At 36.4% G+C, this 72,089-nt stretch overlaps 1 pseudogene; it reads right to left on the reverse strand.

The window, feature by feature from the left end:
- Positions 1-20,250: 20,250 nt before the first annotated feature.
- On the reverse strand, positions 20,251-33,353 carry LOC138432397 (calcium-binding protein 1 pseudogene; annotated as a pseudogene).
- Positions 33,354-72,089: the final 38,736 nt, after the last annotated feature.

Genomic DNA, 72,089 nt, shown 5'->3' on the forward strand with positions numbered 1-72,089 from the left:
AAGCTGAGCAGGACAGGTGACTGGAGTGGAGAGAGCATTTTGATGCAAATGGAAAGAGAAAGACTTCTTGCAATAATGAAAGAAGCAATGAACCTGAGCTGACCATGGCTGTCTATGAGAATCTTGTCCCCACATGTATAGTTCACAGCTTCTATCTCCTCTCAGACTCTGTCCAAATTCATTAGAAAGGTAATTGCAACTGTCTGTTCAAATACTGGAGAACAGCAATTGCCTTCCCCCGCCCCCCCCCCTTTCTTTTCTATTCCATTCACAGGTAATCTCTCTACTACCTCTGCTCATGATAAGGGAAGAGCACACCTTGAATCCCTTGTAACCACTGGGCTATTCACTGCCAGAAGGAAATCTAATCTGTGGCATTTAAAGTAGATTTAATGTTTTTAGGCACTATAATTCTTGGTAGGAGTTAGTGTATATTAATGTTAAAACTGTTAAAAGAGGATTACTCTTCTATCTGAGAAGCCAAACCAATGCAAGTCATTTTTAAATACTTTTGGTATTTCCATACTTAATCTTTTAACATGCACTGCTGCAAAAATGTATTTCTACCTTAGAGGAAAGAGTGGATCCCTCACAGAGATTAGGTCTGTATCTTAACTGTCCATCATCATGAAAAATGTAGTTTTCTTACTAACTTTCTAGTGTAATTACCATCATTATTCTACTAAGTTATTTTTCAAGGAGCTAAACCCCATAATCTACTAAGCAGATTAAACTAATATGTAATCTAATATAAAGCCATGTTCCTTAACCTAAATTACATAGGATGCAATGGAATAAGCAATGGCTGGAGTTAGAGTTTAGTTCTAACTCTAACATGTGTTGGTCAACAGGTTATCATCTTTAAAAATGCAAATAACATACCATCAGTACACTACTGTTTCAAGTAAATAAGGCATTTCCTTAAGTCAGACATATGGTGATTTCTTATTAAATTATATATACATACTTTTACAATCTTATAACCCTTTCTCAAACTTCTCTTTCATATAATTTTGTTGTTTCTCCCCAAAAAGATTATACATATTTATGTGTAAGTTATATTTATGTTTATTTAAATTATTTTTCAAAGATTCTCTCAAATGTCACTGCGCACAGTCAAAAGGATTTTGGTCCTTATATATGTCTCCATAACTTATGGCAAAGTGTATAGAGAGAAATGCATTGATTTGACTTCTCAGATAGAAGAGCAATCACTGTTGAACAGAGTTTTAACATTAATATGTTGTTGTGCGATTGCTAAGTTGTGTCTGACTCTGCAACCCCACGAACTGCAGCACATGCCTGGTTTCCCTGTCCTTCACTATCTCCCTGAGTTTGCTCAAATTCATGTCCACTGAGTCACTGATGGGTGATAGCATCCACCCATCTCATCCTCTGTCACTCCTTTCTCCTCTTGCCCTAATCTTTCCCAGCATCTTTTTTCCATTAGATTATAATTTCTGATGGGTCTCTCTTTAATCATTTTATTCCCCAAAAGACTAAATGCACATTATCTATCACTGTATCATGTTATAAAATAATTTAAGTTGACATGAATTAAAATTCTGGCATAGCTAAAGGAATTAAATCTTTACTATTTATTTACATTTTCATGAAGAACTCAAAAGTAGTTTGCAGATTTCATGAGCATGGTTACTCATCTCCAATCAGTTTATACAGACTTTGCTTTTTTGTTTCTTTCTGACCCATAATTATGTCAAATAGCAAAGAATAAACTAATTTGCAAAGCACCTGTTACAGTCATCTTTAAACATCAAATCCTATCATTTTGCTGTCTATAAAGTACAATTGCTTCCAGAAGTTTCATGATGTTAATTGTATGCCATTATTTATCAGGCTTCAATAGGAGACAAAAATATACTTAGAGATTCTCACAATATTTATGGATATTATTGCTATCTTGAAATACCTGGATTATTTATTAAGACAGTTTGAAGACCTAATTATTCAATGGAAGATAATGAGTTTATAAACACTGATAATGGTATAAAGCCTGTTTTTAATGTACTATTACTGAAAGCTTTAATAAATGTATTGTTCTGTAAATACTCTGATATATAATCAATAAATTTTAATACATTTTGAAACCACACAAAACGATATTGAACAATGCCATGTCTATAAATTACATTTTTCATTCAGTAGATTCCTTTTTTCAAGTAAATTTTACCTTTTGTAGGTGAGAAATGTACTCAAACACCCAATATCCCTTTGCATTAATAATTCTTAGAAAAAATGCAGATATATAATATGCCTATATATGTATGTCTCACTAAGTTTTCCCCATTTAATTTACCCATCAAAAGGTAAACTCTTCCTTATGAAGAGTCGGAAAAGAGACTCTTCTACAATAAAACTTTGAAGTTACTTCTTACCATATTTATAGCCTATTTTACAGTTAGGTGCCTTAAATGGAAATTAATTTTGATATGTACCTCAGTAAATTATAAGGATTCACATTTTATAAAAACTAACAACTATATAAGTAACTTTTGAGATGATTCCTTGGTTTTCTGTTCTGTATTTTTTGCCTGCATGATTATCATAGGTAAATTAGTATTCCATTAAATTGCTCAAAAATCATATTTCTTAATTAAACAAAGAAGATAATTAAAGGTGGTATTTATTTTGGTACAATATGAACTTATGCAAATTATTAACTATATAGAATATTTTCATGCTAGAGATATCCAAAGCTATGGTGGTGGTTTAGTCTATAAGTTATGCCCTACTCTTGAGACCCCATGTACTCTACCCTATCAGGCACCTCTGTTCATGGGATTTCCAAGACAGGAATACTGGAGTTGGTTGCCATTTCCTTCTCCAGAAGATCTTCCCAAACCAGGGATCAAACTTGGGTCTTGAACACTACAGGCAGTCTCCTGCACTGCAGGCAGATTTTTTGCTGACTAAGCCATGAGGGGAGCCCATCCAACTATTATAAGTTACAATTCATAGGACACATGGTTCCTTTAGCTTGTGCATACATTCAAAAGAAGAAAAATATTCATCATTTTTATAATGAACATATAATGGACACAGGAAATCATTAAGAAAATCTAAGATAGTAATTAAGTCTTTGAAAACTCACCTCCTACAATGCCTTACTATCATCTCTCCCAAAGCCTTTCTTCTTCTGATCAAATACAGTCTGTTCTCTTAGCCGTCTAATATGAGTTGACACCTATCAAAGTCTGTGTCAGAGTTTTATAACAAATATACCAGCACTGTCCAGTCAAGTACATTCCGTGTCTGTGGTGATGGACGTGTTCTACATATGCTTTTTCCATTGTGTCAATCACTGGTCACATGTGCTTGCTAAGCACTTCAGATATGACAACTATGATTGAAGTACTTAATTTAAAAAAATTGTTTAATTTAACAGCTATATTTAAATAGCTGCATGTGGCTAGTTGCTACTGCAGTGGAAAACTTAGAAGTAGAGTTCTTAAAGGATCTTTCCTAAAATCAAACACAATATCACAGACGTGATGTGAACAGTACTTTTTCTAGACAGGATTTGTTCCCACTTCCCATGGTATTCTCTAGGCTGTTACTATCACCTGTAACTATAACTTGGTCAAGCTGTGGCATAAACACAGCTGTAGATATGCTAGATCTGCTAAGAGAGGAAAGGGACTGTACTCCAAAGGAGCTATTAAACGCTGGCAGTGTATACTTGATGGAAAATCACCAATTCACAAAGAAAGCAGAAAAGTGGAATAAACAAAATAAGGAAAATTAAAAACAACCAGAAAACAATGAATAATATAAGCATTAGTAAGTTCATATCTATACTATTTATTTAGTGTTAGTGAATTGGGTTCTCCAATCAATCAGCAAAGAGTGGCTAGAGATGGATTAAAACAAGCAAACAAAGAAACAAACAAACAAGACCCAACTACATGCTGACTAAAGAAACTCGTATCAGCTTTAAGAACACAGTTTCAAAGTTAAGGCATGGAAACAGATAATCTATGTAAGTAGGAACCAAAAGAAAGCAATAGTAGTTAAACTCATATCAGACAAGAGTCTTTAAGCCAAAAATTATAGCAGGAGATTAAGAAGTTTATTACACAAAGTATTCAATTCACCAAGAAGATATGACAATCAGAAGTATAGCCATGTAACTGAGACACTCAGTGTTACACTCACATTCAGTATGAGGAAAATACTAACAGATCTAAATAGATAAATAGACCATTTACAATAATAGTAGGGGACTTCAAATAGTGCACTTTCAAAAATGATAGATCATCTAGACAGAAAGTCAATAAGGAAATGCCGGACTTGAACTGCATTTTAGATCATACAGATCTAACAAGTATAAATAGATCATTTCATCCAACAGCAGCAGAACACGCTGTACTCAGGAACACATGGACACATCATATGGTAGATTAAAAAAAAAAATCAGTAAATTCAAGAAGACTGAAATCATACCAAACACCTTTTCTTATTAATTACAGGAGGAAAGCTAAAAAGTCTTAAATATGTGACAATTAAACAAAGCACTCATGACAATGGATATGTCAAAGAAGATATTGAAAGATATATCAAAAACATATTGGGACAAATGAAAATGGAAATAAAAAATTCCTATGAGATGTACCAAAACAGGTCTAAATAGGAAATTTACAGCAACAAGTACCTTAATTAAGGAAAAAGAATGATTAAAATGACCTAACATTAAACCTCAATAAACCAGGCGAAGAATAAAGCAATTCCAAATTTAGTAAAAAAAAAAGAAAAGAAAAGAAAAGAAAAGATGAGAGCAGAAATAAAGGTAGTAGAGACCAAAAATGATATAAAAGATCAATAAAACTAAAAGTTGCTTTTTTGGGGGGAATATAAACAAAACTGAGAAACCTTTAGCTGCACTAAAAAAAAATTCAAACAAAATTAGAAATGAAAGAGGAAGCATTATAATTGATACCACAAAAATACAATGAAAAATACTATGAAAAATTATACTCCAACAAATTAGATAAGCTAGAATAAATGGTTACATTGCTGGAAATATACAATCTATAAAAACTGAATGATGAAGAAATGAAAAATCTAAATGGACCAATAATGAGTAAGGCAACTGAATCAGTGATCCAAACTCTCTCATCAAAGAAAACCCAAGGATCAGACATTTCCCTGGTGAATTCACCCAAACATTTTAATAATTAACATCAAGATTTCTCAAACTCTTTCTTTGGAAATCACTAATCCAACTTTACAAGACAGTATCATCCTGATACTAAAAACAGGTAAGAACTCTATGGGAAAATGAACCTTAAGTCAATATTACAGACGCATGTCTATGCAAAATTCCTCAAAAATTTTAGCAAACCAAATATAACAGCACATTAAAAAGAGCGTATACCATAATAAAATGGGATTTTTCCCTGGGAGGCAATAGTGGTTCAACACAAGCAAATTGATATATATGATATATCACAATAAGAAAATGAAAAATAAAATTTATAAGCACTTTTCTCTTAATGTAGAACATGTATTTGAGAAAACCCAACATCTTTTCATAATGTAAACTGTCATTGAGTATAGAAGAAATGTACTCCAAGATAATAAGGGCTATATGTGACAAGCCCATAGCTAACACCATATTCCAAATAGGAAAGGAGTACGTCAAGGCTGTATATTGTCACCCAGCTTACTTAACTTACATGCAGAGTACATCATGAGAAATACTGGGCTGGAAGAAGCACAAGGTGGAATCAAGATTGCCGAGAGAAATATCAATAACCTCAGATATGCAGATGACACCACCCTTATGGCAGAAAGTGAGGAGGAGCTAAAAGGCCTCTTGATGAAAGTGAAAGAGGAGAGTGAAAAAGTTGGCTTGAAGCTCAACATTCAGAAAACAAAGATCATGGCATCTGGTCCCATCACTTCATGGGAAATAGATGGGGAAACAGTGGAAACAGTGTCAGACTTTATTTTGGGGGGCTCCAAAATCACTGCAGATGGTGACTGCAGCCATGAAATTAAAACATGCATACTCCTTGGAAGGAAAGTTATGACAACCTAGATAGCATAGTGAAAAGGAGAGACATTACTTTGCCAAGAAAGGTCCATCTAGTCAAGGCTATGGTTTTTCCAGTGGTCATGTATGGATGTGAGAGTTGGACTGTGCAGAAAGCTGAGCACAGAAGAATTGATGCTTTTGAACTGTGGTTTGGAGAAGACTCTTGAGAGTCCCTTGGACTGCAAGGAGATCCAACCTTGAGTGTTCATTGGAAGGACTGATTCTGAAGCTGAAACTCCAATACTTTGGCCACCTCATGCAAAGAGTTGACTCATTGTAAAAGACCCTGATGCTCGGAGGGATTAGGGGCAGGAGGAGAAGGGGACAACAGAGGATAAGATGGTTGGATGGCATCATCGATTCAATGGATATGAGTTTGAATGTACTCTGGGAGTTGGTGGTGGACAGGGAGGCATGGTGCACTCTGATTCATGGGTTCACAAAGAGTTGGACACGACTGAGTGACTGAACTGAACTGAACACTGTATTCAATAATGGAAAGCTGAATGGTTTCCTCCAAGATCAGGAACTAGATAAGGGTGTCCACTCCTACCACTAGCATTCAATACAGTACTGGAAGTTCCAGCTAGAGCAATTGAGACCAGAAAATAAATAAATAAAAGGCATCCATATCAGAAGAATATAAGCTAAACTCTATTTGCAAATATCATCTTACACATATAAAACCCTAAAGATACATCAAAAAGCTGTTGAAATTAATCTCTAAACTCAGTAATAGTTACAGGATATGAAATCAACATACAGAAATCAGCTGAGTTTCAATATAGAAAAAGGACGTTTGTGAAAAAGAAATATAGAAAACAACTCATTCACAGTAGCATAAACAATCAAAATACTTGGGGATATATTTAACCAAGGAGGTCAAAGTTCTGTACACTGAACACTTTTACCTATAGTGACTCATATTGAGGTTTGACAGAAAACAACAAAAATTCTGTAAAGCAATAATCCTTCAATAAACAAATCAATTCAAAAAAGAAAAACAAAGAAGACAAATAAATGAAAATACACAAATAAAATTAAAAACATGGATTAGAAGAATTAACATAATTAAAATACTCAAACTACCCAAAGTCATCTATAGATTCAATGAAATTCCTATTAAAACTCCATTGCTATGGTATTTTCCACAGGAATTGAAAACAAAATATTTGTATGGGATGACAAAAGACCCTGGGCCACCAAAGAAATACTGAGAGAGGAAATAAAACTGGAGGCATCACACTCCCTGATTTCAAATTGTATCACAAATCTATAGAAATTAAAACTATATGGAATTTGAAAAAAAAAAAACAGACACATAGATCAATAGATGAAAAAATATTTCAATGCTAAACTTGCACTTATACAGTCAATAAAAATTTGACCAAAGTCAATAATACTCAATGCAGAATTTGCAGTCTGTTCAGTAACTTGTGCTGGAAAGAAAACTAGATAATAATAGCAGCAAAATTAGTTTAGAACCTTATCTCACATATTTCACAAAACAAATTAACTTGAAATAAATTAAAGACGTAAACATAAGAACTGAAACTGTAAAACACCTGTTGGAAACCAAGGCAAAAGCTCCTTGACATTGGTCTTAGCAAGAAATTATTTGGATGTAATACCAAAACAGCAAGCATTGAAAGCTATTAACAAAATGTAAAGGTAACCTACAGAATGGAAGGTGACATTTCCAAATCACATATATAAAAAAGTGTTACTATCCAAGATATTAAAGGAACTCATACAATTCAATAGAGAAGAAGCAAATATATTTTTTTTTAATGGACAGGGAACTCAAACAGATATTTTTCCAAAGAAGGCATATAAATGGCTGATAATTACCTGAACAGATACTCAAAATCACTAATCAATGGGGAGATGACATTTTAAAAAACACAACGAGAAACCACTTTACCTCAGTTAAAATGGCTACCATAAAAAAATCCAAGAGACAAGTTTTAGCAAGGATGTGGTGAAAAGGAAACCCTTGTGCACTGGTGGTGGGAATGTGAAATTGGTTCAAAGACTATGGAAAAATAGCATAGCAGTTACTCAAAAAACCCACAAAAACCCTACCATATAATACAGCAGTCCTACTTCTGTGTACCAAAAAAAAAAAAAAAATTATTTAACTGAAATAAAATCATTATATCAGAGATAATGCACTCCCATGTTCAATGCAACAATTTACAATAGACAAGATATGGAAACAACCTAAGTGTACATCTACAGATGAATAAATAAAGATTATATAAAATATATACACAATGGAACATTATTCACCATAAGAAGGGGAAAATCCTGCCAGTTGAGACAACACGGATGGACCTGGGGACACGACGCTAAGTGAAATAAGCCAAACAGAGGACACATACTGTAAGTACGTATATTTGGAATAAAAAAAAAGGACAAACAACAGAATCAGAAAGTAGTATGGAGGGTTGTTGCCATGAGCTCAAAGGTAAGAGAAATGAGATGTTTGTCAAAAGGTATCATCTTCAAGGTATAAAACATGCAAGTTTTGGGGATCTAATATATATCATGGAGATTATAATTTATAATACTACCCTACATACTTGGAAGTTCTAAGAGGAGATTTTAAATGTTGTTACCGCCCTCCCCGCAGCCCTCCCCCGCCCCTCCCCCCCCCCCCCCCCCCCCCGGCCGACACACACACACACACAAACAAAACAGCAAATATATGATGGCAATATTAGCTAATGTTACTCTGGTAATCATTTCACAATATCAAACCAGTATGCTGTACATTATAAGCCTTTAATAAAACATGTGGATTTTATCTCAATAAACTTGGACAAATATTAGTGCTACTTTGCTATGCTAATAATATAAAAACAGTAGAAACAACAATTAAACCATAGCAATTTGGCAACCTCATGTGAAAAGTTGACTCACTGGAAAAGACTCTGATGCTGGGAGGGATTGGGGCAGGAGGAGAAGGGGACGACAGAGGATGAGATGGCTGGATGGCATCACTGACTCTATGGACGTGAGTCTGAGTGAACTCCAGGAGTTGATGATGGACAGGGAGGCCTGGTGTGCTGCGATTCATGGGGTCGCAAAGAGTCAGACAAGACTGAGTGACTGAACTGAACTGAATCTCCCTCAAATATGATATATTGAGATTTGACATTTGTAATACAATTTGCATATTACCTTACTGATGGCATTAGAATATTTGGAGTACACACCCAGTACCCATTGCTTTATTGCCTTCACTTTTTGTTGTTGTTGATATCCTATTAACTCACCTCAATATGCCACAGTTCTGTATCCTATAATTACTGTGCATCCTGAGAATAATGAAATATAACACATAAAGTGAGCATATATATAAAAACATGGGGAATTCTGTACCAAATTGACTGTTTGTACATCTAATTATCTCTTTAAGAGAATATTCATGTCAGTACTTTTTAAAAATAAAAATATCAGGACCAAAAGATGCCCAAGGCCATGTTTCAAACAGGAGGATAAAAATAGTAATTGGTCCAGATGTCTGCTAAGAGATTTTTCTCTTCTGCTAGAACATAAACAAACCACCCATAAATAACTGCACTGGCAAGGTGTAAACCTTTACCCCTCAGTCTTATTTTAGTAAAGTTTTGCAGGATTGATTTAGCCTTACATTGTACCTACTATTAATACTATGTCAAAACACCTTACTGGGCCTATATTAACTGATTATTGTAACACAAAACTGAATAAACTAAGGATTTCATTTAGGCATTATAAAATGACTATTCAAGAACTAAAGCCTATGATATTGCTTATGATTTTAATGTTGTGATACTACTGCATAAAAATGGGAGATACAAATGTATTTATAACTGCTCTATTGGAAGACTGGGGTGGGGTTTATTTTCTTCATGTTATTCAATTAAACACACACACACACACACACACACACACACACACTGCATCTGCTACATTCCACTATAGGACTCCAAAGGTAGTTTCAATAGTCTATTGAGCATATGTGCAGTCCCTGATCTTCTGACATCTTATACTGTATATTTATTCATATGTTTCTGCTTTGCTGCTCAAAAAATTACTTTTATGCGTTATGGTTCTGCATCATGACACACCACAAGTGGCCTTGGATAAGCATGGGTGACTTACTGTATTGACATCATCATAAAGATAAGTGTTTTCTATATTCAGGGTGAGAGATCCTATCAAAACAATCACCCCACTGTGTTCTTAAACAGAGAAAGAAACATGATGATGGAAACTGAGCAGCAGCTGCCATGTTAACCCATGTCAGCTTTCCTATGGGAGAAAGAGCAGAAAGATGTCCCTGTGCTTTCCCTTTTTTCCATATTCACATTTCAGCTCTATCACTTATTAGCTATGTTCTTCTATAAATCAATATACTTGAGTCTCAGTTTCTCAATAGCAGTAATCTACCACTCCTTTCAGATCATCATGTGTGACCAAAAATAATTAAGTACGTTTTTAATGAAAGAGAAATTTGGATTAAAAAAAAAAAACCCAAACATTAAATACCTGCATTTTCTGTGCTAAAACTAGGGTGTTTTTTTTACTGATTGGTAAAATCTCACAGCACAAGAGATGAGTAGAAACTACATATTCATGATCATCAACTCACCTGCCTATAAATTCTATTGCACCTTTGTGGTCCCTGAACTATAAAATGAAGTGGCCACTACAATTAGCCACTCTCCTCAAATATCCTTGTATCATCCTGATCCCCACCCCGTATGTCTCTCTTACTGGCACTGGATTACTTAACATTGTGTTTTATACAGATATCTGGAATTGTGAGACATAAACCCTTCAACCACCAAACATGCAGGTGGGCCTACCACTGTAAACTATCCCATTTATTTAAACACAGAAGTGTTTCAGTTCAGTTCAATTCGGTCACAGTCGTGTCTGACTCTTTGTGACCCCATCAATCACAGCATGCCAGGCCTCCGTGTCCATCACCAACTCTTGGAGTTCACTCAAACTCATGTCTATCAAGTCGGTGATGCCAACCAGCCTTCTCATCCTCTGTCGTCCCCTTCTCCTCCTGCCCCCAATCCCTCCCAGCATCAGGGTCTTTTCCAATGAATCAACTCGTTGCATGAGGTGGCCAAATAATGGGAGTTTCAGCTTTAGCATCAGTCCTTCCAATGAACACCCAGGACTGATCTCCTTTAGGATGGACTGGTTGGATCTCCTTGCAGTCCAAGGGACTCTCAAGAGTCTTCTCTAACACCACATTTCAAAAGCATCTATTTATCAGTTAACTAAAAGTGTGTAACCTTCATTAACTTTTCTACGTAACTTTTTCTTTCTTTCTCTCTTTATTGTGTTTCTATTCCTGATTTATTTTTGTTTTGATATTTAGTATTTCCCTTCTTCTACTTATTTTGCATATAGTCTTATTTTTCTAATCCATTTATTTAACATGGCCTTATTGATCACTGATTTATCTATTTTCTTTAATACAGTCAGTTATAGAAAAATATCCTTATTAGTACTACTTTAACGTGCATTCAATAACATTTTGATATGTTGTGTGTGTGTGTGTTTTTTCCACTCATCTCAAGGTATTTTCTCATTTCTGTTTTGACTTCCTCTTTGATTCACTGTTTTTTATATAACTGTTATATTTAATGTCCACATGGCTATACGTTTCCCACATTTCCATCTGTTATTTTCTAACTTCCTTACACTATGGTCTGAGAATACCCATTGTACGATTTTGATCTTCTTATATTTGTAACATATTTTATGACCTAACATACAGTCTTTCTTGAAGAAAGTTCCATATATATTTGAAAAAAATGCATACCCTGTGCCTTGTGTGGAACGTTCTATATGTGTCTGTTAGGTCTAACTGTGTTAATAGTGTTGTGTTGCTCAGTTCTTCTAGTTTGCTGTTGATCTGCCTTTTTATGCTATTTGCTATCAAAGGTGGTTTATCATTCTCCTGAATTTTGTATTTGTCTCAATTCTCTAATTTTGATTTATATGTTTTGGTACTTTGTTACTGTATGCATTTACAAAGTTTATTAATGTTATATTTTCTTGACTAACACTTTCCTCATTTCCAAATGTCCTCTTAGTATGCAGTATCAACTTTATCTTAAATTTTCTTCTATTTAACTATTGTCACTACAGGTTTTGTTTTTTCAATTAGTGTTTGCATCCTAAAGGAAATCAAACCAGAAAATTCACTGGAAGGACTGATGCTGAGGCTGAAGCTCCAATACTTTGGCCACCTGATATGAAGAGTCGACTCATTGGCAAAGATCCTACTGCTGGGAAAGATTGAGGGGGGGAAGAGAAGGGGATGATAAAGGATGAGATGGTTAGATGGTCTGTCACTAACTCAATGGACAGGGATTTGAGCAAATTCCGGGAGATAGTGAAGGACAGCAAAGCCTAGAGTACTACAGTCCATAGGGTCGTAAAGAGAAGGACATGATTTGGTGACTGAACTACAACAATTTGCATCCTATATGATTTTCTACTCTTTTACTTTCAAATAAATGTAGCAATTTTCAGACATTTCTTTCTTTCTGCTTCTTTTGCCCTATTGTCTTCCTCTGAGACTTCACTGTGCATAAGTTCACAGGCTCACTGTGGCCCCATGGGTCTCTGATGCTCTGTTCTTCTACACTAGTTCTCAGTTTCTAAGACTGGATATTATAAGTTGACCTATCTTCAAGGTCACCCATTGTGATTGCAAATCTGCTGCTGACACCCTAGCACATTTTTAATTTTAGTTTTTGTACTTTCCAACATTATACTTTCCAATTGGCTCTATTTTATGATTTCTATATCTTTACCAATATTCTCTAATTAATGAGATAATCTTGCATATTTGTCAATTTTTCAGAAGTTTTTTACTTTAATTCTTTTAACATATTTAAAACAGCCAATTTATGTTTTTCATTTAGTAAAATCTAATATTTGTGCTTCCTCCAGGACTGTTTCTATTGATTTTTTTATTACCTATGTATGGGTCATGATTCCTTGTTTCTTTACCTACTTAATGTAATTTTCATTTGTTGAAAAAAAGTGAAATTTTAAATAACATATAACAACTCTGGAACAAAGATTCTCCACATGGCCCCCACCCCTGGGTTTGTTGTTACGGCTCTTTACTTATTTAAGTGCTTTCCTGAATTAATAGCTTAAACTCTATATTTGCCAGCTGTAGCAACTGAAGTCTCAGCTTAGTTAGTTTAATGATCAGATGATGACTGGAGCAAGGTTATCTTAAATGCCTCAAACAAATAATTCTAGCATTTGCTGAGGGACTCTGTGTGCAGTTTAGGGCATATCCTCAATGCTCAGACAGGAAGTTTATGGCTCTGGCTAGATTTCACTTTTTGCCTGCATGGATACTTAAGATCAGCCAGAAAGGAGAGCTAAGGGCATCCTTAGCTCTTTCGTCAGCAAACATATACCTCTGGAGATGTACAATCTTACACATGTATGTGACCTTCTTAATTCCTAGGAATATGTTGAAACTTTTCCAAATCCCCTTTGGGTATCTCCATCCATAGGTTTCTTTTTTTTTTTTCATTTTAAATAATCATCAGCCTTACATCATCCTCAAAAGTGAGCAGCATCTCAGGCAGCTGCACAGGTAACCAGTTGCTACAAACTGATTTTTTAAAACAAACAAACAAGCAAAAACAGGCTGAAGGCTATTGTTATCTTTGCAATGTCTCTCAGTAAGGTAAAATAAAGAAGAGTCTGGTGAGTGGTGTTTTATAGGAAATCATTACACAGGTCCAGTAATGACCGCTTTGTGGATATAGGACTTTGGGGGAGCTCCAATTCTGTTGTGTTCCGTCCACTGGCTTCTAAGCTCTGAGTTTTCATAACCATTTCAGGCTGCGGGTGTTCAAGGCTATCCCAGAGCTGAGGGGACAGAAATTGGAACAAAAATATTTGCAATACCACTATTACAAAATTACAAAGCTCACTATTCTTACCTAGATTTAACCATTTTTTGAAGAAATGTTCCCAAGATTGTTGCACATTCTGGTTAACTTCCCAAGTACTGAAAAAGTTGATGTTGACAATTTTTGCCAATACTTTCACTGTTTTTTTTTGTAAAAAAAAAAAAAAAAAGATAACTTTTCTGGAAGTCCTTCCACCATTCCCAGTGGAACATTCCCATCTCTCTTTTACATCTTTGAATATCTATATTTTTAGTTTCATTTTCTTTGGAACACCACTTTCACATTTTTTTTACATTTGTATTTTTCTACACTTATTATCTACCCTTAATTATTGTATAGGTTGCTCCTCTATCATTCAAAGTCTTGTAATTTCCTCTGTCTTTTCCATAATATTTCTGAGTGTATTTAACATCATATGTGCTTTACTGCTCCCAGTTTATCATTCAGCTCTACTTAACATTTTAATTTTTATATAAATATTCCTTTTTTCACTTTTACTTCTTTGAATCTCTATTTTCTCAGAATCTCATTTCTGAGGCCATGTAACTCTTTTTTGAAAAGAAAAATTAAGCCTAGCATTTCTTTGAAGTTCTAGAGATGTTTTCCCTGAACTCTGCTCCTATTTCACTGAAAATCGTGAGAAAAATATTATTTCATCTTCCATTTGCAAGTATTTATTCCTGCCTTTTTTTCTTTGATATCATTACATAAGTCATGAAAGTTCTTTTGTCAATACTACTCATTTTTTAAATGAGTGCAATTTTCCTCAAAGCTATCATGATGAAGAGTGGGAGGATAAATCACAGCTTCAATTCACATTGTTATATCCAACAGCTTCTTGCCAAATCTTATTTCCTTTGCCTTAGGAGCGCATCTTCACTCCATTTTTACTATTCAGTTATTTAATGTGCATAGAATGAAACATGTCCACTTGATATCATCATATGGCCATTGCTGCCTTCTCTCTCCTTTATTCATTTTGAGAAAGCCTGATAACCTGAGTAAGAGACTATGAAACATGGTACTACCTAGCTTCCCAGCAATGTATTCATGTAGAACTCCCCGCATTGAGTCTTGCCCAAGCTCTTTGATCTATTTTAATCACTGATCTTTGGATATATATTTGGTTGGCTAAAAATCTCCTTTGATTTTAAAATATTATATTTTGATGTATAACATTTAATTGTATAATAATTGGCTTTACTGTTTAAGATCTGAAGCAGTATTTGTCCTCTCTCAGTTTCTGCTTTATTTTGATCCTTCTACTCCAGTATAGACTTCCCTGATGGCTCAGACGGTATAGTGTCTGTCTACAGTGTGGGAGACCTGGGTTCGATCCCTGGGTCGGGAAGTTCCCTGGAGAAGGAAATGGCAACCCATTCCAGTACTCTTGCCTAGAAAATCCCATGGACGGAGGAGCCTGGTGTCCATGGGGTTGCAAAGAGTCGGACACGACTGAGCCACTTCACTTCACTTCACTCCAATATATGGCACAGATGAATAACACTGATTTTGGATGACAGCTACTTTTCTGTTAAAATATTAAAATTATTCCTTTCCTCCCTTCATCCCTCCCGTTATTCCCCCCTCCTTAATTCCTCCTCTGCTATTTAAAAAAAAAAAACCTTCAAAGATGAGGTTCAGAGAAATTATAGTAACATGAACTTATCTTTTTAAGAAGTCTCCCTTTTAAGAACTTATCTTTTAAGAAGTCTCTCTAGTTAAAATCTAACTATTGAGACGTCACTGCTAGTTTCATTATTTCTCACACTCTCACTTCTTAACACACAACAAACTCAACACCATCACACTGAAATACATGTACCTAAATCTGATTGTTTTTTACCTAATTATAGCATATATATTCATTAGTTCACCTGATGCTAACAAAGCTTGTTTTGTCTTTCCCTTGAAATGCTCTCTTAATTTGACTTCAAGAGATTAAAAGTTTCTATTTCAATATGCCTTCTTTTCAGTTATTTCTCTATTTATTTTATTTTTTATTTTTATTTTTTTTTATTTTTATTTTTTTTTAATTTTAAAATCTTTAATTCTTACATGCGTTCCCAAACATGAACCCCCCCTCCCACCTCCCTCCCCACAACATCTCTCTGGGTCATCCCCATGCACCAGCCCCAAGCATGCTGCACCCTACGTCAGACATGGACTGGCGATTCAATTCTTACATGATAGTATACATGTTAGAATTCCCATTTTCCCAAATCATCCCACCCTCTCCCTCTCCCTGAGTCCAAAAGTCCGTTATACACATCTGTGTCTTTTTTCCTGACTTGCATACAGGGTCGTCATTGCCATCTTCCTAAATTCCATATATATGTGTTAGTATACTGTATTGGTGTTTTTCTTTCTGGCTTACTTCACTCTGTATAATCGGCTCCAGTTTCATCCATCTCATCAGAACTGATTCAAATGAATTCTTTTTAACGGCTGAGTAATACTCCATTGTGTATATGTACCACTGCTTTCTTATCCATTCATCTGCTGATGGACATCTAGGTTGTTTCCATGGCCTGGCTATTATAAACAGTGCTGCGATGAACATTGGGGTACATGTGTCTCTTTCAATTCTGGTTTCCTCGGTGTGTATGCCCAGAAGTGGGATTGCTGGGTCATAAGGTAGTTCTATTTGCAATTTTTTAAGGAATCTCCACACTGTTCTCCATAGTGGCTGTACTAGTTTGCATTCCCACCAACAGTGTAGGAGGGTTCCCTTTTCTCCACACCCTCTCCAGCATTTATTGCTTGCAGATTTTTGGATCGCAGCCATTCTGACTGGTGTGAAGTGGTACCTCATTGTGGTTTTGATTTGCATTTCTCTAATAATGAGTGATGTTGAGCATCTTTTCATGTGTTTGTTAGCCATCCGTATGTCTTCTTTGGAGAAATGTCTATTTAGTTCTTTGCCCCATTTTTTGATTGGGTCGTTTATTTTTCTGGAGTTGAGCTGCATAAGTTGCTTGTATATTTTTGAGATTAGTTGTTTGTCAGTTGCTTCATTTGCTATTATTTTCTCCCATTCAGAAGGCTGTCTTTTCACCTTGCTTATAGTTTCCTTTGTTGTGCAGAAGCTTTTAATTTTAATTAGATCCCATTTGTTTATTTTTGCTTTTATTTCCAGAATTCTGGGAGGGGGATCATAGAGGATCCTGCTGTGATTTATGTCTGAGAGTGTTTTGCCTATATTCTCCTCTAGGAGTTTTATAGTTTCTGATCTTACATTTAGATCTTTAATCCATTTTGAGTTTATTTTTGTGTACGGTGTTAGAAAGTGATCTAGTTTCATTCTTTTACAAGTGGTTGACCAGTTTTCCCAGCACCACTTGTTAAAGAGATTGTCTTTACTCCATTGTATATTCTTGCCTCCTTTGTCAAAGATAAGGTGTCCATATGTGTGTGGATTTATTTCTGGGCTTTCTATTTTGTTCCATTGATCTATATGTCTGTCTTTGTGCCAGTACCATACTGTCTTGATGACTGTGGCTTTGTAGTAGAGCCTGAAGTCAGGCAAGTTGATTCCTCCCGTTCCATTCTTCTTTCTCAAGATTGCTTTGGCTATTCGAGGTTTTTTGTATTTCCATACAAATCTTGAAATTATTTGTTCTAGTTCTGTGAAAAATGTGGCTGGTAGCTTGACAGGGATTGCATTGAATTTGTAAATTGCTTTGGGTAGTATACTCATTTTCACTATATTGATTCTTCCGATCCATGAACATGGTATATTTCTCCATCTATTAGTGTCCTCTTTGATTTCTTTCATCAGTGTTTTATAGTTTTCTATATATAGGTCTTTAGTTTCTTTAGGTAGATATATTCCTAAGTATTTAATCTTATCATGTTTCATTTAATTTTGATTATTTTAATGATTCATGTCTAGGTCTTCTTTTTCTCTTAGTCTAAATATAATACTTTCCTTAGCCAACTGAAACCACATCTATTTTTTTTAAACAAGCCATTTATAGAATGACACAAGTCATAATATATATCCGCATTTCAAACTTCTTCTGAGTTCCCTATCTCTAATACCCTGAATACTTACTTCTCTACAGGTACCTCAGTACAGTATTACTTATGCAAATTACAGGGTAATTAAATTGAAATAATTTAGCTAAAATGTGTTTGCTATTTTCTAGTTTAAAAACTTAGGCCAATGGCAGGGTGTTTAAGCTATTGAGATGGCCAAAATGTTCAAGAAACCTGAATGAAACTTTTAGCCAAAGCTATGAGACTGTAAAAACAAAAATACAATGGAAAAAATCAGTGGTAGAGACGGAAATGTGGTCCACTGGAGAAGGGAATGGCAAACCACTTCAGTATTCTTGCCTTGAGAACCCCATGAACAGCATGAAAAGGCAATGATAGGATACTGAAAGAGGAACTCCCCAGGTCGGTAGGTGCCCAATATGCTACTGGAGATCAGTGGAGAAATAACCCCAGAAAGAATGAAGGGATGGAGCCAAAGCAAAATCAATACCCAGTTGTGGATGTGACTGGTGATAGAAGCAAGGTCTGATGCTGTAAAGAGCAATATTGCATAGGAACCTGGAATGTCAGGTCCATGAATCAAGGCAAATTGGAAGTGGTCAAACAGGAGGTGGCAAGAGTGAACAATGACATTCTAGGTATCAGTGAACTAAAATTGACTGGAATGGGTGAATTTAACTCAGATGACCATTATATCTACTACTGCGGGCAGGAATCCCTCAGAAGAAATGGAGTGGCCATCATGGTCAACAAGAGTCCAGAATGCAGTACTTAGATGCAATCTCAAAAACAACATAATGATCTCTGTTCATTTCCAAGACAAACCATTCAATATCACAGTAATCCAAGTCTATGCCCCAACCAGTAATGCTGAAAAAGCTGAAGTTGAACGGTTCTATGAAGACCTAGAAGAAATTTAGAACACCCAAAAGAGATGTCCTTTTCATTATAGGGGACTGGAGTGCAAAAGTAGGAAGTCAAGAAACACCTGGAGTAACAGGCAAATTTGGCCTTGGAATACAGAATGAAGCAGTGCAAAGAATAATAGAGTTTTGCCAAGAAAATGCACTGGTCATAGCAAACACCCTCTTCCAACAACACAAGAAAACACTCTACACATGGACATCACCAGATGGTCAACACCGAAATCAGATTGATTATATTCTTTCCAGCCAAAGATGGAGACAGTCTATACAGTCAACAAAAACAAGACCAGGAGCTGACTGTGGTTCAGATCATGAACTCCTTATTACCAAATTCAGACTTAAATTGAAGAAAGTAGGGAAAACCACTAGACCATTCAGGTATGACCTAAATCAAATCACTTGTGATTATAGAGTGGAAGTGAGAAATAGATTTAAGGACCTAGATCTGATAGATAGAGTGCCTGATGAACTATGGAATGAGGTTCCATTCCATTGTACAGGAGACAGGGATCAAGATCATCCCCCTGGAAAAGAAGTGCAAAAACCCATAATGGCTGTCTGGGGAGGGCTTACAAATAGCTGTGAAAAGAAGAGAAGCGAAAAGTAAAGGAGAAAAAGAAAGATATAAGCATCTGAATGCAGAGTTCCAAAGAATAGCAAGAAGAGATAAGAAAGCCTTCTTCAGTGATCAATGCAAAGAAATAGAGGAAAACAACAGAATGAGAAAGACTAGAGATCTCTTCAAGAAAATTAGAGATAGCAAGGGAACATTTCATGCAAAGATGAGCTCGATAAAGGACAGAAATGGTATGGACCTAACAGAAGCAGAAGATATTAAGAAGAGGTGGCAAGAATACACAGAAGCACTGTACAAAAAAGATCTTTATGACCCAGATAATCACGATGATGTGATCACTCAACTAGAGCCAGACATTGCCGGGAGCCAGCGTGAGGAATCCCATCCGTGACAAGGTCATGAGAAAGGAAGCCTGACAAAACGCAAGGACGTGATCACGTTTCAGGGGCTCCCCCTGGTATTTCCCAAGCATGTACTCCAAAAAACCAAAAATCTGCCAGCTTTTGTACTCTGCTCTTCTGATATTCTCTGGAAAAAGTCAAACCAGGGCTTTAGTCTTCTGCATTTGAAAGGGATGTTTCAGTTAAACCCCTCCGATAGCTCTCTAGCTTGCCTAACAGGTTCCCCAGACCACTTACAGCTTGTGAATTGCTTACAGCCCCTCAACTGTGAGATGCAAACTGCTTAAAAGCATCTTAAAGATACAGAGCCTTTTCTAAAGAGCTAAAAATCATATTGGTAGAGGGTTTTCACTGTTGACTCAATGACCGCTGCCAGGCCTCCTCCATATTCTTTATCTTTTAGGCACCTGGGAGGATGTTAATCAATGTAAACGGGATATGGAAAAAGATATATAGTAGTTTTGATGTTACCAACTCTAGACTTTTGAGTTAATTACTTTTCTCTTTGTTATCTATCACTGCACTCCTCTTGTGTCCTTGCTATGTAAGAATGTAACTTTATTTAGTGCTTTCTGAGAGTGGCACCAGACTTTGGGAAGATCAACACAAATAAGTCTTCTGGTTGACAAACCCTTATCAGAAAAAAGGCTGTAAAATGTTAATTGGCCCTTTTGGTCAAAAGATGATGTAAATTACCTAAGACTTGTGTACACAACTAGGCATGCAGAGAGAAAAGCCTGGTTTTGATAAGAGTCTGGGCTGCTAATGCTGCATAACTTTGGGTTACGCATTGATCTCTATGTACAATCAAAAAGTATAAAAGGCCTTATTAACAATAAGGGATGGGGCCAGTTGCTGGACTGGTTTCCCCTGTGTCTCCTCTCTAATTTCTGGCTGAATTCCCATCTGGGGTGTGGAGGCTCACCATGTCTACTTACTTGCCCTGGTTTTAAGATCCACATGAGGGGGAGCCCAAGGTGGGGCACCCCCCAATATTCAAGAGGACACTGGTGGCCTAATGTAGATGGTGCAAGCTCCTTGTCTGGAACTTTATTGGCTTCCAACATAAACCAAGTTATTCAGCCTTCTTTCTCCACTTAATTTTCCTACTACACTATTTCTTCCTAATCTAATATTATATTAATAAATAAATAAGTTTTCCTCACCAACGCCGTCTCTGCTTCGAATTCCCTGGATCCACCGGGGCTGGACCCCGGCAAGACATCCTGGAATGTGAAGTCAAGTAGGCCTTAGAAAGCATCACTACGAACAAAGCTAGTCGAGGTGATGGAATTACAGTTGAGCTATTTCAAATTCCGAAAGATGATGCTGCCAAAGTGCTGCACTCAATATGCCAGTAAATCTGGAAAACTCAGCAGTGGCCACAGGACTGGAAAAAGTCCATTTTCATTCCAATCCCAAAGAAAGACAGTGCCAAAGAATGCTCAAACTACTGCACAATTGCACTCATCTCACATGCTATTAAAGTACTGCTCAAAATTCTCCAAGACAGGCTTCAGCAATACGTGAACCAAGAACTTCCTGATGTTCAAGCTGGTTTTAAAAAAGGCAGAGGAACCAGAGATCAAATAGCCAACATCTGCTGGATCATGGAAAAAGCAAGAGAGTTCCAGAAAAACATATATTTCTGCTTTATTGGCTATGCCAAAGCCTTTGACGGTGTGGATCACAATAAACTGTGGAAAATTCTGGAAGAGATGGGAATATCAGACCACCTAACCTGCCTCTTGAGAAACCTATATGCAGGTCAGGAAGCAACAGTTAGAACTGGACATGGAAAAACAGACTGGTTCCAAATAGGAAAAGGACTACGTCAAGGCTGCATATTGTCACCCTGCTTATTTAACTTATATGCAGAGTACATCATGAGAAACGCTGGACTGGAAGAAACACAAGCTGGAATCAAGATTGCCGGGAGAAATATCAATCACCTCAGACATGCAGATGACACCACCTTTATGGCAGAAACTGAAGAGGAACTAAAAAGTCTCTTGCTGAAAGTGAAAGAGGAGAGTGAAAAAGTTGGCTTAAAGCTCAACATTCAGAAAACGAAGATCATGGCATCTGGTCCCATTACTTCATGGGAAATAGATGGGGAAACAGTGGAAACAGTGTCAGGCTTTATTTTTGGGGGGCTCCAAAAATCATTGCAGATGGTGACTGCAGCCATGAAATTAAAAGCCGCTTACTCCTTGGAAGGAAAGTTATGACCAACCTAGAGAGCATATTCAAAACATAGACATTTCTTTGCCCACTAAGGTCCATCTAGTCAAGGCTATGGTTTTTCCTGTGGTCATGTATGGATGTAAGAGTTGGACTGTGAAGAAGGCTGAGTGCCGAAGAATTGATGCTTGTGAACTGTGGTGTTGGAGAAGACTCTTGAGAGTCCCTTGGACTGCAAGGAGATCCAACCAGTCCATTCTAAAGGAGATCAGCCCTGGGATTTCTTTGGAAGGAATGATGCTAAAGCTGAAATTCCAGTACTTTGTCCACTTCATGCAAAGATTTGACTCATTGGAAAATACTCTGATGCTGGGAGGGATTGGGGGCAGGAGGAGAAGGGGATGACAGAGGAGGAGATGGCTGGATGACATAACTGACTCGATGGACGTGAGTTGAGTGAACTCCAGGGTTGGTGATGAACAGGGAGGCCTGGCGTGCTGCGATTCAAGGGGTCGCAAAGAGTCGGACACGACTGAGTAACTGAACAGAGAGAGGAAAAAGTTATATGAATTTTTGCATAAAATATTCCTAGTCAATCACCGATCAACTAGAGAGAAAAGCCATAGGATATGTATGTGTGTAAACATAAACTATATAGAGATATATACTGTGTGTTTGCAAGCGTGTGTGTGTGTGTGTGTGTGCGCAGATCTATACAGATGGATAGAGAGAGAGAAAGAGAAACAGAGACAGAGTAGGGAGAGGGAGGTATTTCGTTATGCTATAAAGCGAGTTGGCTAAACAAGTCCAATTCATAGGTCAACAGCAATCAAACAGGAGGGCAATCATAAGCACAATGGAATTTACAGACAATTATAGGCACAGGTGAAAGCTGCTGTCCACAGGTAAAAATTCTGTTTCTTTTCCTCTTCCTATATCTCATGGAGAAATCTCAGTGATATTATAAGGCCTTTTGACTTATTTCAGTTATGAAAAATTCTATTCAAACACTATGAGAATCTTTTTTTAAAAGTAAATGTTTTAAATAAGCCACTAAACTATTTGTCATAGAAGAGTTTTCTAAGAGCTTCAAAATCTAACAAATTTATACTGTGAAAAATCCAGGTTTTTGCTTTATATTTAAATTAGTTTTGTGATATGCTTCCTTCAGTGCCTTCTCAATCTATTGGACATATTTTGTCTTAAAGAAATTCCCAGTTTAGTTTAATATGTCATTAATTTTGAAATTGTAACGGTCTCAGATGTTCTTTTTTTTTTTTAGTCTGTCATAAATAATTTTAAACTCATGTGAAAAAGAATCTACCACAATGGACAGTGTTTCAACTATATTAGATAGAAAATTTAGATATACTGGGATTTGTAAACAAGAGACTAATGTTTCCTATACTGCTATTTTCTCATGCAAAGAGTTGACTCATTGGAAAAGACTCTGATGCTGGGAGGGATTGGGGGCAGGAGGAGAATGGGTATGACAGAGGATGAGATGGCTGGATGGCATCACCAACTCGATGGATGTGAATTTGAGTGAACTCTGGGAGTTGGTGATGGACAGGGAGGCCTGGAGTGCTGCAATTCATGCAGTCACAAAGAGTCGGACACAACTGAGTGACTGAACTGAACCGATGTTCTAGTGTGTGAAAAAGTGAAAGTGAAAGTCTCTCAGTCATGTCCCACTCTTTGTGACCTCATGGACTATACCATCCATGGAATTCTCAGACCAGAACACTGGAGTGGATAGCCTTTCCCTTCTCCAGGGGATCTTCGCAACCCAGAAATCAAACCCAGGTCTCCATTGCAGGCAAATTCTTTACCAGCTGAGCCACAAGGGAAGCCCAAGTACACTGGAGTGGCTTGCCATTACCTTCGCCAGGGGATCTCCCAACACAGGAATTGAACTGGGGTTTCCTGCATTGCAGGCAGATTCTTTACCAACCAAGCTATCTAATAGATACTAAAAGCTAAAATATGTTTGTATTCACTTTTTCTTTTTTGAATCATTCTATCCCATGGATGGAGGAGCCTAGTGGGCTGCAGTCCATGGGGTCTCTAAGAGTCGGACATGACTAAGCGACTTCACTTTCACTTTTCACTTCCATGCATTGGCAACCCACTCCAGTGTTTTTGCCTGGAGAATACCAGGGATGGGGAAGCCTGGTGGGCTGCTGTCTATGGGGTCGCATCAAGTCTGACACGACTGAAACAACTTAGCAGCAGCAGCATAGGCACGGATGTTATTGTTTAGTTGCTAAATCGTCTGATTCTCTGCGAACCCATGGACTATAGCATGCCAGGCTCTTACATCCACGGGATTACCCAGGTAATCATACTGGGCTGGGTTACCATTTCCTTACTGACCCAGGGGTGCAACCTGTGGCTCCTGCATTGGTAGGCAGATTCTGCAGCCCTGAGCTACCAGGGAAGTCCTTGTTGTTTTAATGTTTGGGTTCATGTATGGAAATAATACAATAAATAATTATAAGAATATAATTATTGGAATAATTACAAGAAATAATCCCCAGTAAATCAAACTATAGAAAGAAATAAAAATTTAAAATACTTTAAAATATTTAATTCTGAAACAATTTAAAATATTTAGTTTTTAAATGAGCTGTGGAAGAGTTTTGCAAGTTTTATTGAACTGTTAACTCCAACTTAAGATTTTATTGAAATCAAAAGAATGTTTGGAAATATTTAATAGTCAAAGAAAATAAGTTAATGGTAATTCAGTTCATATTTCTCACTACTATCACACTGCTTATGAGAAGTTAAATTTGAATCTACCAGGAAAGGAAAATCTAATTTGTGAACAAGCTAGAAAAGTATAACATTAAAACTTTTTATAATAAAAATCAAGAATAAAGCCCTTATACATTATTAAGCTGCAGAAATATTCATTGTAATAAAGAGAATAATGAAAATTGGCTATATGTCTAACAATGAAAAAATGGAGAATGTTTTGTTGATATTCATACATTTAGATTTGTTTTCAATTCATATAATATTGTTTTTTAATATTGTTAATATTGAGTTGAAACAAGAGTTGGGGAATTCACTTAGATATAATTTTGAAATAGGTCTGATTTTGCTTCAAAGTTTAATCTACTGTTCTAAAAATGAAAATCTACTTTTTATGAAAGTGAATGAAAATTTCAAAGAATGATGCTGCATACTTAATTCAGTCACTGAAAAATATATGTCTGAAACAACTTGATTATGTGAATCAATTTTTTTCAAATGTAAATATTATGACATCTAAATACAGAACCAATATTTCTATTGAATGTTTATGTTGTGCTCAGGCATGTCCAACTCTTTGCAGTCCCTTTGACTGTGGCCTATCAGGCTCCTCTGTCCATGGAATTTTACGGGCAAGAATATTGGAACAGGTTGCCATTTCCTTTTCCAGAGGATCTTCCCAACCCAGGAACAGAACATGCATCTCTTTGTTTCCTGCATTGCAGGTGGATTCTTTACCACTAGTGCCACCTGAGAAGCCCAACTGAATGTCTAGTACTCAAAGTAAATGGGTTGTAAATATAAAACACTCATTACAAAGATTTTCCCCAGCATCAGGGACTTTTCCAATAAGATGTCTATTTCGCATCAGATAACTAAAATACTGGAGCTTCAGCTTCAGCATCAGTCCTTCCAGTCAATATTCAGGGGTGATTTCCCTTAAGATGGACTGGTTTCATTTCCTTGCTGTCCAAGGGACATTCGGGAGTCTTATCCAGCACCACAGTTGGAAGGCATCAATTCTTTGGCATGCTGCCTTCTTTAAAGTCCAGCTCTCACAACCCCATGTGACCACTGGGAAGACCATACCCTTGGACTACACAGATCCTTGTTGGTAGAATAATGCCTCTGCTTTTCAACACACTGTCCAGGTTTGTCATAGCTTTCCTACCAAGAAGTGATCATCTTCTGATTTCATGGCTGCAGTCACCATCTGTAGTGATGTCAGAGCCCAAGAAGAGGAAATCTGTCACTATTTTCACCTTTTCCCCTTCTATTTGCCATGGAACTATGGCGGCGGATGCCATGATCTTAGTTTTTTGTTTTCTAATAATTAGTCTTAGCTGTCTCTTTCACACTTCTCCTTCACCCTCATTAGGAAGCTCTTTAGTTTCTCTTCACTAATGGAACACTATTCAGCCATAAAAATAATGCATATGAGTCTGTTCTAGTGAGGTAGATGAACCTAGAGTGAGTTATACTGAGTGAAGTAGATCAGAAAGAGAAAAACAAATATTGTATATCAGTGCATATATATGGAATCTAGAAAAAATGGTATTGATGAACCTATTTGCAGGGAAGGTATAGAGACCCAGACATAGATAACTGACTTGTGGACACAGTGGGGGAAGGAGAGATGGAATGAATGGATAAAGTAGCATAGACATATATATTATAAACTACCATGTGTAAAATAGATAGCTAGTGAGAAGTTGCTATAGTACACAGGGAGCCCAGCCAGGCACTCAGATTATCTAGTGAGGTTGGATGGGAGGAAGCTCAGGAGAGAGGCTCAAGAGGAAGGTGAGCCTCCCTCTTGGTCATATATGTACATATATGTACAATTATGACTGATTTGTGTTGTTTTATGGCAGAAACTATTCCAACACTGTAAAGCAATTTTCCTCCAATTAAAAAATAAGCTAAAGATAATTAAATTACCAACAAAAATATAGCAGAAAAATCCTTAACAGAGTTAAATACTGTACTAGAAAATCTTCACTTAGTGGAAAGGGAAGGAGTTAAGAAAGCACTGGGGCTTCTCTGGTGACTCAGACAAATAAACTATTTATTGTCTCTGGGTCGGGACAATTCCTTGAAGAAGGAAACAGCTACTCACTCCCATATCGTGAAGGGCTTCATGGACAGAGGAGTCTGGCAATCTACAGTCCATGGGCTCACAAAGAGTTGGATATGACTAAGCAACTAACATTTAAGGAAGAACAGAAAGGGATAAACATTAGGCATTTGTAAAATGGCAGACATAACTGTAACATCAGTAAGATTATTGAATGTGAATAGTTAAACAGTACAGGCAAAATGTAGAATTTGTCAGAGAGGATTAAAAACAAGACATATCTCTATGTTGTCTATTGGAGACAGACTTCAAATGCAACACTACAAATTGGCTGAAATTAAAAGAATGGAAAAAGAGATAACACGCAAACAGCAAACACATGGACGCTAAAGTCGTTATGCTAATATATGACGAAACAGACTTTAAAACCAAAGATGCTATTAGAGATTAGGGATTCATTTCTAAATTCTATGATAATATATCTAAAAGATTATAAATATACATTTTCCTAACAACAACTCAGAATGTAAAAAGCAAAAACTGGTATCACTAAAGGGAGAAATAATTCAACTCAGTCATAGTATCAGAGAATTCAATACTTCTCTTTAAGTAATGGATATAAAAACAATTAGAAATTAAAATAGAAAATAGAAGACTTTAAGAACATCATAAAAGCAACTAGATCTAACAACCAAGCACAGAATATTATAGTTGACAACAGCAGCCTACACATTCTTCTTAAGATCACAGAGAATATTCTATATAACAGGTGACATATTATTTCAATTAAATTTAAATTGAAATGATGTAAGTTTGTTTTCTGAACATTATTAAGTGAAATTAGAAATCAGTGACAGTAGAAAAATTGGAATTTGCAAATACGTGGAAATTTTTTTAAAAAGCTTCTAAATATGTATACTATCATGTAAGAATTGAATCGCCAGTCCATGTCTGATGTAGGGTGCAGTATGCTTGGGGCTGGTGCATGGGGATGACCCAGAGAGATGTTGTGGGGAGGGAGGTGGGAGGGGGGGTCATGTTTGGGAACGCATGTAAGAATTAAAGATTTTAAAATTAAAAAAAAATAAATAAAAAATTAAAAAAAAGCTTCTAAATAACTAATAGGTTAAAGATTAATATATAACAAATTAAAAATACATTCAGATGAAAAAATTAATATATAATATGCACAAATTTACCAGATTCACCTAAGGCAGTGCTTTGTGGCTCTGATTGCTTATATTAAAAAAAACAAACAAACAAAAAACAAAACAAGTCAATAACCTAACTTTGTAAGTTAAGAAATTAGAAAAAAAAAAAACTAAACTAAATATAAAGCAACAAAAGGGAAGTAATTATAAATACTAAAGTGAAAATGAAACAAACTGAGGATACAAAAACACTAGGGAAAATCAAGGAAATAAAAATTGATCATTTGTAATATCAACAAGAGTGACATAATTTTAGCTAGACTGATCAAGGAAAAGAGAGAGGAAAAAAATACTCAAGTGATTGAAACAATAGAAATTATTATTGACCTTTCAGAAATAAAAATGATTATATGAAACTATTGTGAGTAATTGTATGCCAACAAATTAAATAACTTGAATGAAACAGGTTGTTGTTGTTCAGCCACCAAATTCTGTCCAATTCTTTATGACCCCATGGACTGCAGCACGCCAGGGCTTCAAGAGCAGGAGGTAGAACTATGGACATTTTAAGGATGTATCCTGAAATCTATATGCTAGCCTTCCCCTTAGCTATTTTACCAAACTAATTGCAGGACCTGAAATACTGTAATAAGTCCAAAGAATTGAGTCTTTTATTTGGGCACAAATTTGGGACGCTATCAACAGCCTAGGCCCCAGATAACAACTGAAATTCCTTTAGTAAAGAACATAACAACTCACAAAGAGTGAATAGACTGTCAAGAGAAAACAACATAGAGAAAAGTAAAACTGATATTAAAGATATAAGCAGATTTGAAAGAAAGAAAACCTCAGAGTCATAATCAGGAAGCTACAGTCAGACTAATTAGACTATTGCGTTGGAACACCAATAATCAATCAAAATTCTAATGTTAAAATAGAATTAGACATAATAACTCAGAAATTCTGAAACTAAAGATAAATAAAGTTCAGTCACCTGACTGGATGATGACTGCCTTGATCCCTTCTGTCTCAGAAAACTGATTTAGTTATTAAGCAAATATGATCATAAATGTGTAGGTATTTACAGCCTTACTCCAAAGAAGTGATTAGCGTTACAAGGTAAGGAAAAATAATTTAACCTATCTCTATCTATCTATGTACTTACATACCTACCTACTTATATAAAATTAAGGACATTTAATGTTTGGAGTATGGTGAACTACAGTCATATTTTGGCCTATTTGGAATATCAAAGGACAAAGAAAGAACCCCAAATTTGATACCTGGAAAATATCTTATCCTGTCTTTTCTAGACACATTCAGCAAGCTAAATAGTATCTCTGTTACCCTGCACTGCCCACATATTCTAGAAGCCACAAATGTAGAGCAATAAAGCCTAAACATTTATAGTGTAAATGATCAAATAGCTTTGCACCTATTAACTAACTGACCTTTAATCGATCAGATTGAAACAAATATTATCTCTATTATGTAGCTGAGGCAACTGAAGAACAACCACAAAGTAAATTTCCTAAAATTATACAACCCCAGCTTGTAAATGACAGAGATAGGATCCAACTTTGTTCATCTGGCCCCAGGGCCTCCGCTGTCAATATTATACAGTTTCCCCTGATTATCTGAAATCCAGAAAAATCAGGACTTCTGTTGTTGCTGTTATGAAAACCAAAATAAAGAGTCATTTGAGGAAACAAGTGATCAAGAGCTTAAAATATTAAAGATAGATAAAAGATTAAAATATTTCTATGTAAGTGGAAACAAGGAAGTCATAGGTGAGATAATAAAGTTGGGTAATTGCGTATGTGAAGGAAGGTATTTTGATTTAAGTGAGTCCTCCTGACAAAAAGAGGGCACAGGCAAAGAGACAGAGAAAGACAAACAGAAAGCTCAAGGGCATGAGTAGGGTACTGATGGCTGACATTCTTATATTCATTAAAGAATAGATGCAGAAATGACTAACAGATTAAAGCTTATCTTTGAAAGCATCACTACGAACAAAGCTAGTGGAGGTAACAGAATTCCAGTTGAGCTGTTTCAAACCCTGAAAGATGATGCAGTGAAAGTCCTGCACTCAATATGCCAGTAAATCTGGAAAACTCAGCAGTGGCCACAGGACTGGAAAAGGTCCGTTTTCATTCCAATCGCAAAGAAAGGCAGTGCAAAATAATGCTCAAACTACTGCACAATTGCACTCATCTCACATGCTAGTAAAGAAATGCTCAAAGTTCTCCAAGCCAGGCTTCAGCAATACATGAACTTCCTGATGTTCAAGCTGGTTTTAGAAAAGGCAGAGGAACCAGAGATCAAAGTGCCAACATCCACTGGATCATGGAAAAAGCAAGAGAGTTCCAGAAAAACATCTATTTCTGCTTTATTGACTATTCCAAAACCTTTGACTGTGTGGATCACAATAAACGGTGGCAAATTCTGAAAGAGATGGGAACACCAGACCACCTGACCTGACTCTTGAGAAACCTATATGCAGGTCAGGATGCAACAGTTAGAACTGGACATGGAACAACAGACTGGTTCCAAATAGGAAAAGGAGTATGTCAAGGCTGTATATTGTCACCCTGCTTATTTAACTTCTATGCAGAGTACATCATGAGAAATGATGGACTGGAAGAAACACAAGCTGCAATCAAGATTGCCGGGAGAAATATCAATAACCACAGCATGCAGATAACACCACCTTTATGGCAGAAAGTGAGGAGGAACTAAAAAGCCTCTTGATGAAAGTGAAAGAGGAGAGTGAAAACTTTGGCTTAAAGCTCAACATTCAGAAAACGAAGATCATGGCATCCAGTCCCATCACTTCATGGGAAATAGATGGGGAAACAGTGAGAGACTTTATTTTGGGGGGCTCCCAAATCACTGCAGATGGTGACTGCAGCCATGAAATTAAAAGACACTTACTCTTTGGAAGAAAAGTTATGGCCAAACTAGACAGCATATTCAAAAGCAGAGACATTACTTTGCCGAGTAAGGTCCGTCTAGTCAAGGCTATGGTTTTTCCTGTGGTCATGTATGGATGTGAGACTTGGACTGTGAAGAAGACTGAGCACCGAAGAATTGATGCTTTTGAACTGTGGTGTTGGAGAAGACTCTTGAGAGTCCTTTGGACTGCAAGGAGATCCAACCAGTCCATTCTGAAGGAGATCAGCCCTGGGATTTCTTTGGAAGGAATGATGCTAAAGCTGAAACTCCAGTACTTTGGCCACCTCATGCGAAGAGTTGACTCACTGGAAAAGACTCTGATGCTGGGAGAGATTGGGGGCAGGAGGAGAAGGGGACGACAGAGGATGAGATGGCTGGATGGCATCACTGACTGGACGTGAGTCTGAGTGAACTCCGGGAATTGGTGATGGACAGGGAAGCTTGGCGTGCTGTGATTCATGGGGTCGCAAAGAGTCAGACAAGACTGAGCGACTGAACTGAACTGAACTTTATCCCCACCATGTCTTTAGATCTTCTTGATGACTAAGCCCACTGATAAAGAGTGTTTTCTTGTGTATCACAAATCATTTAACTGTGGATCTCAGCGACAACATCTTCTTCCACGCAATTCTTTCAGTTCTCCGTGTGGTTCTACTTCTGCGATTGCACTTGCTGATTCTCTTAGAATCATAGGTTGTTGACTCATTTAAACTTCCAATTCTACATGTACAGATCTTCCCACAGCTTTGAAGCTCTAATTCCCATATTAAATAATTTACTTCATAACTCACAATAGAGGTTGCTACCATGATAAAATATTTATCTACTAGGTATCCTTGTATACCTCACAAGGCAAGAAAATATTTCAACATTGAGTGTGATGTAGGTGTTTTGTAGATATATCTTAAAAGACTAAGAATGCTTCCATATCTAGTGTGCTGAGTGTCTTTTAAGAAATGATAATTTAATCAAATGAGTTTTATTCTTTTTTGAGATAACCATATGTTTTCTATACCGTATTCTCTTTGTAACAGGTAATCACATTGATTTGAATAATAAAGCTTAAATTCTTGGAATAAATCAGATATATTTATTATAACAATTCAATTTGCTAAAGTTTTGTTCATGAGTCTTTGTATCTATGTTCATGGGGTTTATTTTCCATTAATGTTCCTATAAGTATAATATCCTCAAGTTAGTATCAGAGTTAAACTGGTTTTAAATCTTAACTAATATTGGTGTTATATCTTCATTTAATGTCTGTAGTTTTTATGAATGGGAGACTTTTAAGCTGAAAATTCATTAGGTAAGAGATTATCCATATATTTTATTTCTTCTTCTCAGTTTTGGTAAGCTAAAACTTACCAAAGTTTTATTACTCAAAGAAATAAATCTATGTTTTTTCTGGATTTTCACATGTTTTGACATAAATTTCTTTATTATCTTTTTTATGCGGGGAGGGCTTGAAAATAGTGGTAAAACACCCATATGCAAACTTTTGCATGGATATAACATTTTCAAGTCCTTCGGGTAAATATCAAACAATTGCTGGATTATATGAAAATAGCTTGTTTAGTCTTATTAGAAACTGCAAACTGTCTTCCAAAGGTGGCTGTACCTTTTTGCATGCCCTCTAGGAATCAATGAGAACTCCAGTTGCTCCAAGGTCTCATTGAGGTCCACAACTCGGATAATTTCCTCTATGTCTCGGTGTCCCACCTGATGACCCAGGAGTTTCATCATGGCTTCTCGTAACTCACTGGTGGTTATCTCCCTGTCACCATTGGTGTCAAACTCTCGGAAGGCATCTCACAGTTCCTTTACTCCAATCTTATCTACTGTCTCTGCCAGGAGTTTAGGTCCCATCAGCTCCACAAAGTCATCAAAATCCACATGGTCACCCAGGTTCATATTGATCTGCTGAGACAGCTTGATGCACTCCATCTCGGTGGGCATGTAACCAGTGGTGCTCATGCAGTTATCCAGGTCCTGGCAGTTGATGTAGCCATCTTCGTCCTTGTCAAATTTTCTGATGGCCTCCCTGAGCTCTTCAATCTCCTCTAGCCGCAGAGATCTGTCAGGCTGCCTGTTCTCTGTGAAACCCTTATGCAGGAAGATGAAGGCTGGGTCCAGCAGGTTGTGCATGACCACAGAGTTCTGAGCCAGCATCAGGAGGGGCCTGGGAAACTCACCGCTGGCTGCCAGCCCCTCCTCACTCATCTGCACCACTGTGTAGCTGGTCTCCTCTTGGCTCATCTTCCTTGAGAGACAGACCAGTGGAGACTTGACACAGTTGTCCATCCTAAGCTGAGGCAGCCCCTTTCAGGATCCCTGGGTCCATGAAGGAGGCTCCCAGGGGCTATGAGACCTGAGTCTGGATCCCCGCCAACTCCAGCCTCCCTCTGCCTGCACCGTTCTTCCTCCAAGAATGGCTGAGTCCTCTCTCCTGTGCCTGTGCTCTCTTATTCTTCTGGCTGCTCCAGCTCCCTGATTTTTTTTTTTTTTTGATGGATTGTGTATGTGTTGCTGTATGCGAATTTAATTTTTTAGACACCTCCTTAAGGAGATGAAGGCAGGAGGGGAGAGTTCAGGCACAGAGAAAATCGCCTAGACAGCTGATGGCAGAGGGCAGCTGAGCTGGAGAAGGCTGTGGGATCATCTACCCAGCTGAATGGGTCTTTTAGATGTATCTGTCTTTCAGAAATATTTTCTCCCAGTATATGGCATGGCTTCTAATTCTCATCACATTGTCTTTTACTTGGTGGCTTTTTTTTTTTTTTTTTTTTGAGGCGGTAAGGTCTCTGTCACATTTTTTTTTTGTTTGTTTGCATGTTGCTATCCGGGTTTTGGGGTTTTTTTGTTTTGTTTTGTTTTGTGCTGCACACATTTTGATGTATCTTTCTGCTATCAACATATATATTTTTCTTACATTTTGTTTCACCACAACCTTGATTATTGAGATAATCCAAGATTGAACTTTAATCATTGAAAATGCTTATATACTAATAGTTCACATTTACTCCAAAATTATACCTATGTAGAGTCAATAAAATTGTATAAAATATATATTTAGGAAAAGTTATTTTGCTTTTGTTTTAAATGAGGGATAACTAGAGGTTTTCCCACCAAAGCACCAAAAGATGTAAAACTGGTAGATTTTGATCAAGCAAATTATATAAAGTCAAAGAATAATTGCTGTCAAGATTTATGTCTAAGTGTGGCTCATTTTTTAAGATACAGTTATCTAGGAGACAGCTATTACCTAAATAGCTGGGTATTCTTTAGTGTGAAAGCATGTTCTCAGAAGAGATAGTGAGATGTTCCTATGTGCATAGATGTAAAGACTATCAATGAACATGTCCTGTAGAGCAGTGTCCCCAGTCAACTATGAGATTTATCTTACAAATTAAACATGCTTCTCTAGTGGATTAATACCATCAAATTTTATTGCTATTAAAACTAGTCCTTGAAACAAAATTCTTCATTGAAATATGGTCTTGGTTACTGACTAAAATTGGGAAAGTATGTGTACAAGACCCCTGCTGCTGCTGCTAAGTCACTTCAGTCATGTCCGACTCTGTGCGACCCCATAGATGGCAGCCCACCAGGCTTCCCCGTCCCTGGGATTCTCCAGGCAAGAACACTGGAGTGGGTTGCCATTTCCTTCTCCAATGCAAGAAGGTGAAAAGTGAAAGTGAAGTCGCTCATAGAAATGGTAAAACTTTGGTATTTTCTATCTTTTTCTTTTAGGCTAGTCGGTTATTTAAAGGTAAAGGGAAAATAACAGCATGACTTGCTACAGAGTTAGTGGCAACAGTGAAGCACCTGCAGAAGCCTACAGAAGCACCTGCAGAAGCAAAGGAGCATATAACTTGTCAGGTAAGACTTGCACCATAAGCTTAAGTAGTCTGCATCCTCAATTAATCTTTGAGTATAAGGAGAGAAAAAATGAATAATTTAATATGAGCTATTAATTTTAAAAGTAGAGTAAAAATAAAAGCTACCTATTTACTTAATTTTATTCGATGTAGGCTATATAACTACTCCAGTACTTTTGCCTGGAACATCCCACGGACAGAGGAGCCTGGTGGGCTGCAGTCCACCGGGTCGCTAAGAGTCAGACACGACTGAGCAACTTCACTTTCACTTTTCACTTTTCACTTTCCTGCATTGGAGAAGGAAACAGTAACCCACTCCAGTGTTCTTGCCTGGAGAATCCCAGGGATGGGGGAGCCGGGTGGGCTGTCATCTATGGGTTCACGCATAGTCAGACACAACTGAAGTGACTTAGCAGCAGGCTATATAACACTGACAACATTATCTCTGATCTCAAGGCAAGTATCAACTCACTATCAGTCAACTGTCAGTTATAGAGAAAGCATAAAATAAAATGAAAATGTAATCCTCCATATCTATTTTTATTTAGAAAACTAAGCCCCGAAATAGAGCCACATGTATTGGCTACAAAATCCAGAGGAATAAGTCTGATATTTTATTGATCTGTTATGCATAAGGTGATTTATTCTCTATTCAAAGACATCTTGGGCAGTTTTTATTATGCTGAAACTGCATACAGTAAATAAAATGCTGAAGTGTCTCTAGTGACGTTTTATTAGAATTGATAACACAAATGAATATTATTTATGAGCACAAATGGACACATTAAAATACCAAATAACAATCATATTTCAGGATATATTTGGTTATTTACAAGTATAAAATGTGTGATTATATTATTTTTAACAAAGCTTAGGTCAGAAAACTTTTTGTAAAAGAATGACTATTACAGTATTCATTATAATTATGAAGTGTTATTAGCAATGGACTTAGCACATTTCATGTGTTTATACTTGGTTTCAGCACAACAGAGAGAGGCGGGCTACAGTCCACTGGGTCACAGTCAGTCACAACTGAGCGTGTACGTATGCACAGACATAGTTTTAAGCACATTTAAAATATTTCACAATAATAATTAAATATTATAAATGTATAATTAATTGAGCCTATCTTGGTTTTATATTTTAACAGGGATATAAGAAATGCTGATTTGAAGTTGTGTTATATTCCCTGTACTTTTGTTACTGTATTTTATCAATTGGAAGCACTAACACTGTAGGATATCTATTTATAATACAAATTGCTTGCAAATAGTTAAACTGGAGAGATCAATCAAGATGGCAGAGAAGAAGAACATGAAACTCACCTCACTTCATGAACACGTCAGAAACACATCCATGTGTGGAAAAATCCTCACTGAGAACTACCTGGAAACTGGCAGAAAGACTTGTACAGCTAAGGCTTTAAGCAAAGAGACACACAGAACTGGGTAGAAAGAGAAGAGAAGCCATCAGGTTCGGATCGTGGGGACTCAGAAGGGAAGAGAGATTACAGAAGCAGCAATTCACCCTGTGGAGTGAGTGGTTTGATCGACATACTGAATGCCCCTGTTCTAGGGCTTACAAAAGGAAGATGAACCTGCTTGACTGGTTGGGGGGCTGGTAGGAGTGACAAGAGGGCTGCAGAAATCCTACACTCTGCTCCTGAGGAGCACATACATGCTGACTGGCAGCCAAGGCAGTGTGGAGGTGGGAGACTGAGGATTGCTCCAGGGGTGTCTGGTTTTCCATGACCATCAATCCCAGGACCCAGCCTAGACAAGCAAGCACTCCAACCTTATTTACTCCATGTCACACTAGATCTAGGGCTGCCGCAACTAGTGAGAGCGTAGGATTGTGGGCCAGAGAGGCAGACCTGGGTGGGTCATCGTTGGCCACTGCTGATATATACTGAGGCAGCACAACAGAAGGAGCCCAGGATAATGATGGTGTCTAGTCCACCACAGTCCATACTCAGATATATGTAAAGAGTCAATGTGGGCCTTTCCTGCCCTGCAGTGTGGCTCTACAACATGGCTGGGGCAACAGAGGCTGGTGGCAGTAATCAGTTGTGAGGCATAAAGGAGAATTGGACCCAAGGTTAATTCTGAGCAAGATGAGAGCAACAACTGCTGACACCTATAAAAGTAGTACATCAGAAGGAGCTCAGACTTCTATCGGCAGCCAATACGTGCAGGTCATGTTCCACCATGATCTAATAGCCTTAACAGGACCTTCTAGCTTCAGCACTTCTCCCCTCTGGGGCAAAGGTCCTGGTGGTGAGAGAAGGAGAAAGTACACAAAGAAAACTGAGGCAGCTCAGAGCTGACCCTATGCTTCTGGCCCAAAAACATGGGCTCAGACACCAACTGAAGCATGCCAGGCCTCCCTGTCCATCACCAACACCTGGACTTTACTCAGACTCATGTCCTTTGAGTCAGTGATGTCATTCAACCATCTCATCCTCTGTCATCCCCTTCTCCTCCCATCTACAATCTTTCCCAGCATCAGGGTTTTTTCAAATGATTCAGTTATTCACATCAGGTGGCCAAAGTGGCCAAGAGTTTCAGCTTTAGCATCAGTCCTTCCAATGAATATTCAGGACTGATTTCCTTTAGGATGGACCAGTTGGATCTCCATGTAGTCCAAGGGACTCTCAAGAGTCTTCTCCAACACCACAGTTCAAAAGCATCAATTCTTCAGTGCTCAGCTTTCTTACACAGTTCAACTCTCACATCCATGTACGAATACTGGAAAAACCATAGCTTTCACTAAACAGACCTTTGTGGCAAAGTAATGTCTCTGCTTTGTAATATGCTGTCTAGGGTGGTCATAACTTTTCTTTCAAGGAGTAAGCATCTTTTAATTTCATGGCTGCATTCACTATCTGCAGTGATTTTGGAGCCCCAAAAGATAAAGTCTCTCACTGCTTCTATTGTTTCCCTTTCTATTTGCAATGAAATGATGGGACCAGGGGCCATGATCTTCGTTTTCTGAATGTTGAGCTTTAAGCCAATGTTTTCACTCTCCTCTTTCACATTCATCAAAAGGCTCTTTAGTTCCTCTTCATTTTCTGCCATAAGGGTGATGTCATCTGCATATCTGAGGTTATTGATATTTCTCCCGGCAATCTTGATTCCAGCTTGTGCTTCCTACAGCCCAGCATTTCTCATGATGTACTCTGCATATAAGTTAAATAAGCAGGGTGACAATATACAGCCTTGACATACTCCTTTTCCTATTTGAAACCAGTCTGTTGTTCCATGTCCAGTTCTAACTGCTGCTTTTTGACCCACATACAGATTTCTCAAGAGGCAGGTCAGCTGGTCTGGTATTCCCATCTCTTTAAGAAATTTCCAAAGTTTGTGGTGATCCACACAGTCAAAGACTTTGGCATAGTCAATAAAGCAGAGGTAGATGTTTTCCAGTCTCTTGCTTTTTTGATAATCCAAGAGATGTTGGCAATTCAATATCTGGTTCCTCTGCCTTTTCTAAAATCAGCTTGAACATCTGGAAGTTCATGGTCCACATACTGTTGAAGCCTAGCTTGGAGAATGCAAAGCATTACTTTGCTAGTATGTGAGATAACTGCAATTGTGCGGTAGTTTGAGCATTCTTTGGCATTGCCTTTCTTTGGGATTGGAATGAAAACTGACCTTTTCCAGTCCAGTGGCCACTGCCGAGTTTTCTAAATTTGCTGGCATATTGAGTGCAGCACTTTCACAGCATCATCTGTCAGGATTTGAAATAGCTCAACTGGAATTCCATCACTTCCACTAGCTTTGTTCATAGTGATGTTTCCTAAGGCCCACTTGACTTCACATTCCAGGATGTCTGGCACTAGGTGAGTGATCACACCATCATGATTATCTGGGTCGTACAGATCTTTTTTTGGACAGTTCTTCCGTGTATTCTTGCCACCTCTTCTGTTAGGTCCATACATTTTCTGTCCTTTATTAAGCCCATCTTTGCATGAAATGTTCCCTTGGTATCTCTAATTTTCTTGAAGAGATCTCTAGTCTTTCCCATTCTAATGTTTTCCTCTATTTCTTTGCACTGATCACTGAGGAAGGCTTTCTTGTCTCTCTTTGCTATTCTTTGGAACTCTGCATTCAAGTGACTATATCTTTCCTTTTCTCCTTTGCCTTTCACATAATACAGCCATTTTGCTTTTTTGCACTTTTTTTCTTGGGGTAGTCTTGATCTCTGTCTCCTGTACAATGTCACAAACCTTCATCTGTAGTTCATCAGACACTCCGTCTATCCCATGAATCTGTTTGTCACTTCCACTGTATAATCATAACGGGTTTGATTTAGGCCATACTTGAATGGTAGTGGTTTTCCCTTTTCTTCAATTTAAGTCTGAATTTGGCAATAAGGAGTTCATAATCTGAGCCACAGTTAGCTCCTGGTCTTGTTTTTGCTCACTGTATAGAGCTTCTCCATTTTTGCCTGCAAAGAATATAATCAATCTGATTTTGGTATTGACCATCAGGTGATGTCCATATGTAGAGTCTTCTCTTGTGTTGTTGGAAGAGGATGTTTGCTCTTGGTGAAACTCTATTAGCCTTTGCCCTGCTTCATTCTATACTCCAAGGCCAAATTTGCCTGTTATTCCAGGTGTTTCTTGACTTCCTACTTTTGTATTCCTGTACCCTATAATGAAAAGGACATCTTTTATGGGTGTTAGTTCTAGAAGATATTGTAGGTCTTCACAGAACTGTTCAACTTCAGCTTCTTCAGCATTAGTGGTTGGGGCATAGACTTGGATTAGTGATATTGAATGGTTTGCCTTGGAAACAAACAGAGATCATTCTGTTATTTTTGAGATTGCATCCAAGTACTACATTTCAGACTCTTGTTGATTATGAGGGCTACTCCATTTCTTCTAAGGGATTCTTGCCTATAGTAGTAGATATAATGGTCATCTGAGTTAAATTCACCCATTCCAGTCCATTTTAGTTCACTGATCCCTAAAATGTTGACGTTCACTCTTGCCATCTCTTGTTTGACCATTTCCAATTTGCCTTGATTCATGGACCTAACGTTCCAGGTTCCTATGCAATATTGTTCTTTACCTCATCGGACTTTGCTTTTATCACCAGTCACATCCACAACTGGGTGTTGCTGTTGCTTTGGCTCCATCTCTTCATTCTTGCTGGAGTTATTTCTTCTCTGATCTCCAGTAACATATTGGGCACCTACCAACTGGGAAGTTTATCTTTTAGTGTCCTACTTTTTGCCTTTCCATACTGTTCATGGGGTTCTCAAGACATGAATACTGAAGTGGTTTGCCATTGCCTTCTCCAGTGGACCACATTTTGTCAGAACTCTCCACATATATATATGTATATGTATATATATATATATACACACCAAAATGGAAACAGACTCAGATACTGGTAACAAACTAGTAGTCACCAGTGCGTCAAGGAAAGAGACGGGGCAAGACAGGGTATAGGATTAAGTAATGCACATTATTATGTGTAAAATAGATAAGTCACAGTATATTTTGTAGAACACAAGGAAGTAGAGCCATTACCTTGTAATAAATTTAAATGGGATATAATCTATACAAGTACTGATTCACTATGTGGTACAAATGAAATACAAAATATTCTAAGTCAATTATGTGTGTGCATGCTAAGTTGGTTGAGTTGCATCTGATTCTATGTGACCCCATGGACTGTAGCCCACTAGGCTCCTCTGTCCATGGGATTCTCCAGTCAAGAGTACTGGATTGGGTTGTCATGCCCTCCTCCAGAGGATCTTCCTGACCCAAGTATCAAACCCAGGTCTCTTTTGTCTCCTATATATCCTACATTGGCAGGTGGGTCCTTTACCACTAGTGTCACCTGGGAAGCCCCAAGTCAACTATACTTCTGTAAAAATTTTAAAAATGAATCAGTCCCAGATATTTCTGAATAAATTAAGACATACTTCTGTAGCCAAATTTAATAGAACTTATACAGAACATGGGATTATATTTAATTACAACTGTAATAATTTTACATGAAAACATTGCTTGTTTAACTTTTCTAGCTACTTTGTTTCCCCAAATTAAATATATATATATATATACACATGTAAAAAATATCTATACATACAACATAAATACATAATAGAAAGCATGATATATCAATTTTAATACAGTGGAAAATATTTCCTTTGTTTTCCTTTCAGATTGGAGATATTAAAAATTTGCCAAAATCATGTTCCAAATGTATTAGAAAAGGATAGGGCACGGTAAAATTGAAGCAAAAAACACAAGAGAGTGAACAAATATAGAGTTTTCTCTCAGTCATATATCGCTGGAATAATATTATATATGAACAGGAATTACAATTCCTGTTACTGACTGACTCTTCTCCATGTGGTGACTCATGGAATTGCGCTTCTTTATAATGAGGACCACATGCCCATTGCCCATCCATATCTAGTCAGGTCTTCAGCAAAGAAAATGAGAGAACAGAGACATACTTATTACTAAAACATCCTGTCCCAGACTGATAAGCCCTTTGTATGTCTATGGTACTTTCTACATATACACAGAAATGGTTCAAAATGTCCACACAACTCTAGTTAACTAAGGACCTGAAAACTGTCCTAAATCAGTGATCTCCCCATTCATACATAGATGCCACAGAAAAGCATAAACACTAATTTGCTCAAACTGCTGGACCATAAACTCTGATCACTTGCTGATGGACCACTAAGCAATTTAGGCTAAGAGGCCACTCCTAGGATTCCAAATTAAAAAAATTTTAAAACAAGAGTAACACCAAAAGCAACAACAAACTGAACAGTGACATCAGTGGCCACACACAGCAGGAGATAGAGACTAGGTAGATTGAGACACATAAATCTACAAAGCAAAGAACAAATAATCCATAACACAAGGCTTAGTCTTACATGCATAGGAAATAGAATGGCTTCAACATGTAAATAAAGAAATTCTGCAATATTTATCAAAGTATACAATATGTAAACCTTCGTTTATGAGTAAAATAACTGATAAAAGTCATGGTCTTATGAATCTTAGTTAAAAGTTGGAGATGCATGAAAAAGAGGTGGAAGGAAGTATTTTATATATACAAAACTATAATATGTATAGTTATATGAAGAGTTGAAAAGATAAGATAATTAAAAAACCTGAAAGTACTGCTTGAGATAAAATGATGAGAGAAAAATAATATTGTTTGAGGAGAAGATTTTCAAGCAGTTATACAAATGAAGTCAAAAGTTGAAAGCGAAAGTCACTCAGTCTTGTCAGACTGTTTGTGACCCCATGGACTATATACGGCCCATGGAATTCTCCAGACCAGAATACTGAAGTCAGGAAGGAGTTAATTTCCAGTTTGAAGGGAACAGAATGTCATGGGGATGGAATAAGCTAGACTTACTCAAGAATGAACAAGCAGTTCAGTGTGCTGGACATTATACAGAAAGGCATTCAATAATAGGAGATGAAATTAGACATATTACCCATGATTAGGCCATATTGGGACTAGTAATGTAACAGGCCACGGTAAGTATTACCTTTTTAACACAACAAAACCATTTTGGATGACTTTGATGGTGATTTTAAGTGGACCCTCTCCAACCTGTAGAGAACAGATTAAAGGAAGATGTAAAGGAAGGCAAGAGGATGGATTAGAAGGTGGACATTTTGCTTTAGGATGAGATAGTAGTAAGAGGTGAGGTGTGGTAGGTTTTGGAATTCATTATTAATGCTCTGCAGAGCTAATATGATAATAGCTGATACAGTTTATGAGAATAGGAGAGGAATTAAAATAGTACCAATAATCTTTCTAGAAAAATTTGTGGCTCCACTTACTGAATGGGCTTTGTAGGGAGAAACAAGAGTTCAATTTTACACATGGTAACTTTAAATGCTTATTATAGATCCACATGATGATGTATAATAAATGACTTGATATATGAATATTTCATTCATTGAAGGGAGAAATATTTAAAGTAGTAGAGCTAGATGGGAACATCCAGTGAAGACGCATACCTAAAAGGAGAAAAATCTCATGGGAAGATGTTTGGGACTCTCCAAAATTTTGTAGGAAAGGTAATAATAATAGAATCCAGAAAAAGAGACTGAGGAGTGCCAAAAGTTGAGGAACAAACATGAGAATATGATATCCTAATAGCTGAGTTAAGAAAAAATTTTGTCTCTTTGTTTTAACACAAGGAGTGATAAACTGTCTCTAAACATTATAGGAGGAGTTGAAAAAGATCAGTCCATTTCAATTGTGGGGGTTACTGCTGACTTGTATTGATCTATTTCAGTCTAGAAACAGAGATAAATTCCTGATTAGAGCGGGCTGAGCTGAAAATGGAGGCTGAACTGGCAAATACAGATTAGTCTTTCAGTGAGTTTTGCTTTCAATATATGGAGATAATAGCAGAGAATGGGGCAGAGGCCAAAAGTGATTTGATGTCAATGAGTGCTTTTCTAAACTTGTGTTCTGATTAGAATGATCCAGCAGAGAAGGAAAATTAATATTACAAAAAGAGCCAGGTCTATGACCATAACTGAGTGCCTGACTGAGAAAAGAAGATGGGATTTACAGGGAAAGTAGAGGAGGTATTCTTCTGTCCTAGCCAGCTTTGGCTGCCATACAAAATATTGCGGGCCAGCTAAGTCAAAGAGCAGAAACTCTTATTCTTACAGCTCTGGTGGCTGGAAGCCTGATGTCAGGATACCATGAGCATGGTTAGTTTTTGGTGAGAGTTCTCTTCCTAGCTAGCAGATTTGCACCTCCTCACTGTGCTTTACATGATAGAGAGAGGCCAAGAAAAAGAGAGGTTTAGAGGAGGAGGAAGGGACAAAGAGCGAGGACAGATGGGGAGAGAAAGGGAGGGAAAGAGGAAGGGTGGTTGGTCACTTGTATCTCTTCTTATAAAAGCAAAAATCCCATCATGAGGACTCCACCATCATGATTTCATCTAAACCAAATTGTTTCCCAAATGTCCCATCTCTAAATACTGTAATACTGGTGGTTAGGATTTCCACATATGAACTTGGGGGTGGGGCAGAATTCAGCCCCACCAGCAAGACTGACAGAAGCAGAGGCAGAATGTTTGTGGACATACACCCTTAAATTGACAAATTTAGTAATTTTTTTTCTCTTATGAATGCAATTATATATTTTATTTTGTTATACTTTAAAGCCATTTTTATTTCGTTTCCTTTGCCTAGTCTGAAGAACTTCTTTACTTGTTCCGTGCAATGAGATATTCCGTGGAGAGTAAAGATCCAGGACAGCATGTTGGAAGTTTAACAAAGTGAAAAGTATGAAATTATCTTCCTTATACATTAGCTTGATATGACACATTTAAGTAATACTGATTCTAATACTAAGAGCCAAAGATTGGAGACATCTGAAACGTCCATTGATGGAAGAATGATGAAATAAATAAGAGCACGTGTGTGTCTGTGTGTGTGTGTGTGTAAAGGAATACTATAAAGAAGGTAAAACACAATGAAACTCTTATCTATGTAATTTCTAATATTAACACATTGAAAAACTCAAAGTTCAGAGCACTTTATATATATTAAAAATAATGATACTATTGTTGACATAGAATACTGCCAAACTGGTAAAATAATAGGGGAAAAAAGCCATTAACAGAGATCATACTCATTGAGTTTATTTGCTTACTATAGTACTCATAACTTTGTGAAATCTGCAATGTATATTCTTTTATATACACATATATACATTATACATACACATTCCTTTAAAGATATTTTAGAGGAACACAAAATAGAGAAATATGAAAGAAAGAAACGGAGATTGAAGCTGCTGCTATGGCTCCTTGCCCAATGCCATCAACAAATATTTTTAAAAATTTAAAATAATGATGACTAACAGTAAAAGATTTGAATTAACATACTATTTTGTATCACTTTCCAGAATCACCTGCTGAATGTTAAGCATTATCTATTATACACTTATTTAAAACAAGTCAGACTTCAAATCAAGGTTGATATATTTAGAGTCTATATATTTATGTATAGAAATTTGATTTGAAGTACACACTTTTAATAAAATATCCTTTCCCCACTTTACATATTAAGCCATGCTTTATCCACTAGGTCTACTACCCGTGACTTTTTGGATTGAATTAAAAGAAACAGAGCAGGAAAAAAATGGGATACTAATTTTAAAAAGTAGGGTTTCAGCAATTACCTTATTAGTGTCAAATTTTAATTTTCTCATTTGTGAGGAATTTCAACTGCATCAGTAGTTGTGTTCTTCAAGCACATCCCTTTTCTGCTTTTAAATGCTATTCCAAGGGGGTCACAGGATAATCAGTCCCTTTGAAATCTCATGGCTAGAGCTAAACAAGTCCTAGTTCCAATTATATTAATGAAGCAGTAAAGGAAACAACTCATTAGGGAGGTGTAATAAAGTATTCAATTGTTGCTTGTACAGTAGCTTGTAAGATATACATGTAAATATCTTAGAATTGTATAGATACAACTCAACTGGGTTGGACTTAATATGCCCAGGGTTAGTAAATATGCACAATTTCATTTGTTAGTTTATCAATGAACTTCAAACTTATATATTTATTTAATAGTTTTCCAAAAGTCATCAAAATAATTTTTAAATTATAAGTTGACCACTGAAGTCTTGTCAAAGTCTGAAGATTTCTCCAATTCTAATTAAAGGGTTAATGCAGCCATAATAGGGAAAGTGGAGATGAGCCCACAGGCAGGGCTCTCTGCGTGGGCTGAACATGCTTGCAAGCGAGGCGTTCTGCCAAGGAGTCTGGACACAGCCTTGAGTTGAATGGTCCGTTGCAAACGAGGGAACATTCCCTTCTTGTGATAAGAAGAAGGAGGAAGGCTCTGGATAGACTCTGCAGTAAGCAGAAATTTCACTCCCTTTCACTCCCTTTTGCTGTACGATAACATTTATGCACATGCGCTATCCTGAAAAGGTTTGGTCATACTGTCTGGAACTCTGCCCGGGGGGCTATATAAAAGTAAACCGCAAGCCTGCTTGCTTGCACAGTTATTATTTTTCCTCTGGCCAGAGTGGTGTCTGTCTCTTGTGTGTGTCTTGTCTTTTATGTCATTTCACTCGTAATCACCAACACTAATGGCATGTGTGGTGGTTGATGTGAATTTGCTGTGGCTTGTACTTCCATTACCCACCTCTACCTCCCCTTCATTTTTCTGTATATGGTCTAATAGAAACATTTTGTGCTATTGTATTTATTTTATCTGAAACATAAATAACACATTATTTGGTGAAAGATTGCATTATTATTCTGATCTTAAAGAGAAAGATAAACATACAAATTTTAGTAAACTGGAGCCGATTATACAGAGAGAAGTAAGCCAGAAAGAAAAACACCAATACAGTATACTAACACATATATATGGAATTTAGGAAGATGGCAATGACGACCCTGTATGCAAGACAGCAAAAAAGACACAGATGTGTATAACGGACTTTTGGACTCAGAGGGAGAGGGAGAGGGTGGGATGATTTGGGAGAATGGGAATTCTAACATGTATACTATCATGTAAGAATCGAATCGCCAGTCTATGTCTGACGCAGGATACAGCATGCTTGGGGCTGGTGCATGGGGATGACCCAGAGAGATGTTATGGGGAGGGAGGTGGGAGGGGGGTTCATGTTTGGGAACGCATGTAAGAATTAAATATTTTAAAATTAAAAAAAATTAAATTAAAAAAAAGTGAAAGTGAAAGTAAGAATTACTCAAATGCTAATTTCTCTGTTGCATCTTTCTATGCCTAGTGGCCAGAATGAACTTCACTCTTTTCCATATTAATATTTCACAAAATTTTCTGTAATAGGTCATTTTAACATTGTAGGGTCTTGTTTGGTGAGCCATTAGAAAAATGAATGTCGTCATTAAATTGAACTGCAGGGATAGGAGAGACTATGTTTCATTTGAATTCCATGTTCAATTCATTGTTCTCTATAGAATTACAGTAGGGTGGGTCTGGGTGGATCATGTATTACAGTGAACTGACAACCTAAAGTTATACAAGCAAGTTAGGATACAGCAGATTTACATTGCTCTACTCTATCTAATAAATCAGGTCTTATATTTTCTATATTGTATCACCCTAACAAGTTAATGTATGCTTGACTCTTTCTGGTTACCTAGCAAATTATTTTTGTTCATCCAGTTGTAAAAAATACATATTTATATTATTCAAATGCAAAATATCAGTAAGTTAGTTTACATATGTCTGTTAATTCCTGTTGCCACTTTGTTCCTATGTTTCCATTGTGAAAATGCTGGAATAGGGAAAGAAAGCAAAGACATTCTGACTCCAATACGATCAGTACGGTAATTTCTTTGTATATATTATAGAAGGAATGAAACATGGATCTAAAGAGAAATGATAAACTATCATTATTAGATTATTATATATCAAAAAGAATAAAATACCAGTATATTTAAGTTAAATCATAATTTGTTTAAGAATTGATATTTAAACAGCCTCAATGTTAATTCTGATATGGTAGAAATCCTTTTACTACCTCAACATGCCCTAATTTTAAAATAATGACTGAGCAACAGAACTGAACTAAAAACTGATGCTCAAATTAGGAACGTTATAAAATCGTGGAAAGTATAACTTTCACTCAAAGTAACAATAATAAGACCAACCTACAATGACACCACCAAATGTAATATCATTAAGAGGTGGAAGTGTTCTTAAAATTTTTGCAGAGTTGAGTCTATAAATGGTGATAAATATAGCTTTTGAAATTTATTCAGCTCTTAGATTTATTTGCTACATTATTATCAGCCAATGCATTTAACTGCTAAATATTTAAGACTGAGTTTCTATTGATAAAATAGAGAAAAATGATGAGAATTAAAGATGAAAAGCTCTTTCATAAATTATTACTTCTTAATATTAATGTGTATCCCTCCCCCCACCTCAGCTCTGTTTCTCTCATTCCCTCCTTACTCTAAACCCATTTTTACCATCTCTTTTTTCTCCTTTGTTCCTTTTTTCTTCTTTACTTTCTCCTTTTCATACCAGCACAGCACTGACCAGGACTTGATAATCCTGCCTCCTACACAAAATGCAGAGCTTAGGCTATTTATGGCCAAGTATTAAATGCAAATAAAATCTTTAACAGCATGTCTGTCCTAGTGAAGAAAGAATCCACTGTACCTATAAGAACAAGACAGGAGCAGTAGAGTACAAAAATACAATTTCTTACAAATGTTCTGTTACACAAGTTAAGATTTATACCAGTTGTATACATGACTTAAAGCAGAATCTTGGAGTTAGTGATTTTCAGACTCTATTGACCTCAGGGGGACTCATCTCTCATTAATTTCTGAGAGCATCACCAATTCTAGTAGGTATTATTAACATGATTACCTTCCATCAAGATATTATGTTTCCTGTGTTTTCTCAATACATCCAAATAATCCATAAGTATTTCTCTGTAATTACAATGCTACCACCCTTACACATGCTGATCAAAAAAAAATTTTTCACATGCTGAGAAATGAGCAAGTCATCCTGGATTATAGTTTGGCTTGAACTTTATGCTAACTAGAACAGCCTTTCTCGTGGCCTGACAAACATGCATTGTACATCTGCTTTGACCATTAAAGAAAATAATGCACTTAAAAAATTAAAATGGAGTAACTGTTTCAAGGATCCAAAATGGCCACTGCATATGTAGTTTCAGACATGTTTCCTGCATCAGTAAGAACCTGACTTTTCTGGACTGTAACAAACTTAAGGACAACACCAGCCATTTTCAAAACAAGATCTGCTAACAGCTGCCAACTTCAGCTTTATGGTCTCAAGGTCTCCCACTGTAACTATACAACCATTTCGATCATCAACCAAAACTTTCTTAATGGGCACCCCTGCTTCTTACCAGCTCCAATCCTAATTCTTGACAAACAATTTATGTAACTAGCTGGTTTCTGCCTATATACGTCTCTCCCATTCTGTAGCCCAGGGGGATACAGTTCAAGTGCTTCTTAAATCTGTCTCCCCCAGCCTATAGGCCTGAGTGTAGCTCAAACAAAGCTCTTTTCTATTCCCATTATTGACTGTTTATTTTTTGCATCAACATTGCTTACCAAGGAAAGCATTTTTCCAGATTTGCCTTATCTTGGCAGTTTCCATTGATGCACAAGGCTGTTATACACTTTTATTTTTCTTTTTGTTTTATTACTATCCTCATAACTGTGTAATTATTTAGTCATATCTTACTATAATAACCTGATAGTCAGCTGTGAGAAAATAGTACTGTATTTTTTTAACTCCAGAAGATATCTTGCATTTACTATGCAAACAATATTTTTATGTGACCCTTGATACTCTGTTTTAAAATTTTATTGTTTCTTAAAGAGAATTAAGGTTATACATATATAACCTTTTTATGTTTTTTCATTCACTAGATTGGGCTCAGGAAGGGAGATAATTTAGGTATTTGTAAGGTAATGTGGGACCCTATATCCTTCACTGTGTTTTTAAGACTGTATTTCACAGTAATTACAGTATACTGATTTCAAAGGTGAGTGATTACATTCTGAAAATGTTAATACGACACTCTTTAAATCCTAAACTGTTCCAATGCCATAGCTTTTATGCAAAATGTGATTGTTAGTTTTACATGTGAACACTAATCTAGGTGCTTCTGTGAATAAATTTTGTACCTGTGGTTAATATCTACAGTCAGTTGAATTTACGTAGGATCTCCTTGATAAAGCAGGTGGGCTTCATACAATCAGTTGAAAGGCCTTTAGAACAAAAACTGAGGTTTCCCAAAGAAAAGATTCTGCCTCAGATCTACAGACTGTTTTTATTTCAAATCCTGAGTTTTAGCCTGCATGATCACTCCACCAATTTTGATCCTGCCTTCTTTACAATCACTTAAATCAATGCCATGGATGGATGGATAGATAAACAGATAGATGGGTATGAGAATATTTATCATATAAATACTATAGAGATATTGAGAGAATAAAATTGTATAATCTATTAGTAGTTATTCTGTCCATAGATAAAAACTCCCCAAATCATACCAATAATGAAAATATCCTTTATTTAAATTTAAAGGAAGTTAACTAGTTTGATTATGTAAATTCCATGAAAGATGCCAGAGATTTGGTAAAATCTAGAAGACAGACTGTTTTCATGTTTTTCTTAGTAGAGAAAAATATTTTCTAGGAGATCACCCAAAAATTCTCCTACCTTATTGGTCACAATTAAATTATTTGCTATGGTGATATAAGAGGATCTGAGGCTAATCTAAATTTTTAAAAAGATATGACCTTGAAGGGCCAGTTGCACACAATGAGACTGATTTGAGCAATGCTTTAACAGGTTTACTTATGGGGCAAGACCCTCATAGCATGAGACCCTACAAAATATACAGCATTTAAAACTCCCTAAAACAAACTTGTATGGTAACATATATGAGTGAGAATAGTCATATATATATATATAAAAACACATAGTGAAGTTGCTCAGTTGTGTTCAACTCTTTGCAATCCCATGAATTATACGGTCCATGGAATTCTCCCAGCCAGGATACGGGAGTGGGTAGCCGTTCCCTTCTCCAAGGGATCTTCCCAACCCAGGGAATGAACCTAGGTCTCATGCATTGCAGCCGGATTCTTTACCAGCTGAGCCACAAGGGAAGCCCATATAAACACATACATATTATACAAATGCATGGAGTATATAGACTTCAGGACAGCATTGCAAAAATAGTGGAGGAAAGTAGTCAAAGAGGACAAAAGGTGACCCTCAGTTGTATGCACTGAAATTTATTTTAAAAGATTTTTCCAGAAAATTACAGAGGAAGGTAAACTTCCAAACTCATTCTATGAGGCCACCATCACCCTAATACCAAAACCTGACACAGATGCCACAGAAAAAGAAAACTACAGGCCAATATCACTGATGAACATAGATGCAAAAATCCTCAACAAAATTCTAGCAATCAGAATCCAACAACACATTAAAAAGATCATACACCATGACCAAGTGGGCTTTATCTCAGGGATGCAAGGATTCTTCAATATCCGCAAATCAATCAATGCAATTCACCACATTAACAAATTGAAAAATAAAAGCCATATGATTATCTTAATAGATGCATAGAAGGCCTTTGACAAAATTCAACATAGATTTATGATAAAAACTCTCCAGAAAGCAGGAATAGAAGGAACATACCTCAACATAATAAAAGCTATCTATGACAAACCCACAGCAAACATTATCCTCAATGGTGAAAAACTGAAAGCATTTCCCCTAAAGTCAGGAACAAGACAAGGGTGCCCACTTTCACTGCTACTATTCAACATAGTTCTGGAAGTTTTGGCCACAGCAATCAGAGCAGAAAAAGAAATAAAAGGAATCCAAATTGGAAAACAAGAAGTAAAACTCTCACTGTTTGCAGATGACATGATCCTCTACATAGAAAACCCTAAAGACTCCACCAGAAAATTACTAGAGCTAATCAATGAATATAGTAAAGTTGCAGGATATGAAATCAACACTCAGAAATCCCTTGCATTCCTATACACTAATAATGAGAAAGTAGAAAAAGAAATTAAGGAAACAATTCCATTCACCATTGCAATGAAAAGAATAAAATACTTAGGAATATATCTACCTAAAGAAACTAAAGACCTATATATAGAAAACTATAAAACACTGATGAAAGAAATCAAAGAGGACACTAATAGATGGAGAAATATACCATGTTCATGGATCAGAAGAATCAATATAGTGAAAATGAGTATACTCCCCAAAGCAATCTACAGATTCAATGCACTCTCTATCAAGCTACCAGTGGTATTTTTCACAGAGCTAGAACAAATAATTTCACAATTTGTATGGAAATACAAAAAACCTCGAATAGCCAAAGCAATCTTGAGAAAGAAGAATGGAACTGGAGGAATCAACCTGCCTGGCTTCAGGCTCTACTACAAAGCCAAAGTCATCAAGACAGTATGATACTGGCACAAAGACAGAAATATAGATCAATGGAACAAAATAGGAAGCCTTATGTTTTGATAGATGAGAATAATTATTTTTTCCATGGATTTGCTAGGGACAATGCAAAATTTACTGAACTACAAAGGGACATGTAATTTTAGTAGCCCTATTAAGAATTATTTAGTTTTCAAACTTGTGCAAACATTCCATATCACAAAGCTCTACTTTGCATAATACATATGCAGCCTGGCATTTCCTCAGACCTCAATATGTTTGGTCATGTCCTTGATATAGCCATGTTGTGATGGTCAGAAGGCAACTGGAAACAGAATAAGATGCTACAACAAAGAAATCATAGAGAACACTGGCCCAAAATTAAGGAAATGCTTATTTTTTCCATAAACAGTAATCCAAAGGTAGGAGGGGATTCCAAGGTTTACAGCATAATTTTGTCATCCTCAACATATGCTTCTACCTGAGTCCAAAACACTGTTCCTTTTATTGCAATGCTCAGCCAAAATGAAGAAGAAATGGAAAAAAATGTAGAAGGAAAGTGATTCATTTAAAAGTTATGTTAAAAAGCAGCAGTTCATACCAAAATAATGGGATATAGTCTGGCACAATTTCAAAATTAATTTTTTTCCTCTTTTCCAAAAACTATGATCCATTCCTCAGAGAAGGTGAAGTTGTTAGGCTGAAGTTGTAAAAGAGGGGAAAGTATTTCTCTGCTTGCTGACTAGCCTGTCCTTGTTTCCAACTCCTCCTCCAGTCTCTGGAGAGACTCATACATATTTTCTAAACTGCCACACCCAAACCAGGCTGGACAATTTCTTCCTGAATGATGCCACAATCTCTGATCCTTACTAGCATCATTCTTTAAGCAGGGGTCCCCAACCTCTGGGCCATGGACCGGTAACTCATGTCAGATAATGGGCAACATCAGATTAGAAATAAAGTGTGCAACAAATGTAATGCAACTGAGTTATCCCCAAACCATTCCCTTCCACTCCGCTCATGGAAAAACTGTCTTCCACTAAACCTGCCCCTGGTGCTAGAAAGGTTGGGAACTGATGCAAGGAATCTGAACTTCAAGACCAAATTCAAATTGAGAATTACTGGGCTTCGCTACTGGTTCAGTGGTAAAGAATCTGCCTGCCAATGTAGGAGACGTTAATTTGATCCCACAAATCAAAGACATGAGTTCAATCTGGGAAGATCCCAGATGCCACAAAATAATTAAGTCTGCGTGCCACAGCCATTGAGCCAGCACCCTGCAGCCTGGGAGCAACAACTACCAAAGCCCACATGCTCTAAAGAAGCTCTGCAACAAGGAGAGGCACTGAAACAAGAAGCCCATGCATAGGAACTAGACAGTAGCCCTTGCTCTCAGCAACTAGAGAAAAGCCCATGCAAACAATGAAGACCCAGTGGCCAAAAATAAATAAATAACATTATTTTTAAAAAGCAGAATTACTAACCTCCTCTGCAATTCTGCAGAGGAATATGGTAGTATCTAAAGAACACTTTCCAGGTTCTCCTCTTTTCCCATGTCAGATCCATTACACAAAATGCAATGCCTCTCTTCACATCTATGCAAGTAACTATTCCTTATCCCTCAGGTAGAAATGTACTCATTTAGCTCTGCAATGATCTACTCTCTGATAAAAATGGCACAGTGTAAAGTGGGCTCCCCAACTCTTAAAAACAGGCTAGGGGCTGTTAGGTTAGGGCATCTGGGAATGACTACCCATTCCAGTATTCTGGCCTGGAGAATTCCATGGACAGAGGAGCCCAGCAGGATACAGTCCATGGGGTCACAAAGAGTTGGATACGACTGAGATACTTTCACTTTCTAATGGTTTGCTCAGAGACTTGTCTAAAAGTCACGGCAAGTCTCTTTAACTCCAGACTCGCTTGCCTCAAAGGAAAACCAGAGAGGGGCCCGCTCAATACATGGAACTTCCCTTCCCATTTGTTTAAGGTCAGTGCTGGTACTATCGGACTACACAGAAGATATTCTTAACCAGATGGAAAAGGGGTGGACAGGCACTGCAGAGAAGCAGGGACATGGGCTTGGTTTTCACAGATGAATAAACGGTGGGGAATACACCTCTTTCTGAAAAGCCATAACTGCTCAGGATCCATATTCCAGTCTCAGTGGCAATTAGTCTTCCAGCCATTACCGACCTTCTCTTCAAGAATATTGTTTTTAAATAACTGAATAGCCAAGTGTTCAAAGTTTCTTTTTCAGTCATTCTTATTTCTACAGTTGTATTTTTTTCTCTCAATCTTACTTTACGTTCTATTTAAGTTTAATTTTAATGTGATTCTACTTTTCCTAACATCTACATCTCCTTTGATTCACATTCTGTTTCCCTTTCCTGTGAGCTTTTCCATAGAGTCAGTTTTCCTTTCCAAGATGTCCATTAACTTTCACTAATATGTGGTAATAAGTGTCAATCGTCAACAATCTTAAATAGAGAACAAAATAAATATGAAAAAAAGGAAGAGAGGCAATGGACTGAGTTTTCTCCAATTCCTATGTTAACGTTAATCTCTAACCACTGATAATCATCAGTTTGGATACTACATGCCAAGACAAAAGTTCCTTAAATTAATAACAAACATACTTTACTACAACACTTTAATACATTTTAAGAATATTTGATGCTAAGAATATCACAAACAAAATCTGTTTCTTACCACTCTTCACTTTATATTATTCATAGTATTTTGAGTGTCTCAATAGATTATAAGGAACTTAGTGTCAGATACTGCATCTTATCTCCCTGTAACAAAGTACTGGTACATGGGCCAAGCTAGTTGATTTTAACTCATTTGTTTTTGCAGTTTATGTTATCTCTCTCTTGTCAACAGAATTAAACCAGTAGCAAATACATAACCATTAGCTTTAATAAAAGGACATTAAAAGGTAAATGCATTCACTTTCAGATCCCACAATTAACATTCTGAAAACTATTAGAATGAAATCTTAAAAATTACAAAATATTTCAATTGTGAGAACCATTTGCATAAGAAGTGTAAGGAAAACTGAAAATCTCAGCCTGCAAAAGGGAGTGTGTGAATAGCTGAAAGAAGTAGAAAAAGAAAGGGCTTTCAAAAATCACAAGAGGATAGAGTTTTCTGAACCACTAGATGTTATCTAGGAATAGATACTGCTGCTGCTGCTTCTAAGTCACTTCTGTCGTGTCCGACTCTGTGCAATCCCATAGGTGGCAGCCCACCAGGCTCCCCCATCCCTGGGATTCTCCAGGCAAGAACACTGGAGTGCGTAGGAATAGATACTACAGGTAGCTGATACCACAAGGACAGAGGAAGACCACCCGTGCATTTCAAGATGACTTAGATCTGAGTGGGGACTAGCAAGGGAAGAACAGAACCATGGAATGGCATGTAGATCACCTCACATCACGGCACATTGTCAGTCTTCTGGAAACCCATATATCACCTTATAGAAGGAAAATGAATTGTAGAAACATGTGAATGCTGAATCATTTAATAGGGACAAAAGAGAGAGTGAGTATAAACTAGACACGCCTGAGTTTACCACGAACTAGCAAAATTATTCCATGAGCCAAGTTAATTTCAGTCACAGGAAATCAGGACTGAAAATGTTCACAGGTGAAATGTATGTTTTTATAATTTCTCAGCTACTAAAAAGACAGCAATGATTGGATAGATTTATAAACTTAAGTCTGACTCAGGGCCGGATCTCCTGTATCTGATACTCAATCTCCCAAACACACTTATTTTAACTCCCCCCTTTTGTGACCCAGTCTTCTACCTTCTCTCCCAAAATCTAAGCACTCTTCAATATTGACATGTCCATTGGTAAAAGCCCTTGTATCTATTTGTCAACCTGTTGTTATGATTTCTTCTTAGTTTTCCCTGAACTTTTGTACCAGTAAGACACTTTCAACTACAGGCAATAGAATTCTAATCAATAGGAGCATAACCAACACAAATATTATTTAGGAAGAGGTTTGAAGGCTGATCGTCTCAGAATTAATCACAATAATCCTGTCAAGAAACTAGGATGTCTTCATATTCCAACTCAACCATAATAGCTGTTGATCTTTTTCATCATTAAGATTTTCAACTCATGATCACAAGATATTTGTTTTGATTCCAGACAGCTTATCAACTACAAGGCAGGAATAAAGGACAAGGAATGGTGCCAGTGAAGAATTATCCAACATCTGTCTATCAGAGTTTGGGAAAGGATATCCTCAAAGTATCCTATTAGATTTCCCTTTGTGTTTCATTGGCCATGAGTTATTGTTGTTGTTCAGTCACTCAATCATGTGTGATTCTTTGTGATCCCATGGACTGCAGCACACCAGGCTTCCCTTTCACTACTTCCTGGAGCATGCTCAAACACATGTCCGTTGACTTGGTGATGCCATCCAACCATCTTATTCTTTGTCCTTCTCCCCCTGCCTTCAGTCTTTTCCAGCATCAGGGTCTTTTCTAGTGAGGTGGCTCTTCGCATCAAGAGACCAAAGTATTGGACCTTCAGCTTCAGCATCAGTCCTTCCAATGAATATTCAAGACTGATTCCTTCAGCATTGACCAGTTTGATCTCTTTGCAGTCCACGAGACTCTCCAGAGTCTTCTTCATCTCCACAGTTCAAAAGCATCAATTTTTTGAAGCATCAATTTTCTTTATGGTCCAAATATCACATCTATACATGACTACTGGAAAAACCAGAGCTTTGACAAGATAGACCTTTGTTGGCAAAGTAATATCTTTGCTTTTTAATATGCTGTCTAGGTTTGTCATAGCTTTTCTTCCAAGGACCACACATCTTTTAATTTCACGGCTGCAGTCACCATCTGCAGTGATTTTGGAGTCCAAGAAAATAAAGTCTGTCACTGTTTCCACTGTGTCCCTAACAATTTGCCAGGAAATGATGGGACTGGATGCCATGATCTTAGTTTTTTGAATGTCGAGTCTTAAGCCAGCTTTTTCACTCTCCTCGTTTACCTTCATCAAGAGGTTCTTTAGTTCTTTGCTTTCTGACTTGCTGTTGTTGCTGCTAAGTCGCTTCAGTTGTGTCCAACTGTGAGACCCCATAGACGGCAGCCCACCAGGCTCTGCTGCCCCTGGGATTCTCCAGGCAAGAACACTGGAGTGGGTTGCCATTTCCTTCTCCAATGCATGACAGTGAAACATGAAAGTGAAGTCGCTCAGTTGTGTCTGACTCTTTACGACCCCATGGACGGCAGCCCATCAGGCTCCTCAGTCCATGGGATTGCCAGGCAAGAGTACTGGAGTGGGGTGCCATTGCTTTCTGCCTTAAGTAGGTCGAATAATGACCCTATCCCTCAAGAATAAAATATCAGATAATAAACTATCTTCCCTGAAGGCTTCTACAATGGTATTGAACAAAATTGGAATTCAAAAGTTTTGGGCATCAAGAAAGTGTTTTCCTTTTGTTTATGATGAATTCTAAAGATTATGTCTTTTGGTTTCCCAACACAAAGTTATATCCATTTTCTTCATTCTAACAGTTTACAATTTGAAATCATATTCCGAGTGAACCTGTACAATATCTTTCCCATTTACATCTGCTGAGAAATGTTTATCTTTTCAGAATTCAACGTGCAAGCCTAAGGAAAATGACTATATGAAGCAAATTGGAATAGAATCATCTTCTTTCCAAACTGCCACAATTTGGTTCAGAAGTAAATCCTACCATATTATAGCCCTTATCAAGACAATACCTCTGCTTTCCAGAGGTACATTAAAACTTTAACATTCAAGAGTATATGAAAATACATGATTCAGATAATTTGTCTATAACTTCATGATTTTTGTTATCTGAAACATTTTCATTGATGACATCAAAGAATTCCTAATTGTTTAGCACTAAGAGTAGCCTCTTAAATTCTAGAAACAATAATTTTCCATTTTGGCTTCACACATCAAAATAAGAATTATTTTTGTCTCACCATCATGAAAAAATAGTGTACTAAAATTATCTAATAAACACATGCAGGATGTATCGATTTTAATTTGTGAAGAAATTAGATTGTACCTGTTCAGTAAATGTCATATTGTAAAATAATATAACAAAATGTTACCATTTACATGGTAACATTTACCCCTGTACAATTTTTAAAGAGAAGGATCTAAAATAGATCATTGTGTTCTTACAGATCAGAATCCAAATCATGATTGGTGTGTTGAAAAGCCCAAATGGCAGTCTATACTCAAAGTTAGTTACTGTCCAGTAACTAAAAGCTTTTCATTTATTTTCTTTATGTTTATAGTTTCCATCCTCTAGTGAAATTACACGTTACAGCACTTTATTATTATACTTAAACGTTTCATACATATATGTTAAGATTAGGTGCCAGATTCTTAAAGAGAATAAAGATAACAGACCACCTTAATTTTTAGTAAAACTAATGTACTTGATTATTAAGTGTGGTTGAAAAAGCAAGTTAATCAGATAGTGAGCATTCCAATGAAAGTATTTACCATTTATTAGTTATTTCTAAAATTAACCCATATCTAATTATGTGTGGGGAAGTGATGAAGAAACTTAGATTATATCATGGGGAACTTGCAAGGTCACTGACTCATTTCAGTCTAGTTCAGTCCCTCAGTCATGTCCGGCTCTTTGCGTCCACATGGACTGCAGCACACCAGGCCTCCTTGCCCATCACCAGCTCCTGGAGATTGCTCAAACTTATGTTCATCAAGTCAGTGATGCCATCCAACCATCTCATCCTCTGTCATCCCTTTCTCCTCCTGTCTTCAATCTTTCCCAGTATCAGAGTCTTTTTTCCAGTGAGTCATCTCTTCACATCACATGACCAAAGTATTGGAGCTTCAACTTCAGCATCAGTCCTTTCAATGAATATTCAGGACTGATCTCCTTTAGGATTGATTGGTTTGATCTCCTTGAGTCCAAGGGACTCTCAAGGGTCTTCTCCAACACCACAGTTCAAAAGCATCAATGCTTTGGCACTCAGCTTTCTTTATGGTCCAACTCTCACATCCATACATGACTACTGGAAAATTCATATCCATACATGAGTACTGGAAAAATACAAATGATATCTGAGTACCACAAAAGTGACTAATTTACCCCTGTACAGTTTTTAAAGAGAATGATCTAAAATAGATCATTGTGTTCTTACAGATTAGAGTCCAAATCATTATAATGATTGGTGTGTTGTAAAGCCCAAATGCCAGTCTATATTCAAAGTTAGTTACTGTCCAGTACCTAAAAGCTTTTCATTTATTTTCTTTATGTTAATAGTTTCCATCTTCTACTGAAACTACACTAGTTACAGCACTTTATTATTATACTTAAATATTTCATACATATATGTTAAGGTTTGGTACCAGATTCTTAAATATTTTCCTTATTGTACAGACACTATTCTGCAGGAAACATTATAAACTTCACAAAGTATTACTCGCTTCCACATACCACTTTCATTACAAATCACCTTAACCTTTTTCTACATTCTTCTGTCCTTAATTGAACCAACTTCTGGGAGAAGCATTTTCTGTTAAATCATCCTGTTTTTGCCGTAACCTGTCTCCCTCTCCCACAAATTTCTGGCTAGTCCTATTTTTTTTCCTTCTCTATTAAATAAAAGCCTTTTCTTGTTTGATTTTTGAGATACTTGTACATCTTGTACATCCTGAGATCAGCAATATCTTCTTTGAGTACAGTTTCTTCATATAAGTTCTTTATATGGTTTTATTTTAAATGAAACCAGTGAACTTGGAAGAGGACCTTCACCTCAGATGTTCATTTCAGCCTTTTTAAGACACTAAGCTAAGTTGTGCTTAGATTCCTAACACAGAGGAATATGAAATAATAAACTTATATTGCAATAAGCTACTAAACTTTTAATAATTTGTCACTCAGCAATAGAAAACCAATACGTATTGAAATGCACAAGGTGAACTTAAGCCCCACTCTAGATCACAACTTAAGGTTGTTTTTTTGCTTTTTGTAAATAGAAAAGCTTCCCTTTTACATTCCTACCAGAAACGCACAATGACTCTAATGTCTAATGGACTAGATAAACAAATCTGTATGCACATAAAATTATTTAGTCTTAAAAAGGAAGAGGATTTTGACACATGCTACAACACTGATGACCTGTGAAGACATTATTCTAGGTGAAATAAGACAATCACTAAAGTACAAATAATGTATGATTCATTTAATATGAGATTCTGAGAGCAGTCAGACTTATAGACAATATAGAATGGTGGTTGTCAAGGGCTGGGGCATTATTATTCATCAGGTTACAGAGTTGCTGCTGAGGGAAGCTTGTGGAGATGGATGTTGCTGATGCTTATACAGCAGTGTGAATTTACTTAATGCCACAGAATTGTTTACAATGGTTACAGTGGTAAATTTTATATGTATCTTACAGCAGTTATAAAGAAAAGAGTAAATAAATAAGAAAAGACAACAAAAAGAAAAAACTTCCTTAAGTTTTTAATATATTCCAGGCAATTGTTTTCTTCTGCATTTTATTTGATGGTAACTAGAAAAAAATCTTTAATATACTATAGTTATTATAATGGCTGATACTCATTTAAATAAAATATTACATTAAAAAATCTCAAAAGTTGAATTATAACATTTAAAATAAACTCTTCCAGGAGATGCCTAGATAGTGGTGTTATTTCATGATCAAAACATTTCCCATGTACACATATGAGAAAATGTGATAATATCTATACAGCATTGGTATTACAGTCATTATTTGGATATGGAGCTTTTCGTGTAATGAATTCTACCTACAAAGGAGAGTAAAAGTGTTCTGTTGCTTGACCAACAATATTCAATTAAAGCAAACAATAACAGACATGATTTCTACTTCATTTTCATTACTAGAACCATTTCTGGCCCTTGGACAATAGGGACAGAACTTGGTAGAAAGGATACATTTATCCTAAGATGAGAGGACTTAGTGTAACACTGGTTCTGACATTCAGTACAGTAATATTTGCGAGATATTACAACCAAATTTTGGAGTTTAATTTTGACCTGCTAATAAGCAGATATTTATTTTTACCAGTTGTACAGCAGTTGGTTAGATCATCCCTGTGATGATTTATGGAAGTCCATCTATTTAATCTTATCCAGAGGAATCCAAAGAAAATTTTTTTTGAATTATGATTTTATTATTTTATTATTTTTTCATAGTTCAATTTATTTATTTTTTAATTTTAAAATCTTTAATTCTTACATGCGTTCCCAAACATGAACCCCCCCTCCCACCTCCCTCCCCATAACATCTCTCTGGGTCATCCCCATGCACCAGCCCCAAGCATGATGTATCCTGCATCAGACATAGACTGGCGATTTGATTCTTACATGATAGTATACATGTTAGAATGCCATTCTCCCAAATCATCCCACCCTCTTTTTATGATTTTAGAAAATGATATGTCTAATAATCTACCAATCTGTGTCATACTTTGAATCAAAAGCTGTTTTTACAGATATTCTGTAACCTGTTGAACTAATATACAGTCCTGTGTTCCCTTGGTCTTTGCAGGAGATACTGAAGATATTTAAGGCAATAGCCAGCCAAACACGGAGACATAGCCAAGTTCTTCACACTAGTAGAGTATCTCAGAGGAGGCACAATACACTCAAATTATAACAGAAATGACTCTTCTTAGTTGCATCTGAAGAAAGAGTAAACTGATCATGTGAATGCTTCATCACATTCTTCAGTGTTTGCTCGGAGAAATTTAAGGATAGCAGTTGTTATTCAATGTCTAAGTCATGTTATTTTGTTAAGGAAACAAACACCCAATACTCTATTCCAGCTCTGTGGATTAAATTTGCAGATTGAGAATAAGAGAATTGTTATTTCTGTCACAAGGATAAAACTTAAAGCTGATATTAAAAAGGGTTACAAACTTACATAACCACATACAAAGTGAAAACATACCCAATGATAATTTTTAAAAGGAAATATATATTTTCAAATTTTTAACAACAAATATGTCAATAAATTGTAAATGGTACATGAACTTCATACTAAATATCTGGAAACTGGGCCACAATGAACACAAAACAAATAGCTAAAATCTTATAACTGATTCATATTTTGAAATTCTTTACATAAAATAATACTTTTTTAGAAATGTTATAAGAAAAACTTGACAGCTGCTCATAACAGTGTTCTGTTTCAAATTATCAAAAATAAAATAACTTTAGGCTTTTAATGAGGTAGCATCTGTCATTGATGAAAAAAGTAAGATTCATTATATAAAAACTTATTTTGACAATTTTCTAATTCATCATGGTATCAAGTGTTAATTTATGTGTAGAATACTAGTATAACCATATCATAGTATCAAAACTGACTCTACTTTTGAGATAATATGCTACTATTATAATAATAATATTGTTTCAGTGTTTAATTACAGGGTAATGTTATAGGCACTTTAAATATACTTTATTTTTTTAATCTTCAAGCAACCTTAGAAGATAGGTGCCATTATTATTAGTCCTGTTTTACAAATGGGGTAACTAAGGCTCAGATAGTTTAAGATTAATTCACCTAAGATTCACAACCAGCTACGGAAGTCTTCACTTGTTCTTTCTATCCACTATCACAAAGATCTGCTAAGACCAAGTACAGCATTGCAAAATCAGGAAACCTTTCTTCTCGGATGCTTCCTTTCCTTCATGCTCCCTCACTAGCAACCATCACATACTAAGTGAGGATCCATGCATAACCACAAGCCAACCATGTAACATTAAAACAGAAAGGGATTTGAGAGACATTCTTCTATTAAAATTCACTCTTGGCGTTGTATTTCTCAGAGAAGATGGAGTTTTAGCCTTTTATCTATAATTCTTAGAGTGGCTTGTTTTTAAAGTCATTTCTAACCACCAACAATATATGGGCAAGTTATTAGGAAAGAGGATCTGAGAGCTAGACTATTTGGAAAGCTGCACCGGATGGCCATGTTGATAGTACCGCTGTCCATGGCCTCTCCCTCTTGCTCTATAGACACCTCTCTCCCTCCTCTAACCTCAAATGCCCAGATACCACAGATGGTGGTTAGGCTGTGGTAGTATAAGGGTTCGTGGACATAGGCCCCAGAATTTCAGCTGCTTCAAGCCTTCTAAGATCCAGGATAGAAAATATTGTTGCACAAAGCTATGGCCTCACTGGAGTAGATCTGTGAAAGCCATAGAGAGAAAGGTTACTGACTGAAATGAGGGAATACCCAGATATGGCCATGTTTTACAATGACTTCCTTGCTGATGGCCTCAAAACTACTTTGTCTTGTCACCTAATTGCTAGATTTTAAACACACACTGCTTTGATAGGCCATATTAATTTATGAATTGCACATGCAGGATTCTATTATATACATTAAAATCTTACAAAAGCAGAACTTATGACATATAAAAACTATGATTTATTCCAGAACCCCTACTCATCCCTTTGTCTATGCTAAAAAATGCATACAATACACATAGAAGACTATCATGACAGAAGTCTCAGGGGTTTCTCTGCCTGTTTCTTATAAACACATTTTTAAGCTTTCTTGCACTTATTTCCTTTCTGCTTTATCATGAATGGATTCTCTTTAGAGTCATTCTGGATTGTCCATGTGATTTTGCCTTCAATTTTATGCTATTTCTGGGATTATTTAGATTCATATTTTGTTCCACAGGGACTCACTTGAGAAGGTTCCAGATGCTGACTGAAGTCAAGAACATGATATTATCAAGACACAAATGTGGGTAAATAATATAGATACAAATCACAGATAATAATAGCCCAATGTTGTAGAACATATTAAATAAACTGATACATGTAAAACACTTAGAATAGAGCTTTGTGGGTCAGCTGTACTGTAATATGTGTTATCTAAAATGACAAAGAAATGGAATATAAAGCATAAAGGAGAATAGTGTGAAGCTTTGGGAAATGTTATTTTATATAAGACAGTCATAGAAAATCCTTAGTATAATGAGAATATACTGTACTTGATCACAAATATCTATATAGACCTTTTTTAATATGTAGGGTTATGCTAGTTTTCCAGATATCTGAAACAGTAGGAATTTCTCCCCTTTTTTAGTCTAAATATTTGATTCCATGTTGAACAATAAAATGTGGGTTTATTCTATTTAGATGTAATGGGAAGCTAATCCTTTGCAAAAAAAAAAAAAGGCAAGCTACATAATCATTTAGGATGTACAGAAGTTACAACTGTTGTGTTAATGAAAAAAATATATGCATTAAATTGCCACTCAGCAATGCATATTTATGTTATTTAATGCTTAAATTGTTTATTTCTTTTGAAAAACATGAAGGATTTTAATAAACTCACTATGTACGGACTGGAGAAAGGATACATTATATAGATCTTTCAAAAAAATTTATCATCTGACAACATCTGTCATGTATCATTAAAAACAGACATATATTAAAAAAGCAAAATGGATAAAGTCAGGAAAATATAAGTAAAGAAAGTGAGCTGATTTTGAAAATGCACAGAATAAGAACATTACTGTTTGACTGTGGACCAGACTTAAACCTACCCCAGCATCAAAGTGTAGGTTATGAAATTCTTCCCAGATTTGGGTCACTGAGATGTGTTTCATTCCAATAGAAAGCTAAACACGTATAGGAACAGTCTCCAGAATTTGAGGCTCAAGCTATGTTTTTCCATCTACAACAGTCACAAAATGAGAGGTGGCATTACTCTCTACCTAGTACTCTTCTTTTGTTCTTCTAATAACACTAAAACTTGTTCACAGATATTGAACAGGAACACTAAATGAAGCTTAATTACTCCTGCCCCAAATAATATTCCTTTCCTTCTTTTCCAACATAAGAAAGACTAATCAAACTGTCACTCAGCATTACTTTAGCTTTGGATAGGCAATGTCTTCAGAGTCCTTTTTAACACTGGAAAACAGATCACTATCACAAACCATGAAAAATGACCAATTTTAATTTAACACAAGAACTGCACTGTTATACTTGACAAAATATCAATGTTTTCAGAAACCTATGATTTTGCACAAGGTACACAAGGAATTTTTAAAACATACATATATATATATATATGTTCTGTATGTGTGTGTATATATATTTTTAAACATTTGATACTGAAAAATATCCAGTCATATAAATTAATACCTGCCCCTCCCCCTAATTAAAAGGTTAGCGATCCTCACTATCATAACGTATGAAACTTCTGTTTTATTACATGCGACCTTACCTAAATTAGTGAGCAAGACTCCAATCTCAGGACTCTCAGTTCGCTTCCCCTTTCCACTAATGTGTCTTCTCAAAACATAGCAAGAAAAGCAAAACAAAATCAAACAAACCACTTGTTTTCATTGGTTTCTCAGAGCGGTCTTTTTGAACCACAAGCCAGCCAGACCTGCACGCTCGGCCTTTCAGCACTGTGAGGCGCGGACTGGGCGGAACTAATAGCCTTGGGGAGACGCAGGGCAAGCTGGGAAATTCACCTGGCAGTTCTGCGGCACCAAGTCTTGCTCGGGTGTAGCTCATCAAAAAAGGCGAGCTTATTGGAGGTAGATGCAGAGACAGTAGTACCAGGACAAACCTACTAAGAGATAGCAGAGAACTCTGGAGGAGTTTGAAATGAAGCACAAACCTGTTGTATGACCTCTAGGACTACAGCAAGACATCCGGCTTGCTACAGAGTTTAAGAATATTTTCCTTGCAGATATACACAATTAATCAGGACCAGTTACTGCAGTTTGACTATTGGCCAAGCAGGTGGAGCTTCTGAGGTACGATAAAGATTGTGCAAGTGTTGAGCAATTAGATGTTATACAAGGGAAATAGAGTGAAAAAATCAGTTTGCTGTTATCAAGGCAACAGAAAGGAAGAATCTATGTCTGTCTGAAACAACTGATGCCTAAAAACCCACACTGGTAATCTCTAGAACTAGCTAGAGGAAATTTGAAACTGTTGATCAAGGGAGAAGGATCAAGGAGAAATATGATCACCAGAAATCAGTGGATAATTTCTTATGTCTGGCAAAGTTATCAGACCTATGTGGAAACAGAAAATGAAAACCACCACAGGAGGAAAAAAAAAAAGAAAACCCCCACAGTGCAAATAAATCCTCCTCTTTACTCCTTATAAGATGAAAGGAAAAAAAAAAAAAAAGGTCCTATAAGATGAAAAAAAAAAAAAAAACAACTATGGAAGTGTGGTATCTGCAAAGACCATCATGAAGTTTGTAAAGATTAAATACAAAAATTGGACAAAATACACCAGAAAAAGCAAAAAAAAAAAAAAAAAAAAAGATCTGAGTCAAGATTGTTTGGGTCAATGAGATGGCCAAGTTCCAGAAGACAACTGGTTCATAATTTGAGAGTGAATGAGAGTATAATAAAGGCAACAAAAGCAAGAAGGCCAAAGACAACAATAAGGACCTTAAAATTGGGAATATTTTTGTTGTTTTTGTTCAGTCGCTCAGTGCTGTCCTACTCTTTGCGAACCCATGGGTATATTTTGCATGTTGTCAAATACGGAGTCACCCAAGATGGATGCTGATAAATCCTAGGAGTGATATGCATCTATTTAGTAAAATCAAGTTTACTATTTTGTCGAACAGCACTCACTTGGCTTGCTAAATTAATGTAAGTATACCTTCAGAGGAACATCATGATACCGTAAGCTAATACCGTTAAACCAAATCACTATCATGGTAGTGATTCCAAAAGGACTGGTGAAGCAGGAAAGATAATGCCTATAAAGGAACATCATGGAAATCTGATAACTTCAGCAGCTGCTGCTGCTGCCAAGTCGCTTCAGTCGCGTCCGACTCTGTGCGACCCCATAGACAGCAGCCCACCAGGCTCCTCCGTCCCTGGGATTCTCCAGGCAAGAACACTGGAGTGGGTTGCCATTTCCTTCTCCAATGCATGAAAGTGAAAAGTGAAAGTGAAGTCGTTCAGTCGTATCCGACTCTCCGCGACCCCATGGACGGCAGCCCACCAGGCTCCTCCATCCATGGGATTCACTTTGTTTTAAGAGTAGCAGTAGGCATGTATGCTGAAACATTAATTTTAATAGCTCATACTGTACCAACAGCTAATGCTTACTCAATCATTCTGTGTTATGGCCCTCAGATTATTAGCTGATCTTAAACTCAGTCTCTTTTTTTAAACTTACTTTCTGCTTTCTTAACTATTCTCTGCCACACAAAACTCAGGACAGAGTGTTTGCAGCTAATAAATGGGCAAATGTGCTGGAATTCCCCTTTGATGTTCATGTTTAGTTGCTAAGTTGTATCTGACTCTGTGGCCCATGGATTGTAGCCCAGGAGGCTCCTCTGTTCATGGGATTCTCCAGGCAAAAATACTGGACTGTGCTGCCATTTCCTTCTCTAGAAGATTTTCCTGACCTAGGGATGAACCTGGTCTCCTTCACTGGCAGGCAGATTCTTTACAGCTGAGTCACCAGGTAAGCCCTAGAATACCTCTTAGCAAAAAACTTAATATGCCTTGTTCTTCCTTAAAGGTACAATCTACTATTTCTGTTATGGTCTATGCCTTTAATATTTTTATAATCACTTGATGTTTTTTCTAAGGTGGTTAAGAAGTAAAAATGAGAAGATACTTGTATGCTGATATGCTATGAATAACCCTCAAAGTTATTTTTGCCTTTTAGAATCCTATGTCACAAATACACAAGTTTTGCAAAATTTATTTTATTTAGTAGAGATATTTTTTCAAAGACAGCCTAATGTTTAGATTTTTTTTAAAAAAGGCCTTGTATCTGCAATGTTATCAAAGCAAAATAATTATATTTTTTGTCAACGAAGTAAATATAAAAATAAGAAAACAATAGATGTGACATTTACCCTTGTAAGTCATTACTTTAAAGAAATGTTGAATACTTTTAATAGGCCTCCTCAATTAATATTCATTTGTGCAGTAAAATTATTATAATGAACAATGCAAAGCAATGAAGCATTGTAAATGAAGGTAGATTTCTTAAAAGCTTAAAGAAATAAATTAGAGTGTTTCAATATGATTTATATTTCATGGAATTATGTTTTAACTATTTTAATATACTCTGTTAGCCATAGAACTTAATTCAAACTGGCAATATAACAAGGTAATTTTTGGATCATTAGATGTTTTAATTTTTCAAACATCAAGAAAGCTTATTTTTAAAAAAAAACTTTGGGATTTTCATTTGTATTTTTTCACAAATTTTCATTTGAGTTTTAAAAAGTATAATTTTTGCTTGAATAAAACACACTTTCTAATAGTAATTGTAATTGCATTAATAAAAAATAATTAACATTTGTTTGTCCCCTGCTATGAGCCAAGACATGAGTTAGATGCTTTCTAGGGGAAATTACTTTTAATCATCACAACCCTGTAAGGTAGATAATTTACAACTACTATTTTATTATTAGGAAATTTTGCACTGATAAAGGTAATAGGAGTCCAAAGTTCTGAAGCTGATGAATGGAAAACCCAGGTCTGTTGGAAACCAACATGTTTTCTTCATCTATAAGCAATACTATCTCAAAATCTACCTATGTGTAAGAATGTAGAGAAAAATGTAACCAACTAAAATATAATCAAAAGAGTCAGGTATGATTCCTATAAAGCACCCTGGCCCCACTGGCAAAGCTCAGTAGGCATGGAGAGGGTTGCATATGATAGTCATGGGTATGACTACCATCAATTCATTGTCATCACTGGATTCTGCCGTTGATCATTCTTGGAATTCGTTAAGCCATCTGTAATCAACCTTATTAGTAAATATAATTTCAGGTCATTATGTGATAGAAATGAACTGCTGTTACTTGCTGAAAAACAACTGCAGCTTTCATTTCAAAATGTTTACATTTGAACAGTTATGTTATTTTTGTGGGAAAGAAGTTTTATTAATTTTTTCCTTCCAGAGCCTGTCACGTGGCTATACACATTGAAGAGCTGACAAATTCTATCCCTATGTATAGTTTGTGTATAAAGAATGCATATGAATGAAATGAACTATACATTGTTGGTAACATGTACTGTGACTATAGCATCGTTACATGTACTGTAACAGTGAATCCCAAGGCTGAAGTGAACTTTAACAAGGCAATCTTTTCAAAAAGGAAAGCAGAATATCCTGATTCTATGCTTTATTAGTATTAGAATATAGATTTATCAGGAAGCCAAGAAGGAAAAGAAAAATGCAAATTATTCTTATTTATTTTGTGAATAGTATGTTTTTCTTCTTTGAAATGTTGTTTATACTTTATATGTTGCAATTCCAACATAATAATGGTTTTGATCCAGGTCAAATGAAGCATGATTCCAGAGAATACCAAAAGATAATAGATGATAAAAACAACTTATTCTTTTGTTAGATTTCAAAAATATTTACACTAAAATTCACTCATACATTGTGAGTTTTTGAAGTATAGATGCACGGCACATGTGTTTCCTATTATTAAAGAACCCACAGTCATAATTATGACTCCAACCTGCTTTTTTTTTTTTTCATTGCATTGACTGTATTTGATCTGAAACCAACACAAAGCCTTCCTTATAAATTTGAAGCCTTATAAATTAAAATGTTCAATAAAACTCCCCATATATACATTTCTAAACTTCTAACATTAATATATCAATAATATCAATGTTAATTTTCTTTTCATCTCCCCAGAACTTCTGCAGTGAACTTCTATTGAGAGGTAGAGGTAGATTGAAGAGGCCTCACATCAGTACTCTACAAGTAATTTTTTATTTCCCCTCTAACTTCAAACCTTGGTTCTTATAGTTCTGAGAATTGAACCACCATTCTCCAATTCACCCAGGCTAAAAAGTCATTGATTAGTCCCATACCTTTCTCTCTGCATAGCTAACTAGGCAAGAGATCTTGCTGACTGAGTCTTCCTCTAAAATCTAGAGTCATCTCATTCTTTCTATTTCCTCTGCCAACTAAGATCCATGTCACATGCATCTTTTATCATGCATACCACAATACGCTCAATGCCATTTAAAAAAATACACACACACACACACATTTATCTATCTATAAAATAACTAGATTTGAAATATTATTTAGGACTTCAGTCGCTCAGTCGTGTCTGACTTAGATATCACTTAATAGCTGTAACTTTTGGAAAACCAGTTAATCCATGAAATTCATTTTTCTCAACTAGTAAATGACAATAATAATATCTAACCAAAACATCTAATATAAAGCTTAAAGTAAAATGATTTTATAAACATATCAGTCTTATGGAATATGCCCATAATTGGAAATATCATTTATTCACCCTTTTGTTTTTAGTCTTTCCTTTCTTTAATCAGCCAATCATTCATTTAGTTATTCATCTATTTATTTATTCAATGATAATCATTTGCTTGGGAGGCACTGAGCTAGGTCCTAGAAGTACAGATTTATTTCATGTGAATATAGAGTTACACTGTTAAATCTCTTATTCCTCAAAAAGGATTAAAGACATTTCAGTTCCAGAGCCCACAAGCATATAATTACTTTTGTGCCCTCTCTAATTTGGTTTTTGCCTCAAGGAATGTACAACACACTAGGATAACCACTGTATCTGTTAATACCGTAATGTTTAAAATACTGTTACAAAAGTACTTACAGTAATTTCCAATTCATACAACATATGTAAGTCAGAATAAAAGTTAGGAAAAGACTTTAAAGAGGAGACGCTGAAACTGATATTTAATAGACAAGTGTAAATTACCTAAACATACAAAGGGTAGGTAGAAGAAGACAGGGCTTCCCTGGTGGCTCAGACGGTAAAGAAGAAGACAGATAAAACTACATATAAGGATGCAGATATAGGAAACAGTATGGCATATTCAGGGATTCCAAGATGGCTCAATGGTAAAGAATCCACCTTCCAATGCAGGAGACAAAGCAGATACAAGTTTGATTTCTGGGTCAGGAAGATCCCCTTAAGGAGAAAATGACAACCCACTCCAAGATTCTAGCCAGGAAATCCAATGGACAGAGGCGGCTGGCTGGCTACAGTCAATGGGGTCATAAAAGAGTTGAACACAACTGAGCATATGGCATATTCACATTCTTAGTTATAGAATGAGGTTATAACTATTTAAAGATAGTTTTATTGATATTATTAGAGTCTAATTATGAAGATAGTATACTTCATTTTTAATTACATGTGCAGAAGAGAATTATTTTGAACTTCAAAGTGAATATATACTAAATATGAATATGAACTGCAAGCATTTCTCTTTTTTAGAAAGCAGATTGCCATAGTTTGTATTCCTAGGAAACACTCTGAGACAGTAGTTTGCCTGAAGGAAGTTTGCTTAGAATGCTCTGACCATAAGACTTATGAGAGTGAGAGAGGTGATAAGTTGTTGAGTGCAGCTGTTCTTGGGGAGAGGATTTACTTTGAGTGAAGCTGTGAAGATCAGCTCTATGATAAGGAGTCAGTTGTGAGGCATATACACATATCTTTTTAGCTGGAAGAAGTGCCTCTGTCCTTAGGTGGGATTTGTACGAGAAACTACAGCATCTTCAAGACTTTACCTATTGCCCATGTAGGATACACTGGCTATATACAATACAGTCATCCATCTGGGAACAACTTTTCCAGGATCCATATGGCTCTCTTTTTCTGGGTAAATTTAAAAAAGGAAGACCATGAGGATAAGTTAGGTTCCTACCCCTGTATCTGGTCTTGACATCTCAATTGATACCGGTTGGCTCCCTCCATTATTCTAGATCGTCTTCATTGTAAATTCCCTTCACCTTTTGCCAGTACCTAGGCTAGACTACATAAGACTGGGTGAGTTTACTTTTGATGTGACTCAGATGCAGATATAGATCCTCAGAACTGTCACCTTGCCCTTCTATGTTTATAACTCCTATACTTGTCCATCTAATGTCCAATTGTATAGTTAAATAATAAAACCTACCCTCATGGGTCATTTTGGTTCCAGAAATGTTATTCCTTCTTTACATTGTATATCAGTATCCCTAACATTCCCCAATAATCAATTACTATACTGGTCATGTACTCTACTTTAGCCAAGAGATGGTGACTCCTTTCTGCTTCCTAGGATCACTTCTTGACTAACTATCTTGAAAGTGATGGTAGGGGAGGCAGCATAGCTA

The sequence above is a fragment of the Ovis canadensis genome, chromosome 2 (assembly GCF_042477335.2).
Source record: "Ovis canadensis isolate MfBH-ARS-UI-01 breed Bighorn chromosome 2, ARS-UI_OviCan_v2, whole genome shotgun sequence".
NCBI lineage: Eukaryota > Metazoa > Chordata > Mammalia > Artiodactyla > Bovidae > Ovis > Ovis canadensis.